Source organism: Ambystoma mexicanum, chromosome 2p (assembly GCF_040938575.1).
Source record: "Ambystoma mexicanum isolate Mex_15411 chromosome 2p, UKY_AmexF1_1, whole genome shotgun sequence".
NCBI classification, from domain to species: domain Eukaryota; kingdom Metazoa; phylum Chordata; class Amphibia; order Caudata; family Ambystomatidae; genus Ambystoma; species Ambystoma mexicanum.
The window spans coordinates 221,712,039-221,784,127 of NC_090923.1; positions in this window are offsets into that span (position 1 = coordinate 221,712,039).

The following is a 72,089-nucleotide window of genomic DNA, read 5'->3' on the forward strand; positions in this document are numbered from 1 at the left end:
TGAGTTCGAGGCAACCACCATAGCCTCAATGATATCAAGGCTATTTTCATAGTCTGCGGTACAATAAAAAGGGTAGATACCACTGCCACCAGCCAAATCTTAGAAAAAGGGGAACATACCAATGTTCCATGAGAATCAGATAAAAGGGGATAACTATTAACCCTTCCAGTACTCTACTGGAAGATAGGGTGTACTGGGTCTGTTAATTTAAAAACACTAGTAAAGTCAATGGTAACTTAACATGTTCTGGGAGGCAGTAGTCAGTCCCAGAAAATGGAGTTTAAAGTGGGAAGTCGGAAAAGACAACCCTTTGTCACTGCACTATTGGTGCTGGGTGACACACAGTAAAAGGATGATGCCTATGGGGTGGGTGAGACCCCATAGTCCATGAGCATAAACATGTACAACACACAGCAAAACACATGTAAGAGTGGGACAAAGGCTCACACTCTTACCAGGTGAAAGCATTAAACCCTAGAAATTCAGCAAAGCTGCTGAGGGACTCGAAAGGTAAGGGAAATTAGCCATTCCGGAGAATTCTCTGTAACACTCGACCCCCTCCCCACCGCAGGATAAGGGACAGGAGGATTTAATCCACTCCTGGATTAATCTCTTCACTCTAGTCGGTCAAACATCCTAGCGAGACCATCAGCATTTTGGTGGTGATATCCTGACCTGGGCTCAATGGTGAAATCAAACCGTTGCAGGTAGATTGACCATTTTAGTAGTTTGGGGTTTTTCCCCTTTCATTTGCATCAACCATCTCAAGGGTTGGTGGTCTGTCTGAATCACAAAAGTAGATCCATGCAAGTATGGTCTAAACTTCTTCAGAGACCACACAATAGCAAAGCACTCACGCTCAACAGTTGCCCACCTTGTTTCTGGTTCCTTCAGCTTCACGCTGATGAAGCAAATGGTGTGCTCCCTACCTTTCTCATCCAGTTGACTAAGGACTGCAACTATACCTGTATTGGAGGCATCTGTCTACACAATGAAGGGTTGGTGATAATCACGAGCTCTTAGGATTGGAGCTTGACAAAGGGCTTTCTTCAGGTTGTCAAAGGCTTGAGTGGACTCCTCATTCCATCTGACCTTCTAAAGGAATTTTGGAGAGGAGACCACATTCAAGGGAGATGCTATGGTCCCATAGTTCTCTGTGAAGTTCCTATAGTACCCAGTGAGACCTAGGAAGGCTCTCAGCTGGGTTTGAGTGGTAGGGGTGGCCCAGTTTTGTACAGCTTGTACTTTGCTTGGCAATGGCCTTATTTCACCTCCTCCTACCTCATGACCAAGGTAGACCACCTTGCTCTGACCAATTTGACATTTACTTGCCTTTATAGTCAGATGGGTCTGCTCAAGAGCCTGCAATACATATCCTCAGTGGTCAACATGTTCTTTCCATGCAGGGCTGAACACTGCAATGTCATCCAAGTATGCCATGCAGAAGTCCTCCATCCCATTTGGAACTTAATTAACCATCCTTTGGAATGTAGCCTGTGTATTCTTGAATCCAAAAGGCATAACCTTAAACTGGTAGAGGCATGCTGGGGTCGAAAATGCAGTTTTCTCCTTGGCATGGTCTATCAGGGCTATTTGTCAATAGCCTGAAGTAAGATCAAATGTTCTGAGGACCTTGGCTGCGCCAAGTCTATCCACCAGTTCATCTGTCCTTGGTAAAGGATGGGCATCAGTCTTTGTGACTGCTTTTAGAGCTCTATAGTCCACACAGAATCTCAACTCCTTGGATCCTGCTTTTTGGTATTAGAGCAACTGGACTAGACCATGGACTTGTAGATGGGTCCATCACCCCGAGATCAAGCATCTTGTTGACCTCCTCCTTTATATGGGTCCTTACATGGTCTGACATTCTGTAACCTCTGCTTTTCACAGGTAAACAGTCACCAGTTAGAATGTCATGCTGGCCCCAAAGGGTCAAGCCTGGTGATAGTGAAAACAGGGGGGCAAACTGATTTAACAGAAACTTGCACTCGTCCTGTTGTTCAGATGTCAGATTAGAAGAGAGATTGACTCCTTCTATTTTCACATCTAAAGGCTGTCCTCTGAGTAGGTCAGGTAGAGGTTCACGTTCCTCCTCCTCTTGAGCTGAAGCTAGAAGCAAAGCTCCCACTTCTGGTCTCAAGACATAGGCCTTCGAACGGTTGGTGTGAAAGACTCTGGGAGCCTCCCTAGGATTGCCTAAGTCCACCAGATGGTTCACCTCTCCAAGCTTTCCCACAACCTTGAAGGGTCCTATCCACTTGTCCTGCAAGGCCCTCTGCCTTGTTGGCACCATAACTAGCACAAGCTGGTCTTGAGTGAACTCAACCGTGTTGGCCTTCTGGTCAGGCGAATGTTTGACCAGAGCCTGACCTGCTTTCAAGTTATCACTAGCTTCTGCCATCATGTGTGACATTCTCCTTCGGAGACCTATCACATAGTCAGTCACTCTGACTGGCATGGGTGAAGGAGCACTCTCCAACCCCTCCCTAATCAGGGCCAAAGGACCTCTGACTGGATGGCCATAGAGAAGTTCAAAGGGACTATATCTAACTCCCTCCTGAGGGACTTCTCTATAAGCAAAGAGAAGGCATGGCAGTAGAAGGTCCCACTTCCTTTTAACAGGTTCTTCTAAAGCACCTATCATGCTCTTCATAGTACGATTAAACCTTTCAACCAGTCCATTGGTTTGTGGACGGTAGGCTGTGGAGAACTTGTAAGTGAAACCGCAGTTTTTCCACATGGCTTGCATGTAGTGGGGTATAGAATTGGACCCCTGTTGGATATCACTTCCTTAGGAAACCCTACTCTGGTAAAAATACCAAGTATAGCCTTAGCCACAGCCTGAGCCGTAACAGTTCTCACAAGTATCGCCTCAGGATATCTAGTAGCATGATCCACTACAACCAGGATAAACCTGTTTCCTGAAGATGTGGGAGGGTCAAGGGGACCAACAATGTCGATTCCATCCTCTCAAAAGGAACTCCTATCACTGGGAGAGGGACCAATGGTGGCACATTCTTGGTCCCACTCTTGCCAGAGGTTTGGCAAGTGTGACAGCTCCTACAGAATTTGTCAACTTCTGAACCCATCCTAGGCCAATAGATGTATAAAGAGAGCCTTTCCTTGGTCTTTTTGAAACTCAAGTGACTAGCCAAAGGTATCTCACGGACCAACTGTAGGACCTGGAGTCTGTTTTCGAGGGGCACTACAAGTATTTTGCAGTCCCCAGGGATAGACTCAGTCGGTTTACTGTAGAAGAGGCCATCTTCCCAATGCAACCTGTGCTTCCCAGGCTCTTGCCCATCAAGCTGAGAAGCTGCCTGTAGGGGGAGGCCTTCAAGAGTAGGACACTCTCTTTGTCCTCTGCTGAAGTGTGCCCTGTTGGGTCCACCTTCTGCCCGTAAAGATTGCAACTCAGGATGGTCAGCAGGATCCAGATCTCCAACTAGAGTAAGGTCCTCTTCCAGGTCTGATTCTTCACTAGCTGGATCAACCACACAGGGCTGTACCTCACACTCAGCCTCAGCTGGTGGAGGAGTCACAGGTGTGACTTTGGACAATCTTGGTGATGTCCTGGTTGGTAGCACAGGTGTGCTATCGGCTTTCTTCCAGGAGGTCTTAGGTTTCCCCTTTGCCTCTTTCTTTTTTGAAATATCAGCTAGTAAGTCCTGTGGACTGGGGGTCCTAGTTTCCTCTATCAAGTACCCTGGAGAGCCCCTCAGGATCACCTCCCTGGCAGGCCTAGTGAGCCCCTGTTTCCTTTTACTGGGAGGCCTGGGGACTCTAGACACAACTCCAAGAGTTTTCAGGTCATTAACCAATATGACTCTCCCAGGCACTTCACTCTGCACTCTAACAGGTATTTTGACAGTCATTTCATTGCACTGGATGAGAGCTGGTAACTGGGGAAGCATTTGCACAGGGCCTCCAACTAACTTGGTTTGGTGTTTGGGTGCCTTAGCAACATCCTCTACCTTAAAAAATGATTCATCAACCACAGTTATACACTATCCTTATAATACTCTTTAGTATTATTGGGGATGGAGTTATAGACATTTAAATTCTGTTGTTCCCACAGCCCCAGGAACACAAAAGAAACACTAGCTGAGACTCTCATGGGTTCATCAGCGAGTAGTTGAAAGTTTCCACTTGTCATAGGTACGTTTCCCTCTGGGGAGAAGGCTAAGGAGACAGTGTGGACCCCTGAAAGTTTACCCTTGCATCTGGGATTCCCTTTCACATGGTCAGTTGAACCACAAACATAACATTTGCCACATGTTTTGATGAATAGGGGCTTGTTCTGACCCACCTCTGGTTTTGCACCAGGAGGTACACTAGCCTGATTCGTTTTCCTTGGGGCTTACCCTTGTTATGTTTGTGGCCCTCTTTTGGAATGGAGGTATTAGAATTCTTCTTGTTATCTTTCCTTGGCTGCTTTCCCTCATCCTTCTTCTGAGTTGCCCCAGAATCCTTGTGATTAGCCCTATTGGCAACCCACAAGTCAGCAGTCTACCTTCTCTGGATCTATCTGCTGTCTGAACTCAGGAGAGCAGGCATCATATATTGACTCCAACATACCTTCATAAGTGTTAACTCTGTAACTCTTAATCCAACCCTCTAAATTCTTCAAACATTCACATACCCAGGTAGCCCAAGGGGTACCATCATGCTTTTTGAGGGTCCTAAACCTCTTAAGGTACTGGGAAGGGGTCTTCCCAAATCTAGCAATTAATGCTAGCTTCACGCACTCATAATCCATCCTATCCACCTCCCCCAATTCCATCAAAACAGCACAATAAAGATGCAACAGTGGGTAGCCTAGAGAAGAGCCAAGGAAGAAACTGATTCCCTGTAATATCTTGAATCCCATGGTTATACTCAGCCAACCAATCCAAATTCACAAGCTTAGCCTCATAGATACCCACAATTTCTTTAGGCATACAGGGTCTCCTAGGACTGGAAGACCTAGAAGACTCTGGGAGAGAAGCATTCTCAATAGACAACTTTTTCATTTCTAGTTCATGATTCAACTCCATTCTCTGAGCTTAAGTTCTTGATGGTTTTGTTCAGATTGAGCATTAATACGTTTGAATTCCAATTCAAGCCTCATCTTTTCTAGAGCAATGAGTTCAGGACTGAGTGTAGGACCTGATGGGGTCCCAGTGGACAAAGGTTGAGGTTTCAGAGCAGGTAGAGGAGCAATAGGGGCCTACATTGTGAGACTCCTTGTGAGACTCATCTGCCTCATCTAACTCATCCGTAATATTTAAAACATTATCTTCCTCATCACTTTCTACATTTGCTTGAGGGGTCGGCATTGAAGACCCACTCCCTAGACTTTGGTTCTCCAACAACTTTTCAATTAATTCTGACTTTTTGCCTTTAACAGAGAGATTCTTATCTCTACACAGATTTTTCAAATGAACAGCAGTGTATGTAAGGAGGGTATTGTAACGCTCACCTGGCTCCCACGGAGGCGCTGGTCTGGTCTGGGTTGCTGTGGCCTCTTCAAGCGTGATGCGCAGAATGCGGACCACCGATTGAACAGGACCCCCAAATCTTGCTTGTCTGGCCCGTAGGAATATCCTTCTGCAGATGAGAAAGGGGATTAACTGTCTACTGAATAGTGTGCTTGCTCCCCCCTTTTCCCCCCTTTGTTCTTCTCTGACTTCCTCCAAAACCCCCGGTTTAAGCTCACCTTATGGTTTGGAAGGATGAACTCTCCATCCTGCTTCTGGTGCAGGGGCGCGCGTTCGTCCAGTTACTTCACTGGTTTTCAGAATGGCGCTGGCAAATCCACTTGACTTTTCTGAGCGATACGCCGTAAGTATGAAAATGCAAAAGTTCAAGTGTGAGCCTCCTTTTATGTTGTTTTTTCCTAACATGTGATCTGTCCTTTATTTCAGGTGCAGAACAAAGGCGATGCGTTGAGGGGTTAAACTGCCGGTGGTAAAATCAGGTGAGTTAGTGATGAGGGCGACCCCTCTAAATGTCTTTATAATTCCCCAGTAATGTCTTTTGCCTTTCCCCATAGGGGCCGGTGTGCGGTACCTGCCAAAGATGCGGCGCCGACCCGAGATGTGGAATGGTTCACCAAGAAAAGCCAGTAAGTAATATGGCTGAAAATTCGGCTTTCCTCTTGTGTTCCCTTGCTCACCTTTTGTCTCTTCTTCTCTCCCCTAGGTGCAGAGATGTGGTGACCGGTGCTGAGAGCCGCGATGGAGCCGGGAGGCGTCTCGGGAACAGGTGAGTGAAGCACGGCGCTGCAGCGAGCAACGCGGTGCTTTTAAATGGAAGTCTTCCTTCAGGAATGCTGGCGTGAAGATTCCGGATGCAGGTAAGAAGGTTGAATAAGTTCTTGGTTTTCACCTTTCTCTTCTCTTCTTTCCTTACAGGTGTTCCAGGTTCGAGGCGGGCGTGGCTGGAGTCCAGGTGCAGGAGCAGACACGGTGAGCGTTCAGCTGCTGGGATGCAGAACAACGCGAAGCACGTGTGGCTGTCCGGGCGTGGCTTAAATAGCCTTGGAAGAAGTTCCAAGTGAGTATGCTTCCACAGCCCCACCCAAGTAACAAAATAGTTCCTTCAGAAAAATAGTCCCTCCTAAGCCTCATTTGGCTTGGTTCTTCATGCAGCATGGTCTGCATCAGGTGAGTGTGCAGCATGGTCTGCTTCAGGTAAGTGCACCAAACACTTCCCCTTATGAGCCTGGCGCCTATTGCGCCAGGACTGATGTCCAACATGAGCCTGGCGCCAACGGTGCCAGGACAGAGTCCAAAGAGCCCCTATAAAGGGCCGCTGGGCTTTTACCCGGGGGCGTGATGCCTGCTCCCGGGGGTGCAGGTCCTGGCCTGGTGCTCCGGGGGTAGGCATCATGACAGCACTCCCCCCCAAGGCCCCTCCCAAGGTCGTTCCCTCAGGAGGTTTCGGTTTGTTCGGGAAATTCCGATGGAACCTTTTTACTAGCCGAGGTGCATGTACGTGGTCGCTGGGTTCCCAAGATCTTTCCTGAGGCCCGTACCCCTTCCAATCAATTAGATAGAAAAGTTTTGATTTTGAGACCTTAGAGTGCAAAATGTTCTTCACCTTGAATTCAGGCTCCCCATCTATCTGGATTGGTTCTGGTGGCTTTATTAATCTGGTTCCTGGTTGCACTGGTTTCAAAAGCGACACATGAAAAATGGGGTGAATCTGCATGTTAGCTGGTAGATCTAGCTTGACTGCCACTGGGTTAATTATAGCTTTGATCGAGTAAGGGCCTAAATACCTTGGATTAAAAGTCCGAGGTCCCTTGAGCGATAAGTGTTTGGTAGCCAACCATACTTGATCCCCTATTTGGTATGGAGGCGCCTCCTTTCGATACAGATCCGCATTCTTTTTGTATTTCCCTTTCGCATGTTGTAAGTGTGCAGTAGCATCCTTGAAGGCTTGAGTAATCGTAGAATGCAAATGGTCCACTGCGGGCATTTCAAGGCTCAAAGGTGAGTCCAAGTCTGAAGTTCGAGGGTGATGTCCATATAGGGTATAAAAGGGGCTCTGACCAGTTCCAGAGTGTATCGAGTTATTGTATGCATATTCAGCCACCCATAAAATATCCTTCCAATTACCCTCCGATTGGTGCAACATACATCGTAGATATTGTTCAAGGGTCTGGTTCGTTCTCTCCGTCTGGCCATCGGTCTGTGGGTGGTGGCTGGTTGAGAGTCTTACGTCGATTTGTGCCAGTTGACAACACTTTTTCCAAAAATGAGAAATAAACTGGCTTCCCCGATCGGAGATTAGTATGGATGGGAATCCATGCAGACGGATGATATTTTCGAGGAATTCCTTGGCAAGAACAAAAGCTGAAGGTAATCCTTTCAACGGAATAAAATGGGCCATCTTGGAAAATAAATCCACCACAACCAGAATAGTATTATGTCCATTACAAGAGGGCAGGTCCGTGATAAAATCTAGTGACAAGGTGTGCCAAGGTGCTGGTGGAATGTCTAAGGGTTGAAGAAGACCGGCGGGTTTTGTTTTTTGACCTTTGTTTTGGGCGCAAACTCCACAGGACATCACGAAAGATTTAATATCCTTTCGCCAGGACGGCCACCAGAATTGTCGTTTCATTTTTTCCTCTGTTTTGACAATGCCAGGATGTCCTTCCATCAGAGTATCGTGATGACGGGAAATAACCAGTTCTTGCAATTCCTTTTCTGGCAAAAATAAACGTCCTTGGAAGTAAGGTAAGCCATCGTTGATTGAAAAGTCAGACCCCCTTTTGATCCAATCTTGCAAGGCTGAAGAGTCCAGGAATAGTTTTACCCGTGCTTGAATGTCTTCAAGGGTTTGTAAAGTGGTTATCCCCAAGATTCTTTGTTCAGGAATTATCGGTACAGGTTCTGAGTTTGTGTCCATTTCTCCCATTCCAATTCGAGATAGTGCGTCCGCTTTGCCATTCTTACAGCCGGGACGGTAAGTGATTACAAAATCGAACTCAGCAAAGAATAAAGCCCATCGGAGCTGTCGTGAAGACTGAGCCTTGGCAGTTTTTAAATATTGTAAATTTCGGTGATCAGTGATCACGGTGATGGTATGCCTGGCGCCAAGAAGATAATGCCGCCAAGCCTTAAAGGCGGAATTAATGGCTAATAATTCCTTATCGGTGATTGCATCATTTATCTCCGGCGGCGAGAACTTTCTGGACCAAAATGCTACGGGGTGCAGTTGGTTGGTTTCGGGGTCTCTCTGAGACAGGACAGCTCCCATGGCTAAGCTGGATGCGTCGGTTTCGACTATATATGGGAGATCAGGACGCGGGTGTTTCAAAATAGGTGGGGACGTAAATTTAGCTTTTAATTCCTGAAAGGCCTGTTCAGCTTCCTCGGTCCATTCAAAACGTTTATTCTTCCGCAAGAGTGCAGTGATGGGTTGCACCACCCGTGAAAATTCCGGGATAAACCTGCGATAAAAATTGGCAAAACCAAGCATGCTTTGGACACCTTTAACCGAACTAGGTGATGGCCATTTGAGGATGGCATCCACTTTCCGTGAGTCCATTCGGACCCCTTTAGGTGTCAGGATGAATCCAAGAAACTCAACCTTGGTGGTATGGAAAACGCATTTTTCCAGCTTTGCAAACAGTTTGTGCTGGCGCAATTTCTCAAGGACGGCCCTGACATGTTTTCTGTGATCTGATTCCGAAGAGGAGTACACCAGAATGTCATCGATATACACGACAACACAGACATCGATGAGTTCCCGAAGGACATCGTTCATGAAGAATTGGAAGGCAGCAGGCGCGTTGCACAACCCGAAAGGCATCACCTGGTATTCGAATAGTCCATATTTTGTACGGAAGGCCGTTTTCCATTTGTCGCCTTCTTTTACTCGTACCAGATGATACGCCCCCCGGAGATCTAACTTGGTGTATATGCAAGCGTCCTTCACCTGGTCAAGGAGTTCAGGGATCAAAGGCAGCGGGTAACGATTTTTAACAGTTATGTGGTTCAATGCGCGGTAATCGATACAAGTTCTAAGGTCGCCTTCTTTTTTTGGCACGAAGAACAAAGCCGAGGATGCCGGAGACTTTGACGGGCGATTGAAACCATTGGCTAGGTATTGATCTAAATATTGTCTCAAATGCAGATTCTCCGGCTCAGTAAGGGCATAAATCCTGCTACAAGGGGGTTGTGCACCGGGCACCAGATCGATTTGGCAATCGTACGATCTGTGAGGAGGTAACGTGTTGGCCTGTTCCTTTTGGAAGACGTCCTGAAAGTCTTGGTATTCCGGAGGTAGTTGCATGGAGACAGAGGTTACTGATGCTAGACTGATCTTCAGATTTTCTGGGTAGCAGGTTTGTGCACACTCCGGAAAGGTTATTCTCTTCGCTCGCCAATCAATTTGAGGATTATGTGTCTCTAACCAAGGGATTCCGAGAATAACCTGAAACTGTGGAGCCTTGATTACATCAAACACAACTGCCTCCCGATGGCTGTCCAGACCTACAAGTGTCACCTCAGCTGTGGAATTTGTTACCGGTCCCGAGGCAATTTCGGTTCCATCAACTGTGGTGATGACATCTTTGCTGGTTTTAGGACGCAGAGGGAGGTTAATCCTGGAGACCAATTCACGATCCACGTAGTTTCCTATAGCCCCACTATCAATGTATGCCTTTATTGCATGCAACCGCTTAGGCTGTTCCGGATCTACGAGGACCATTGGCACAATGAAATGCGAGGTCTGAGAGTTCGTTTTCAAGCTCGGCAAGCGGACCCCTACGCTTGTCGGGCTGGGTCGTTTCCCGATACAGAGGTTTCATGGATTTTATCAGCGGCTCCTACCACCTTCCTGGGCGGCCTTACCGGACAATCTCGTAGAAAGTGTCCAGAGGATCCACAATAAAGACATAAGTGCATCTGCCGTCCTCTTTCACGTTCCTTTTGAGTTAGAGGTCCTTTAACTCCTCCGATTTGCATTGGCTCAGAGGCTACAGCCCCCTTGAGGTTAGCATGGGTCTTGACTAACACCCGAGTCTCAAACTTGGACCGATCTGCTTTTCTGTTTTGCAGTCTGTGATCCAATTGGACTACTAAATCCATATATTCTGAGCATTCTTGGGGCGGATTTACAACTTGGGCCAGGACATCTTTAAGTTCTCCGCGTAGACCTCGATAAAATAACGTGATTCTTTTATCCTCTGGCCACCCAGTTTCCACAATTAGTCTACTAAGGGTTGCAATGTAGGAAAGGAGGTCTTGATTGCCCTGTCGCAGAGATAGAAGTTCGTCATCTAGAGCCTGCCCCTGGGAGTGACGAGCAAATAACCTTTCCATGCTTGCTTGAAATCCTTGAAAATCACAAAGAATCGGGTCATCTTGAGTTACCAGTGGAACTGACCAATCGGCAGCACTGCCGCTGAGATATGACAATACAAAGGCTCCCTTGGTCTGGTCATTAGGGAAGGCCCGAGGTCTGCACAGGAAATGCAAACGACACTGATTCATGAATACGGCGAATCGTTTGGGGTCCCAGCAAAACGTTCGGGATGGGCCAGCGGCATGTTTCCAGGTAGATTAATCTGCACCGGGTTACTGGAAAGCACAGGAGCGGGGTTCCCTCCGGAACCGGGTAAAGGAGTTTGTCCAGCTTGACCTTGCAAAAGCTGTCTAGCCAGGTCATCAGCTCTTTCCTTTGTTACCATCACTTCCCTCCTGAGAGCATTAGTCTCTTGACGAGCGGCGAGTACTTCGGCCCGTAAATCCCCCAGTAGTTGGGCCAACTGGTCAGTCTCAGAAGTTTCCATAGCGCCTGGGTGGGAATTTGTAGGAAGGCTTCGCGTTCTGTAACGCTCACCTGGCTCCCACGGAGGCGCTGGTCTGGTCTGGGTTGCTGTGGCCTCTTCAAGCGTGATGCGCAGAATTCGGACCACCGATTGAACAGGACCCCCAAATCTTGCTTGTCTGGCCCGTAGGAATATCCTTCTGCAGATGAGAAAGGGGATTAACTGTCTGCTGAATAGTGTGCTTGCTCCCCTCTTTTCCCCCCTTCGTTCTTCCCTGACTTCCTCCAAAACCCCCGGTTTAAGCTCACCTTATGGTTTGGAAGGATGAACTCTCCATCATGCTTCTGGTGCAGGGGCGCACGTTCGTCCAGTTACTTCACTGGTTTTCAGAATGGCGCTGGCAAATCCACTTGACTTTTCTGAGCGATACGCCGTAAGTATGAAAATGCAAAAGTTCAAGTGTGAGCCTCCTTTTATGTTGTTTTTTCCTAACCTGTGATCTGTCCTTTATTTCAGGTGCAGAACAAAGGCGATGCATTGAGGGGTTAAACTGCCGGTGGTAAAATCAGGTGAGTTAGTGATGAGGGCGACCCCTCTAAATGTCTTTATAATTCCCCAGTAATGTCTTTTGTCCTTTCCCCATAGGGGCCAGGGTGCGGTACCTGCCAAAGATGCGGCGCCGACCCGAGATGTGGAATGGTTCACCAAGAAAAGCCAGTAAGTAATATGGCTGAAAATTCGGCTTTCCTCTTGTGTTCCCTTGCTCACCTTTTGCCTCTTCTTCTCTCCCCTAGGTGCAGAGATGTGGCGACCGGTGCTGAGAGCCGCGATGGAGCCGGGCGGCGTCTCGGGAACAGGTGAGTGAAGCACGGCGCTGCAGCGAGCAACACAGTGCTTTTAAATGGAAGTCTTCCTTCAGGAATGCTGGCGTGAAGATTCCGGATGCAGGTAAGAAGGTTGAATAAGTTCTTGGTTTTCACCTTTCTCTTCTCTTCTTTCCTTACAGGTGTTCCAGGTTCGAGGCGGGCGTGGCTGGAGTCCAGGTGCAGGAGCAGACACGGTGAGCGTTCAGCTGCTGGGATGCAGAACAACGCGGAGCACGTGTGGCTGTCCGGGCGTGGCTTAAATAGCCTTGGAAGAAGTTCCAGGTGAGTATTCTTCCACAGCCCCACCCAAGTAACAAAATAGTTCCTTCAGAAAAATAGTCCCTCCTAAGCCTCATTTGGCTTGGTTCTTCATGCAGCATGGTCTGCATCAGGTGAGTGTGCAGCATGGTCTGCTTCAGGTAAGTGCACCAAACACTTCCCCTTATGAGCCTTGCACCTATGGCGCCAGGACTGATGTCCAACATGAGCCTGGCGCCAACGGCGCCAGGACAGAGTCCAAAGAGCCCCTATAAAGGGCCGCTGGGCTTTTACCCGGGGGCGTGATGCCTGCTCCCGGGGGTGCTGGTCCTGGCCTGGTGCTCCGGGGTAGGCATCATGACAGCACTCCCCCCAAGGCCCCTCCCAAGGTCGTTCCCTCAGGAGGTTTCGGTTTGTTCGGGAAATTCCGATGGAACCTTTTTACTAGCCGAGGTGCATGTACGTGGTCGCCGGGTTCCCAAGATCTTTCCTGAGGCCCGTACCCCTTCCAATCAATTAGATAGAAAAGTTTTGATTTTGAGATCTTAGAGTCCAAATTGTTCTTCACCTCGAATTCAGGCTCCCCATCTATCTGGATTGGTTCTGGTGGCTTTATTAATCTGGTTCCTGGTTGCACTGGTTTCAAAAGCGACACATGAAAAACGGGGTGAATCTGCATGTTAGCTGGTAGATCTAGCTTGACTGCCACTGGGTTAATTATAGCTTTGATCGAGTAAGGGCCTAAATACCTTGGATTAAAAGTCCGAGGTCCCTTGAGCGATAAGTGTTTGGTAGCCAACCATACTTGATCCCCTATTTGGTATGGAGGCGCCTCCTTTCGATACAGATCCGCATTCTTTTTGTATTTCCCTTTCGCATGTTGTAAGTGTGCAGTAGCATCCTTGAAGGCTTGAGTAATCGTAGAATGCAAATGGTCCACTGCGGGCATTTCGAGGCTCAAAGGTGAGTCCAAGTCTGAAGTACGAGGGTGGTGTCCATATAGGGTATAAAAGGGGCTCTGACCAGTTCCAGAGTGTATCGAGTTATTGTATGCATATTCAGCCACCCATAAAATATCCTTCCAATTACCCTCCGATTGGTGCAACATACATCGTAGATATTGTTCAAGGGTCTGGTTCGTTCTCTCCGTCTGACCATCGGTCTGTGGGTGGTGGCTGGTTGAGAGTCTTATGTCGATTTGTGCCAGTTGACAACACTTTTTCCGAAAATGAGAAATAAACTGGCTTCCCCGATCGGAGATTAGTATGGACGGGAATCCATGCAGACGGATGATATTTTCGAGGAATTCCTTGGCAAGAACAAAAGCTGAAGGTAATCCTTTCAACGGAATAAAATGGGCCATCTTGGAAAATAAATCCACCACAACCAGAATAGTATTATGTCCATTACAAGAGGGCAGGTCCGTGATAAAATCTAGTGACAGGGTGTGCCAAGGTGCTGGTGGAATGTCTAAGGGTTGAAGAAGACCGGCGGGTTTTGTTTTTTGACCTTTGTTTTGGGCGCAAACTCCACAGGACATCACGAAAGATTTAATATCCTTTCGCCAGGACGGCCACCAGAATTGTCGTTTAATTTTTTCCTCTGTTTTGGCAATGCCAAGATGTCCTTCCATCAGAGTATCGTGATGACGGGAAATAACCAGTTCTTGCAATTCCTTTTCTGGCAAAAATAAACGTCCTTGGAAGTAAGGTAAGCCATCGTTGATTGAAAAGTCAGATCCCCTTTTGATCCAATCCTGCAAGGCTGAAGAGTCCAGGAATAGTTTTACCCGTGCTTGAATGTCTTCAAGGGTTTGTAAAGTGGTTATCCCCAAGATTCTCTGTTCGGGAATTATCGGTACAGGTTCTGAGTTTGTGTCCATTTCTCCCATTCCAATTCGAGATAGCGCGTCCGCTTTGCCATTCTTACAGCCGGGACGGTAAGTGATTACAAAATCGAACTCAGCAAAGAATAAAGCCCATCAGAGCTGTCGTGAAGACTGAGACTTGGCAGTTTTTAAATATTGTAAATTTCGGTGATCAGTGATCACGGTGATGGTATGCCTGGCGCCAAGAAGATAATGCCGCCAAGCCTTAAAGGCGGACTTAATGGCTAATAATTCCTTATCAGTGATTGCATAATTTATCTCCGGCGGCGAGAACTTTCTGGACCAAAATGCTACGGGGTGCAGTTGGTTGGTTTCGGGGTCTCTCTGGGACAGGACAGCTCCCATGGCTAAGCTGGATGCGTCGGTTTCGACTATATATGGGAGATCAGGATGCGGGTGTTTCAAAATAGATGCGGACGTAAATTTAGCTTTTAATTCCTGAAAGGCCTGTTCAGCTTCCTCGGTCCATTCAAGACGTTTATTCTTCCGCAAGAGTGCAGTGATGGGTTGCACCACCCGTGAAAATTCCGGGATAAACCTGCGATAAAAATTGGCAAAACCAAGCATGCTTTGGACACCTTTCACCGAACTAGGTGATGGCCATTTGAGGATGGCATCCACTTTCCGTGAGTCCATTCGGACCCCTTTAGGTGTCAGGATGAATCCAAGAAACTCAACCTCGGTGGTATGGAAAACGCATTTTTCCAGCTTTGCAAACAGTTTGTGCTGGCGCAATTTCTCAAGGACGGCCCTGACATGTTTTCTGTGATCTGATTCCGAAGAGGAGTACACCAGAATGTCATCGATATACACGACAACACAGACATCGATGAGTTCCCAAAGGACATCGTTCATGAAGAATTGGAAGGCAGCAGGCGCGTTGCACAACCCGAAAGGCATCACCTGGTATTCGAATAGTCCATATTTTGTACGGAAGGCCGTTTTCCATTCGTCGCCTTCTTTTACTTGTACCAGATGATACGCCCCCCGGAGATCTGACTTGGTGTATATGCAAGCGTCCTTCACCTGGTCAAGGAGTTCAGGGATCAAAGGCAGCGGGTAACGATTTTTAACAGTTATCTGGTTCAATGCGCGGTAATCGATACAAGTTCTAAGGTCGCCTTCTTTTTTTGGCACGAAGAACAAAGCTGAGGATGCCGGAGACTTTGACGGGCGAATGAAACCATTGGCTAGGTATTGATCTAAATATTGTCTCAAATGCAGATTCTCCGGCTCAGTAAGGGCATAAATCCTGCTACAAGGGGGTTGTGCACCGTGCACCAGATCGATTTGGCAATCGTACGATCTGTGAGGAGGTAACGTGTTGGCCTGTTCCTTTTGGAAGACGTCCTGAAAGTCTTGGTATTCCGGAGGTAGTTGCATGGAGACAGAGGTTACTGATGCTAGACTGATCTTCAGATTTTCTGGGTAGCAGGTTTGTGCACACTCCGGAAAGGTTATTCTCTTCGCTCGCCAATCAATTTGAGGATTATGTGTCTCTAACCAAGGGATTCCGAGAATAACCTGAAACTGTGGAGCCTTGATTACATCAAATACAACTGCCTCCCGATGGCCGTCCGGACCTACAAGTGTCACCTCAGCTGTGGAATGTGTTACCGGTCCCGAGGCAATTTCGGTTCCATCAACTGTGGTGATGACATCTTTGCTGGTTTTAGGACGCAGAGGGAGGTTAATCCTGAAGACCAATTCACGATCCACGTAGTTTCCTATAGCCCCACTATCAATGTATGCCTTTATTGCATGCAACCGCTTAGGCTGTTCCGGATCTACGAGGACCATTGGCACAATGAAATGCGAGGTCTGAGTGTTCGTTTTCAAGCTCGGCAAGCGGACCCCTACGCTTGTCGGGCTGGGTCGTTTCCCGATACAGAGGTTTCATGGATTTTATCAGCGGCTCCTACCACCTTCCTGGGCGGCCTTACCGGGCAATCTCGTAGAAAGTGTCCAGAGGATCCACAATAAAGACATAAGTGCATCTGCCGTCTTCTTTCACGTTCCTTTTGAGTTAGAGGTCCTTTAACTCCTCCGATTTGCATTGGCTCAGAGGCTTCAGCCCCCTTGAGATTAGCGTGGGTCTTGACTAACACCCGAGTCTCAAACTTGGACCGATCTGCTTTTCTGTTTTGCAGTCTGTGATCCAATTGGACCACTAAGTCCATATATTCTGAGCATTCTTGGGGCGGATTTACAACTTGGGCCAGGACATCTTTAAGTTCTCCGCGTAGACCTCGATAAAATAACGTGATTCTTTTATCCTCTGGCCACCCAGTTTCCACAATTAGTCTATTAAAGGTTGTAATGTAGGAAAGGAGGTCTTGATTGCCCTGTCGCAGAGATAGAAGTTCGTCATATAAAGCCTGCCCCTGGGAGTGACGAGCAAATAACCTTTCCATGCTTGCTTGAAATCCTTGAAAATCACAAAGAATTGGGTCATCTTGAGTTACCAGTGGAACTGACCAATCGGCAGCACTGCCGCTGAGATATGACAATACAAAGGCTACCTTGGTCTGGTCATTAGGGAAGGCCCCAGGTCTGCACAGGAAATGCAAACGACACTGATTCATGAATACGGCGAATCGTTTGGGGTCCCAGCAAAGCGTTTGGGTGGGGCCAGCGGCATGTTTCCAGGTAGATTAATCTGCACCGGGTTACTGGAAAGCACAGGAGCGGGGTTCCCTCCGGAACCGGGTTAAGGAGTGTGTCCAGCTTGACCTTGCAAAAGCTGTCTAGCCAGGTCATCAGCTCTTTCCTTTGTTACCATCACTTCCCTCCTGAGAGCATTAGTCTCTTGACGAGCGGCGTGTACTTCGGCCCGTAATTCCCCCAGTAGTTGGGCCAACTGGTCAGTCTCAGAAGTTTCCATAGCGCCTGGGTGTGAATTTGTAGGAAGGCTTCGCGTTCTGTAACGCTCACCTGGCTCCCACAGAGGCGCTGGTCTGGTCTGGGTTGCTGTGGCCTCTTCAAGCGTGATGCGCAGAATTCGGACCACCGATTGAACAGGACCCCCAAATCTTGCTTGTCTGGCCCGTAGGAATATCCTTCTGCAGATGAGAAAGGGGATTAACTGTCTGCTGAATAGTGTGCTTGCTCCCCCCTTCTCCCCCCTTCGTTCTTCCCTGACTTCCTCCAAAACCCCCGGTTTAAGCTCACCTTATGGTTTGGAAGGATGAACTCTCCATCCTGCTTCTGGTGCAGGGGCGCGCGTTCGTCCAGTTACTTCACTGGTTTTCAAAATGGCGCTGGCAAATCCGCTTGACTTTTCTGAGCGATACGCCGTAAGTATGAAAATGCAAAAGTTCAAGTGTGAGCCTCCTTTTATGTTGTTTTTTCCTAACCTGTGATCTGTCCTTTATTTCAGGTGCAGAACAAAGGCGATGCATTGAGGGGTTAAACTGCCGGTGGTAAAATCAGGTGAGTTAGTGATGAGGGCGACCCCTCTAAATGTCTTTATAATTCCCCAGTAATGTCTTTTGTCCTTTCCCCATAGGGGCCAGGGTGCGGTACCTGCCAAAGATGCAGCGCCGACCCAAGATGTGGAATGGTTCACCAAGAAAAGCCAGTAAGTAATATGGCTGAAAATTCGGCTTTCCTCTTGTGTTCCCTTGCTCACCTTTTGTCTCTTCTTCTCTCCCCTAGGTGCAGAGATGTGGCGACCGGTGCTGAGAGCCGTGATGGAGCCGGGCGGCGTCTCGGGAACAGGTGAGTGAAGCACAGCGCTGCAGCGAGCAACGCGGTGCTTTTAAATGGAAGTCTTCCTTCAGGAATGCTGGCGTGAAGATTCCGGATGCAGGTAAGAAGGTTGAATAAGTTCTTGGTTTTCACCTTTCTCTTCTCTTCTTTCCTTACAGGTGTTCCAGGTTCGAGGCGGGCGTGGCTGGAGTCCAGGTGCAGGACCAGACACGGTGAGCGTTCAGCTGCTGGGATGCAGAACAACGCGAAGCACGTGTGGCTGTCTGGGCGTGGCTTAAATAGCCTTGGAAGAAGTTCCAGGTGAGAATTCTTCCACAGCCCCACCCAAGTAACAAAATAGTTCCTTCAGAAAAATAGTCCCTCCTAAGCCTCATTTGGCTTGGTTCTTCATGCAGCATGGTCTGCATCAGGTGAGGGTGCAGCATGGTCTGCTTCAGGTAAGTGCACCAAACACTTCCCCTTATGAGCCTGGCACCTATGGCGCCAGGACTGATGTCCAACATGAGCCTGGCGCCAACGGCGCCAGGACAGAGTCCAAAGAGCCCCTATAAAGGGCCGCTGGGCTTTTACCCGGGGGCGTGATGCCTGCTCCCGGGGGTGCTGGTCCTGGCCTGGTGCTCCGGGGGTAGGCATCATGACAGGTAGTCTGACTTTAGCTTTCCTAATCAGACACTGTACACCAGTGTTGGGCAGAATCGTATGCAGTATCCTTTGGGAACACTACACACAATTAAGACTACAAGTGTAAGTACAATTTCACCTTTGGTACAAGCCTGCACTACACAGTAAAGTGGTAGCGATGGCTGAGCAGCCAGACTTATCTCATGAGTAAAGTGAGCAGTACAAGAGATTACACAAAGGACAACAATCACTATGGTTAAAAAAAAACACTGATTCAAGGTTTCTGAGTAAAAGAATATACATTTATTTACACCATCATTTATAAAACAGTTCACTCTCATAAAGCAGCAGAAAATAACTGTCTTAATATACTACAAGAACACCCAATCAAATCTGGACAAGTTAAGCTCAAAATGAAGTGTGAGCAAAATGGCACTCCAGCAATTCAAAAGGGAGGAAAGACAAAGTTATCCAAAATCAATAGCACCAACAAGTAATAGGCAGGCCAATCTAGAGAAGGCTACTACAACTAGGTTTCAAGTCAATAGGTCTGGGCCAGTGTTAATGGTTCAGAGTATTTGCAGAGGATCACACAGTTCAAAGTAGTTTGCGGTTAAGTCTTTGCCAAGAGTTCAAAACGAAGTTGGTCAGAGAAAAAGTTACTTAAAGGAGAAGAGCAGGACAAGCCTTCGGAGAGGTGAAAGATTTCCCGCTCTTTCACCGTGGTCGGATGGAACGAACAACTGAATTTGCATAGTACCTTTAAAGAAGAAGAATGCTGAAGCGGAGGCAATTGTTCCTGGCAGTCCCTTCAGGCTCACAGTTCCTGAAGCTTCCGTCATGGGGACAAGAAGGAGGATGGCTGGAGTGTCCTGCACTGCCCAGGGAAGAAGCCAGCAGAGGAGCAAAATGGTGAATAAAAGGTGCGCTCCTTAAAACCCAAACTGGTTCTCTTCCCACTAGCTATCCGATCTACTGCAGCGATGCACACTAAATTCGACATGGGTGAGGACCACTGTCTGGTGTTTGGCGAGCTGGTTGTTCCCACCACGCTCAAGGGAAGGAGGTTCCTTGCAGATCTCCTCTGTCGTCGAAGTTTCAGGCGATTCAGACCTGCAGCAGGGCTTCACCGGGTGTCCAGTAGTTGAAGCAGTTGTCTTCCTTCCGCTTCTCATTGGTTCTCTCGTTCCAGTGGCGACTTTGCCTTCCAGTCCCAGAGACTGGCTTTTTATGCACCAAATCCCCCATTCATACAGTCTGGCTGTCAATCACACAGCAGGGTGGCTGTCCTGGCAGCCTGGCAGCAGGGCAGCCACCTAGCCAATCAAACAAGAGTGTGCCTTGGGTCTCCAAGGAGACCCTGTGCAGGGGGCTTGAAACCCCTCCCTCACATACTGCCCACCCAGACACTCTGGCACCTAAGGAGGGCTTCTGTGCAGAAGCCCGCCAAAGGACGGAGAACAAAGGAACCAAACCTGGTTTGGCGCGCAGAGTGAAACACTAGAAAGACCTTTACAAAAAGATATAGCAAAAGAACTCGACCGCACCAAGTTAAAATAAAAGTGGATTACCGGGTTTGAGTTCGAGGCTACCACCATAGGCTCAATGATACCAAAGGCTATTTTCATAGTCTGCGGTACAATAAAAAAGGTAGATACCACTGCCACCAGACAAATCTTAGAGAAAGGGGAACATACTAATGTCCCATGAGAATCAGACAAAAGGGGATAACTATTAACCCCTCCAGTACTCTATTGGAAGATAGGGTGTACTGGGTCTGTTAATTTAAAAAGACTAATAAAATCAATGGTAACTTTACATGTTCTGGGAGGCAGTAGTCAGTCCCAGAAAATGGAGTTTAAAGTGGGAAGTCGGAAAAGACAACCCTGAGTCACTGCACTAAAGGTCCTGGGTGACACACAGTAAAAAGATGATGCCTATGGGGTGGGTGAGACTCCATAGTTCATGAGCATAAAAATCTACAACACACAGCAAAACACATGTAAGAGTGGGAAAAAAGACTCACACTCTTACCAGGTGAAAATATTAAACCCTAGAAATCCAGCAAAGCTGCTGAGAGACTCAAAAGGTAAGGGAAATTAGCCATTCTGGAGAATTCTCCCTAGCAGCTTCTTACATACTTCCTACAACCGCAGGTGACTTCACTAACTAGGACAGTAATTGCATTTATATATCAATAGTACACAGAGCATGTGAGCACTTTAAATCTTCCAATGAAGTCTAGATAAAAACCTTTCCAGCAATATTAGTTTAAAACCAATGAATCAACTATGAGGGACAGTAAGAATCAAAGTCAAATGGAATAGAAGAGTCTTCAGGGAGACTGGACAGCCAAATTCAATTGAAGGAAAGTCTATGGAGCTGAGGCACTTCTAAGATAGTAAAAGTCTTGTACAAAGTTAGTTTGTTGAAGAAAAATCGCTGTAGGGTCACAAGCTGTTATACCTGTGAAGTTTAGAGCTGAAATCAACTCTAGCAAAGCAGCTACTGCAAGTCTCAACTGAGAAGAGCAAGCTACAGACACTGAGGTAAGTACCCCAAGTCACAACAGTACGTTTCGTTAGAAGAAGAGTGGTCTAGCTGGCTTGTATCTGGTTGCAGCGATGCAGATCGGGTGTTCCTGGGCCTTAGTCGTGGGGACAAGAGGGAGGACATCTGGGGACTCCTGCGGCAGCAATTCGGAGGTCAGCAGCAGCTACAGGCTCTTTTCGGTTCAGCGGCACTTTGCAGTTTCAGCTGTAAGCGATATTCAATCAACACTACAGCTAAGTCAATGCCTAGTCTGGGATGCTGATGGAAGCCCTTATTTATATATTTTTATGGCAAGTTATAATGTGGATGATGAACCCTTGTATAACACCACTCTCTGAGAATCCCCCTGACCCCACTGAGCCAAGAAGTAGGTTTGTTTTGCAACTTAATTTTTGAGAATTTAAACAATATATATATATATATCACACTTTATAATAAATTAATATCTGATAGTACACTTAGACATATGATGCACTAGCACACTTCTTTACAATCAATGAGGAGTTAGTATAGGATGGTTAAAGTAGCAAAAATACTTTTATGATTTCAAGGGAAAAGCAATGAGGAATAAAATGCAGTACAAAAATACTTGATATGATTTTAGCAAAAGATAAGATAATCACTTTTTCTCTGGCAATTCACACCCCTCCCCTATGCAATGTAAGAAATGGAAGGAGACGGAAAGAGGAGCACACAGTTCTCAGGAATGCAATCAACTACAATGCGAAATTCAGTTCCCCCCCCAGCAAGCTTAGAGGAAACAGGTAGGAGTTTGAAACACAGGCCCAAAATGCTTTTTAAAGGTGATGGCAATGGATGGGAAAATGTGCCAACTGATTTTAATTCCCTCTAGAGATTCAGGGTGAGTGGGAGAGGCGTGTTGATATTAGTTCAGGCTCACTTTAGCAATGCTCTATGAGTTATTACCAAGTTGCAAACGGATTTTAACAAAAGAAAGAATGGAGCAGCTATTTTGACAAGTGGAGAAATTGAGCCAAAATCGCAAATCGCGGTAAATTTCGTGAGTGCGTGAATCGTGATTGCAGAAAAAGCATAAGGAGTAGGAAGTCGGTTTTAGGTTCGTTGGAAAAGCTTAGATTCTAAGCTTTCAGATGAAAGTAAAATTTCGTTCCTAGCCCAAACGGTTCCAGAGATACGGACGATTAAATAAAGGTAGTTTTTCGGATTTAAAGTAAACTCAAAATGACAGGTGACAGCTTGCAGCTGCAGAATTGACAGGTGACAGTTGTGCAGCTTTAAAAATGACAGATGACACGATTTATAGGAGGCAGTTCTACTTAGGTTAAAATAGTTTGTATTAGATTATTTTAACTAAGAGATTGGTTCTGCACAGTTCTGCTAGGTACTCACAATATAAATTTGAAATAGGCCTCGCCACGGATCTGGTCAGGTTTTGGACTGGACTCCGGTTCTGGTCTCGGCACTTCACAGTGATCTGGGTCAGCTCTCTGGTTCTGCTCACAGAGGTCTGGGTCACTCTGGATCTCTGGTCTGGTCTCTGGGTCTCTCTGCTTTCTCTGGGTACAGCACTGCTTCTGGATCTTTCTGGCGCAGGGTTTCAGGCCAGAATCAACAACTCAACCCGCTGTGAATAGTCTGCAAATGATTTTGAGGCCTGCTGACAAATACTTTTGCTTGCAGTGGGCCTTCTTGGTTCAAAGTTCTGTAGTCTCTGTTTAGCTTGGAAGTCTAAGTGTTGGATCTCTGGATGTGAAGTTGTCGGTCAGCATGCTCCGCAGCAAATGGAATTGAATGTCTCTACCTGTCCCATCAGTCTCTTTTTATGTGTTTTGAAAATGGGTGTGTGCCTGGGCCTAGCTAAGCCTGCCCCTCTCTACTTGTCATTGGCCCAATTCTCCCCTCTCCCAGGATTGGGGGAAGGAAATGGATTGTCAGCATGATGAAGTCTGTTTATGGGTCAGAGGATCCTCCCCTGGTCAGTTTGCCCACAAATCTATATTTGATTCAAATACATCGTTCCCAGAAATACAATTTGTTGAAATTACATGTGCACATTATATATTCCTTATGGTCCATGCTTGTCCGCCTCTGATCTTCCTGGGGGCTTGCATTCAAAAATGACAACATTTTGCACTTTTTAACTGGTTTTGCAATATCGGACATTTATCCAAAATTACACACATGTGCGCAAGGAGTATGGACATTAATTGATGAAGTGTCAGATTTTTAACATGCAGACATTTGGAGTGAGACCCTACTTTCCGCTAGCAACCCCCCAGAATACACCACAGGGTCCTAACGCCTTTCAAAATGTTCACAGAAAAATCACAAAAATAATGATATTACTTATATAATTCTGACAAGTCCGCACTATGAGTTATCTATCTTTTTAAAATTGTGCCCTGGTCAAAAAGGGGTGTGGCTTCCCACATCACAGGGTGGAATAACTGGTTTATCCACTTCCCCCAAGCTCAGCTGCTAGCAGAGGCACTGCCCCTCCCAGTTTCCCTTAAGAGGAAGCCACTTTACGGCCCCCCAATATAACATTTGCCTGAGTCCAGGACAGGCCTTTGTTCAACTCCCTGTAGTCCCCAGCTGTTCCACCCCTAATCTAATCAGAGAGGTGACAACTCCTTTTGGCAAGGGGAGTGGCTGAGCAGGTTTCAACTCCTGTCGGGGGTAGTCGTCAGGCAGAATCCATTTCATTAAGCCAGGTTTCAGCTAAATGTCACTTTTTGTTCCCAGTTTTCTACATTCAAATCAAACTGACAATTTTTACTATACATTAAATAATTACTTCCTTCAAGTCATTTCAGAATATAGTTTAGTTTTACATTGTATCCACCTCTTAGCAAGTCTTTCTTTGGTCTGGTTTTGTTTCATTTGTTCAGTTTTACACAAAAGTCTGGTGGTTTTAAAACGCCGGCTTTCTGATAGTGGTGAGTACTGGTAATGCAACCATTTTTGGGATTAAGAAAATGAATTCCCCACAGTTCTGAGTTGCTTTTTTGCAATCAGCATTGCCATTCCCAATGGTTTCAGGCTACTGTGTGTGTAGCCCACTGGTGGTTTTAGGCAGTGCCCTCCTGTGCTCACAACATAGGCAAAAATGGGTGGCAGCCTATTCTTCATGTTTTCCCTGTGCACTCTCTGGGGAGTTCTGGCCATCATGATGTTTTCCATGCCAGTACTGCACAGTTTTATTGTAGGGCTTGGATGCATGGGTAAAAACATCCCACACAGCGCACAGTAAACAGCACCACTGCAGATCTTGGATAAAGTTGGATTCCTTCCTTGAGTCCTGCGCTCTGGTAAGGGGATTCGAACTCTGGTCGTCCTGCTTCCGGAGGGTCCTGGGGAGACTACTGGAGCTTCTGGCCGGATCACAAACATTGCACTCGACTACCGATTCATGACCCCTGACACTCGGTTCCTGCAGCAGTGAAGAAGTACAGCCAGTTGGGGAAGATGGTCCAGTGGAGTATGTCTCGGGGTTAGTTGGTCCCACTAACCCAAGGGAAGAGGTCGTCCCTTCCGGAGCTTCTCTTGTCAATTAGGAAAAGGAGTTTCAGCACAGCAGCAGGGCTTAACCGGCCAGTGCAATGGACCAGGAGGATGCAGCAAGCTTTGTTCATGGTTTCTTTGTTGGGTGTTTTTCTCAGTGGTCGACTGTGCCTCTAGTCCCGAAACCCTCACCTTTTAAGCAGGTTTCTCCCATTCTTGCACAGCCTAGCTGTCACTCAAACAGCAGGATGGCCATCCTGCAAGGACAGCCAGCCAGCCAATCAGGACTGGGTGCGTTCAGGCATTCCTAAAGATAAAGGACAAGGGAGTTTCCAGAACCTTCCTCACTTCCTGCCCTTCCAGACACACTGGAGCCAGAGGGGGGTTTCAGTACTGAAGCCCACCAAAGGCAAACCGAACAAAGGGCTCAACCCTGGTTTAGCACACAGAGTAAAACCCAAGAAAGACCTCACAAGCAGAAAATGGCGAAAAAAGAAGACCAGGTCCATTTTGACAAAAGGGCCACCCATGGGTGTTATACTGCAGCTGAGGATTCAGCCTGCAGTAAAAAAAAGTACAATGGTAGGAGAATTAACCACTGCCACCAGCCATTTAAAGTAGTGAGGGTAACATGCATTTTTTTTTTTTACATAAGTAGGTAGAAAACGGAGCTACTAAGTAACCCCCTGCACTCCTCATAAAATGGGGTGTGCTGGACCTACAAAGATGAAAGGTAAGTAAAGTCAATTTCACTTTACTATTCTTGGGAAAGGTAGTTCAGACAAAATAATGTATTTAAACTTTATGAGAAATCTAAAGGATCTCACTGTGACACTGCACTGAAGGTGCTGTGTGTCACCATACACAAAGTAGATGCCTATGGAGTTTGTCAGACTCCAAAAACAAAAGAAACACATAATCCAAATCAGCTCAAAGACACACGAGAGAGTGGGAAAAAAGGCTCACTCACTCCAGGGTTAAAATGAAAAAGTCCTAAAGTCAGGCAAAAGAGCTGGGGGGTAGAAAACGGAGCTACTAAGTAACCCCCTGCACTCCTCATAAAATGGGGTGTGCTGGACCTACAAAGAGGAAAGGTAAGTAAAGTCAATTTCACTTTACTATTCTTGGGAAAGGTAGTTCAGACAAAATAATGTATTTAAACCTTATGAGAAATCTAAAGCATCTCACTGTGACACTGCACTGAAGGTGCTGTGTGTCACCATACACAAAGTAGATGCCTATGGAGTTTGTCAGACTCCAAAAACAAAAGAAACACATAATTCAAATCAGCTCAAAGACACACGAGAGAGTGGGAAAAAAGGCTCACTCACTCCAGGGTTAAAATGAAAAAGTCCTAAAGTCAGGCAAAAGAGCTGGGGGGTAGAAAACGGAGCTACTAAGTAACCCCCTGCACTCCTCATAAAATGGGGTGTGCTGGACCTACAAAGAGGAAAGGTAAGTAAAGTCAATTTCACTTTACTATTCTTGGGAAAGGTAGTTCAGACAAAATAATGTATTTAAACCTTATGAGAAATCTAAAGGATCTCACTGTGACACTGCACTGAAGGTGCTGTGTGTCACCATACATGAAGTAGATGCCTATGGAGTTTGTCAGACTCCAAAAACAAAAGAAACACATAATCCAAATCAGCTCAAAGACACACGAGAGAGTGGGAAAAAAGGCTCACTCACTCCAGGGTTAAAATGAAAAAGTCCTAAAGTCAGGCAAAAGAGCTGGGGGGGGGGTGACCTAAGGTTGAAGGGAATGGGCACAGAAATGAGAATTATTCCTAACAATCTGTCCGTTTAACTTCAGATGAATAAGAAACAGGAATTTCTTTCAGGTGGATAGCTCAGGAGTTGCTGCTCTGTGACACGAGCTGACACGAGGACAGGATGTTCGTCTCATGTTCGAATCCCTCGGCAAGTCCACGCTAATCCTTTCTTTTTACTGAAGTCAATAAATGGGTTTATAATAACACCTTTTTTTTAGAGATATTAGACGTGGAAGAAATCTGCGTGAATTGATATACAAAATCAAAATTTAAGATTCTTGCAAAGGAAGGGAGGGAGGAAGGAAGGAAGGAAGGAAGGAAGGAAGGAAGGAAGGAAGGAAGGAAGGAAGGAAGGAAGGAAGGAAGGAAGGAAGGAAGGAAGGAGGGAGGGAGGGAGGGAGGGAGGGAGGGAGGGAGGGAGGGAAGGAAGGAAGGAAGGAAGGAAGGAAGGAAGGAAGGAAGGAAGGAAGGAAGGAAGGAAGGAAGGAAGGAAGGAAGGAAGGAAGGAAGGAAGGAAGGAAGGAAGGAAGGAAGGAAGGAAGGAAGGAAGGAAGGAAGGGAGAAGGAAAGGAAAGGAGGAAGGAAGGAAGGAAGGAAGGAAGGAAGGAAGGAAGGAAGGAAGGAAGGAAGGAAGGAAGGAAGGAAGGAAGGAAGGAAGGAAGGAAGGAAGGAAGGAAGGAAGGAAGGAAGGAAGGAAGGAAGGAAGGAAGGAAGGAAGGAAGGAAGGAAGGAAGGAAGGAAGGAAGGAAGGATTGATTTGTGGTGTTTTATGCAGATCTGCATAATTTGGAAACCTGGGTATTCACGAGTTAAAGTGCCTGCTCATTTACAAACACCCCAATACCCACCCAGTATCAGCATCTCTCTCCAGTATTGATCAAGAGCAAGAAAGAGGAAGAACAGATTGCAATATCTCAGTGAAAAGAACCAGGCTCCACTGTGCTCTCCGCCTTGGGATGTGGAAACTCCCCTGGCTCCCACTTTTCTCTCCAAGTTCAACCTGCAATGCCTTGGCTTTTATTAAAAACATAATTTAAGTGTGGGGAAATAAAAGGACTGTCGAAGTCTGTTACACATGAGTTGCTGTTCGTCGTGATTGTACTGTGAAAACAGCCATCTTGGGAAAAAATTAAAATGCTTCACTGCAAAACGCATATTCACTCCGCGCTGCCCCTTCCCACCTCGATAAATAATGAGCGGGTTTTTTCCCAGATCTCAAAATTCCAGTTATTTTAGTGCAGCAGTCACACCCTTGGCCAGCGCTCCACGCTCGCTGTCCTGATGGGTGTTATTGCAAAGTGTTATCGATGCATCCGTTATATTCCTTACAAACCACAGAGGTGAACATACAATCAAGGGCAGTATGGTCCGGCGGCGACCGGGTTAATCCCACGGAAACAACACATCCTCTTGCATCTCTGTGGCTGCGCATTCTGCACCCAGGTACGGCATCTTTTTTTCATCCTGAAAAATCATGCCCGTATTATGTCTTTGTATGGTGATGACCACTATAACTCATCGCCACTGTATACAGAGAGCAATTTTGATGTTCAGAGAGCAGCACATTTAGGCAGAGAAACCCGGGCTCTGAACGGACGCCTATGCCTAAATCTGGTCCATGCGCCAATGAGAAGAATCATAAAAAACATGGCAGCCATCATTGCAATGAATTCACACGGGCTGTGTGAATCTGTGATTGTGCAGGTGGGGCAAACCATAAGCACAATCCGAGTGAATTCAGCTTCTATGTTGGTATCTGATGCAGCAAAGGTACCTACGGATTCCTTGAGTGGAGAGAGGAAGGTGCCGCCATGGACCTGGGAAAGCACAACCACATTTCTGAAGCCAGGAGTTCTGTTCACTGGTTCCCTGTCAGAGAAAGAATCAAATTCAAGAATCTCTCAATCACCCACCGTTGTCTGTCAAACAATGCTCCTTCGTACCTTGCGCAGACACTCAACAGACATGCTCCCGCGAGGGCCCTACGATCTGCTCAAAGACTCCACCTCATCATACCAAGATTCAACCACAAAAGGGCAGGGGGCCATAGCTCACCAGTGTGCGCTGCCACCCTTTGGAACAACCTCTCCCTTCTCCTGCGGGTTGAACATCCCTCCACCTGGACAGGAAAATCTCAAAACTCACCTGTTCAACTAATCTCATTGCATAGTTCTGTCATCCGTCCTCACTGTAAGTAGCGCTTTGAAGCCCATGGGCTTTGTGCGCTTGTATAAATGCTAAAATATGTTAATAAATAAATACATTCTACTGGAGTTCATGCTCCATGCAGAAAACTCTTTGCAGATTCATGGGGATGCAGGAAAATCTGCGGAACCAATGTTTACGCTGGCTTTATCAAATCTGCAACATTCTGCACTTTCTTTTTAGCATGAGAGTGTGTGTGTTTATCCCATTGCACTGCATTCAGTGGGTCGCACCTACACCCCCTGCAGTCTCCCTTGCTACCCCTAACAAAAATAAAGTATCTTTAAAAAAAAAAATGTAATCTCCTGGGATGTGGACAGCAACATGTGGCTCTTTGTTTCTGGAGTGACAGGCTTTCTTATTCAGGCCTCTTAAAAACCAGGGGTTCCACAAGTGCAAAACTTTCAGCAGTGACCCTAAATAAGAAAGAACAGGTATAACAAATAATTTGTCTTCCTGGAATTCTATACAATAATTGCTAGACTCATTAAAGGTTTATTTCAGGCACACTTCAGATGGTGAGTCACTGATTTAGTCTGGTTTTAAACACCTCTACTCAGCCTTTCATTCTTCTGACGTTGATAAATGAGTACCAACACAGGTTGGCTGATAGTGTATGTATATTAGTTCTATATAAAGCTCTTTAGCGTAAGTGCTATATAATAACACATCATTATCATTTGGCCTCGGACGTCTGCTTGCATTCACAGTAATTTGGTAATATGGGCATATAAACACTGACATTAACTATCTTCTATAAAATGTATATCACATTATAGTGATATTGTAACCATATTTTCATAGTGTACTTAGGAACAATGCTATGTGATGCCACGTCCTGTTTTGTCAAGGGGTGAAAGGTTGTGTTCCATTGCTTCCCATGATATCACTTGAGGGTGGGGTCAAATGACATCACTTCCTGTGATGTCATCAGAGGTCAAGGGCCATGTAATGTCACTTCCTCTACCCCTTCCGCTAGCCCTGGCATTTTGGTGACATGATGTCCCTGACTGCATGCAGCTAGACAGAAAGCTCTTGTTTATCAGAGAAATGTGTTGAGTTGTGAATGACATTGGTGACTATGCTGCAGTCAAACTCCGGCCAGAAACTTTATGGAGCTAATTTTCAGGAGTCACGTAATTCAGTGGTGGTGGCCCGTTACATGTACACTTCCATGTAAGCGGGTCTCTGCATCTAAAATTTAGTGCAAAAGTGCATTTTCCCGTTGAAAATTCTAGACTAGCAGCTTATTTTTTATTTTTTATTTTTATTTTTTATTTTTTTGGGCTACGCAGTAACCTTTACAAAAATCGAAATCTTAGATAAAATTACATAAAATTACAATGGATTAAAAAACAAGTACACATATCATAACACTTTCTTCATCAAGCAATTTACACTTAAAAACTTTTCTTCGCCCAAGATGTTTCAAGTTACATATATCAATTATTCTTGACGACTTTGTCATTTAGTCATTCTTCAACACATGTTTACAGGTGAGACTTAAAACATAACTATTTGTTTACTCATGATATTTCGTACTACATTTCTTAATACAGCTCAGATCCTAAAAAAACAAATTCTACCATAGCAATTTAATTAATAATCATCCGTCAACCTAACAATTCACATTTGATTTTTAGAAAGCGCAACACCGCCAATTGTAATTTGACCTTTGAGCCATGTAGCATGTCCATCCAAAGTGCTTCAAGATTAGCACATTGTGGGTTGGGCACATATTTTAGAAAATATTCAATACGTGCTGATCTAAGTCCCGCACATTGAGTCAGCAGGTGCTCTAGTGTTGCGTCCCTGAAATCAGAATCACAGAATCTGCATTCCGAACTTGCAGCTTGCGGACCTTGCCTTATACTCAGAATTTGACCCATCACCATAACATTAAAACAAAATCTCATAAATTCCTGTCTAAGCAATTTGCTTGGGAATTTTATGAGATAAGGTTCCATGGTGCCCATTTTTTTGTTGTTATTTGCCAAATGTGCGTACAGTTTTTTGCTGGAAATTACACTGACTATCAGATTCCAATCCGCATGCTGCAGGTGCCTCTTAACCTTCATGGGATTATTAATAAGTAAATATTTAGAGACCCCACCTTTTGCGAGGGATTCTTGAGCCTCCCTTTCCAGTTCCCGTAGGACTGTGGATGAGCCCTCGGCCACTGCCAGGGACCGTCCCATGATTCCATGAGCAGCTTATTTACAGATCCAGGACTACCTGGAATGTAATAATCTCCTTGGCACTTAGACAATCTGGCTTATGTCCCAGGCATGGAACGGAAACTGCCCTTATTGACCTAAAAACTAAAATTGAGGACCTGTAAAGATAACGGCAAGATCTCCCTCCTATTGCTATTGGATTTATCGGCAGCTTTTGATTTGGTGAACCACCACATTTTGTGTCGACATCTCAAAGTAGCAGCCCACTTTTCAGATAAATCTACAACCTGGAACAGCTCGTTTTTGGCCAAAAGATCTATGAGGGTCTTCTCCCCCTCTGCCTCTGCTGAACCATCTACAGTCTTATACGGGGTCCCCCAAGGATCTTCCATTTCACCTACGCTCTACAACGTGTTCACGAAACCTCTCTTTGATATTCTTGACTATCTGGGTGTCACCTACATTAACTATGCGGATGACACCCAGATACTCATCCCTATCACGGGAGACCATACAGCTGACACCAAAGCCCTAAACAATGTTTATCAGGTCATTCAGGCTTGGATGGCTAAACACAAGCTCTGTCTTAATGATAATAAGACAGAGCTCGTCATTCTGGGCTCCTCTTACTGATTTAGCATCCATACCTTCAAATCCTTTATCATTGATGGCAACACTATCAGGGTTTCTAATGACACCAAAACCTTAGGCATCTACCTTGATTCGACTTTATCTCTCTTGAGACAAACTAATGCCGTTATTTCATCATCCGCCTACACTTGCAAACTCATCACAGCTGGCCTCCCGTTCCTTACCTTAGCGAACTGCATCATCCTTGCCAGAACCTTTATTATGTCTAAACTGGACTATTTCAATGCCCTCTATTTAGGGAGCAGTCAATGAAACCTCAGCAAGGTCCAGGTCACCCAAAATAACGCCATTAGGACTGCCTTGAACATTCCTAGGAACCAACACTTAACTGACATCAGACGTAACCTACACTGGCTCAAACAGTCTCTCTTAAATCTCTTGCCCTCACGCACAAATGCCTGGCCAACAAGGCACACAACTACTTGGCAAGCCGGTTCACACCTCAAACCTCAAGCCAGCTGCAGAGAGCAGCCCAAGCTCATTGCCTACCCTCACCTAGGTTCAAGCTACAGAAATCTGTTGGGGTCAGTTTCCTGGTCCTTGCTCCAAACTGTGGAACTCCCTGCCCAACCAACTTAGATCAAAACCTTCCTTCCACTCTTTCAAGAGCAAAGCCAAATTGTGGCTCAATGCTCAAGACACACACAACCACGTCCCAGCACTGTAGCTTTAATCACACTACAATGTGCAAGCTCCGTCACTGCAACTGCCTTGTTATTATGATTGTAAATACTAGGTAAATGTCCTTGTAAGTATTTGTTAATGTATACTCTGTCTGTAATTTACTGTCTTTTGTGGTTGTCACTGTAACCTAAGATATGCTCCCAGATGCCTTTGGGCCAGGCGCGCTATATAAATAAAAGAAATAGCAAAAGGCAGCGTACAAGCATGGTAGGAAGCGTTTACAGTGGGTCCCTATGGGAGTCCGGCTGCTTTTTGCTGGTGCAAAAAGCTGGCATGCTCGATAGGAATCCCCAGAATTTGCGTTGGCATGAAAATGCATGCATGTGCAAATGCTGCAGTATTTGTAAGGCAGAGAGGAAGAAAGCTGCAGAAACACAAGTTGTGTTCTGCATCTCTTCTCCACCATACAAATTGATGAAAACGGGGCATGGCATGTAAGGAAGGCGTGAAAGCCTTACGCACAGCTTTTACGCCTTCCATTTACGTTACAAGCCAATGAAAATGAGCTCCTATGTCTTAGGTTCATGCCGAAGGGTACCACAACTAGGTGGTGCCTTGCTGATTAGAAGAGGGTTTAACCTTTCACAGGTACTGTTGTGTATGAGAGGCATAGCCCCAAATTTGCAGGACGCATGTACACAAGTATATGTACAGTCACCAATAAAAAGAAGTGCACAATGCTCAGAGGGAACTGTGTGTGTGTCTGTGCGTGTGCGTTTTTGTGGTGCTCTCTACACACGTGGAGACTCCAGTGCTGCAGGCACCCATAACTCACTGGTAATGAATGTGGGATATTTATTCATTTATTGGTAATTTATAATGCACCTATACAGCCAAATGGTGTTATAATGCACAACAAGACAAGGGAGGGGGGGGTTACAGGGAGGAAAAAAAACAATAATGCTCCTACTAGGGCTTGAGACATTCGTATCGTGCAAGTACAGTTACAAGAAAGCAGGGGAGGGTTGAGGGGAGGTGAGGAAGGGGGTGAACAGGGAAGAAGAAAAACAATAACGTTCCTACAAAGTTGTGCAACAAATTGAACCATACAAGTGCAGTAACATAAAAACATAAATGAGGGGGGGGGGTGAATGTTGGGAAGAACAGGGAAGAAGACAAACAAAGCGTTCCTAGCGTGCAAGTGCAATAACAGAAAAGAAGGGAGGGGTTCGGAGGGGAGGAGAGGTTGGGGGTTAGACAAAAAATAACATTCCTACTAGGTCGTGAGACAATTTGGAGGGTGCAAGTGCAGTAACAGAAATGAGGGGAGGTGGAGGTAAAGTGAAGGGTGAGATGAGCAGGCAAGAAGACAAACAATAACGTACCTACTAGGTCGTGAGACAATTTGGAGGGTGCAAGTGCAGTAACAGAAATGAGGGGAGGTGGAGGTAAAGTGAAGGGTGAGATGAGCAGGCAAGAAGACAAACAATAACGTACCTACTAGGTCGTGAGACAATTTGGAGTGTGCAAGTGCAGTAACAGAAATTAGCGGAGAGGGAGGGAAAGTGAAGGTTGGGATGAGCAGGGAAGAAAACAAACAATAACGTCCCTACTAGGTCGTGAGACAAATTGGAGTGTGCAAGTGCAGCTAACAAAAAAGAGGGGAGGGGGGATGAGGAGAAGGAAGGTAGGAGGGGAACAAGGAATATGTAATTCTTTCTGTATTAATATGTCTGATGACAACGTTCTTGTGGTACTATATTTAAAAATGTGGTCTAGAGCAGAGACAAATAATTAAATGTCCCTCCTGTACTAACACGTGACTCATGATCTAGTGTGACACACACTGAATTTATCGCAATGTATGCATTGGAAAATATCGTCAAACGGTGGTCACCACACAACTATTTTCGCACCTGAAGATGAGCAGTGTACTTAATGACTTCTAGTCTGGGTTCCGCTTTTGCGGTTGCACCAAATGCCCTTTATTCAACAAAAGATTAAAAAAACTCTTAACTCCCCGAGATGGAGGCAAGAATTGTGCTCTTAGGCCACTGGATTACTGTGGCTTGTGCTACCATTCCACATATCGGAATAGCAAAGATTGCTGTTACCATCAAAAAGGTCAGCACCTAGTTCACAGCCTTATTGAACAATTCCACTCGTCAAGTCGTATAAGTCGCATTCACATACACATGGCTGTAGAGGCTTCACGTGTTGTGTGCTCCAGGATATGGCCCTCTTGATGGTCCTTGTTAATTTTTCTGTGACCTCGAACCCAGGACCAATTATAATTCCATCGCAATCGGGCGGAGGGCACTAGGGAGTGCAACTAAATTACAGTCCTCACACTCCCCCACACTTCCAGGCAGAAGAGGGTCGCGTCATCACAAGCATGCACGAGCTCAACAGTTTGTCAATGCGGTAGCTGTCCACCTAGTGCTTTTTTATAGCTCTGTGGCTTAGAGAACTTCCAATTCTGCCACAAGATGACTAGAAGCGGGCCGTGAGTATCAATAAGTCAGCCTGTGGGTGTGACTGGAGACTAGTGGAAGCCTTTGGTGTTGTCTGCCTTGTACATGCCTGTTCACAGGCGGCTTAGTTATTCACTGTTGCAGTCGCTATGCAGCCCTGATGCCTGCTGGCTGCTAGAGAACATAGCATCTTTTTTAAATCAAAACCTCCTATTTTCAACAGAAGTAATTACAGTTACTAAAATGTGTTCTGTCCTCTCCAAGTTCACAATTAGATTATATCACTAATGCTGCTACCCTACAAACCTATCATGATTTGTTTAGTAGTCATGTCACCCTCACCCCATATTTGCAAACTTGCCATCAATAAACTTCAAACAAACTAGAACAGATCAAATGTGGTCTTTGTCACAGTGATATCATGCCAATATTGAAAACAAGCGCTCCACTGGAGTGATCATGGGATCAAGACTGTCCAATACTCTTGTAGGGAAAAGCCTTTTTTCGCAAGTCCCATTTTTGACTTTCTGAAATATATTAAATCACTCAACCCTCATATCAGCTGCACAGAGACATCTTGGCATTGGCTATATGGGATTCAAAACCTTTTCAGGCAAAACTTTAAATTTCCAAGCTGCATTTCTCTGGAATGTTCTTGATTCTCATCTGCAGAATGAAGCAAACCTCCTATACAATTCTATACAATTATAAAGGTCTATCTGTTCTGCGCTTGCTTTTGGCCAGGATCTAACATGATCTGGGACCTGTCAAAATCTCTAGACGGCCCTGGATTTCCTTTCCTTTTTACACAGCCACTACAAAATGAGTAGTGATACTGGTCGCCATATGTGTGCATAGCAGCCAGCATTACAATGAATCCCTATCGATTCTGCCTGGCGTTAACCGGTGTAAGAAAATAGATGGAATCCATTGGGATTCATTCATCTCCACCCACAGGAAAATTCAGTGTGGGTCGAAATATAGTCGAATGTTCAGCATGGAGCCGAATAAGGAAGTGGAGCACACATAATGGATGCCCCCTATCTCTGCCCTAACAATACAAATATAATGGCAGGCAACAACATTTACAGGCAGAGTTCTCTTCTCTGAATGTAAATTATGATCCAGTCATTTTTACCCAGCCTGCAAATGAAGCTGCAGATGGGAGAATTTTATATTTGCACTGCAGAGGTTTAACATTGTGCCCAAAGTGAGGGGAGGAGGTTTCGGGAACATTAAAATATGTGAAAGGTTCATGCTGGTGTCCACACAGCTCTCTAGGGTCTCAAACGGAGGAGGGGGTAGAGGTCACGCTTCTCAAAGGCATCAAAAGAAGCATGAATGTATAGTACAGTTGCCGGATTGCAACACCGTGCAGAAGAATACATGTTATAAATATCTTCACGCTCCATAACGTGTGAGTGCATGTGTGTTCCCTCTGCCATTAATTGCATTTCCTTCATTGTTCCACACTATGTTTCCCTTCTCATCCGCTTCCAGATTCAACAATATCTGACCTCACAGACAGTCATGCCACGGCCGCTTCCAATGATGGGCAACCAGTTTTGTGAGTGCAAGGGAAAGAGCAGAGTGCTGGATCTTTCTGAACTTCTGATTATTTCCACCTGGGCATTTATGCACAATCAGCTCTGTATTGATGAAAAGCAAATTTAGACCGAAGATCCAAAGCAGAGAGAGTAGGGAAAGACAGATGGAGATTGAGGGAGAGAGGGAGATGGAGGGAGAGTATCTTTCATGGCAAATTGAAAAGATATTCCAGTTAAATGCCCTAAACTTTTACCTGCTCAATGAACAATAATCATCTGTGGGTGTTTACAATTCACCTTGTGCAGACACATTGCTAATACTTGATTCCACCTCATATCATGAACTCAATACGGCACCGCCAAAGATTCAAAACCAAGGTCATGTAAAATACCAAGCTGCTTTACATACATTTGTAACCAATACAGGTTTACTGGTTGAAGAAAACATGTCTTAGAACCAATAGTGGACAGTGCATTCAAACTAAGAACAGTATATATAATAGCTGTGACAAAATGACTTATGCCCTGAATTAGTAAAAGGGTGAGTAGTTGCTAAAGTGTCTACTCAGCCCTGAAACTGCTACAAAACAAGTGATCCCAATCATAAATTTAAAATAGGCTGAGTTAAGAGATATGCCTCCTTAGCCTTTTGTAATAACGTGGTCTGGGAGAAGGCAATAATCGCAAAAAAGGGGCTATAAATGAGATTCAGTAGCAATACAAACAGCAAGAGTACAACAGTCCAAATTAAAGGCAATGTCCAAGGAAGGCCCACACTCAAGGCACTTGCCTGTCTGGACCGGGATCTTGAATGCGACATCAGCTGGTCCCCTGAACCAACGTGCCCCCCACACCACACCTACTGCTCTAGAGGCCATCCAGCAGCCCCACTTTGCTCAAGCTCCATTTCAAGACGGCCGCCGCCATCAAGATGCTCTCTAAAGCCCTCGCAGGACAAGGTCGCAGTGTTGAGCAATGCATTTTCACAGGAGATGCTGCCCGATTTCCACGTAACACGTTTGTTACGTCCACGCTACCGAGCCTATATAATCTGAGGGTCGGGACCCTCTGCGACAAAGCCCTTACAGGACAAGGCTGTGGTGTTGAGTGACACAGGTTCGGATGAGACGCTGCCCGATTTCCACGTAACACATTTGTTACATCCATGCTACCAAGCCTATATAATTTGAGGTTTGGGACCCTCTGCTGCAAAACCCTTGGAGGACAAGACCGCAGTGTTGAGCAACACAGGTTCGCAGGAGACACTGCCTTATTTCCACATAACACATTTGTTATGTCCACGCTACCGAGCCTATTTAATCTAAGGTTTGGGACCCCCTGCGGCAAAGCCCTCGCAGCACAAGGCCGCAGTGTTGAACGATGAAGGTTCGCAGGAGACACTGCCTGATTTCCACTTAACAGGTTTGTTACGCCCATGCTACCGAGCCTATATAATCCGAGGTTTGGGATACTCTGCGGCAAAGCCCTCGCAGGACAAGGCTGCAGTGTTGAGCAACGCAGGTGTTTGGCGATGAAGGGGTCTGCGGTGTAGACTGTGAGTGCATATGTTTCATCCTCCTGTCTCAGGCTGCCAGGTAAGAAGTTGGGAGTCTGCTTGCTGCTCTACACATCCTTGCCATCCTCCAGCACCCTCCACCCTCGCTTCACATGCATTCTCGCAACCCTCACCTGTGCAACCTCTCCCCTTCCCCTTGTGCATTGCCCGTTGCCTCCGCAAGTGTGCCATAGCCCGCTTGGTCCCTCGCAATTCCTTGATCGCATGTCCACATCCCCCCTGTGCGTTCCCCGGACCGTGTGCTCCACGCTTGCCTCGCACCCAGCCTGTGCGGTACCTCACAATCCCTGATTGCGTGGTTCCTCACCACCCCCTGTTCACGCCTCCTCCTCCTGCCCCCCTGACCACGGGACCCACGCTTGCCTCACTCTGAGCCCGTGTGCTCCGTTGCAATCCTTGACTGCGTGGTTCCTCGCATCTCTCTCTTCATGTGTCCTCACAACCTCCTTGCGTCACTGACCGCGTGCCCTGCGCATTGCCTCAAACTGCCGACTTGGTCCCTCGTAATCCTTGACTGTGCGGTTCCTCTCAACTCCCCTATTGCGTGTCCTTGCAACTTCCTTGCATTCCCTGACAGCGTGCCCCGCACATTGCCTGCGCTGTCCATGTGGTCCCTCGCAATCCATGACTGCGTGGTTCCTCTCATCTCCCTCATCACGTGACCTTGCACCTTCCTCGCGTTCCGGATCGCATGCCCCACGCTTTGCCTCACGCTTTGCCTCACGCTACCCACTTGGTCCCTCACAATCCTTGACTGTGCGGTTCCTCACAACTCCCTTATCATGTGTCCTCGCAACTTCCTCATGTTCCCTGAATGTTTGCCCCACGCTTTGCCTCGCGCTGCCTGTGTGGTCCCTTGCAATCCTTGACTGAGTGGTTCTTCGCAACTCCCTAACTGCATGTCTTGCAACTCCCTTGCATTCCCCGACCGCATGTTCTGCGCACTTCCTCGCGCCCTCCCTTTCACTCCCCTGCTCCCACATTCCCTCTGCTCTGCCTGGACTGCCCTGATCACTGTTTGGCCTACTGTACTGTTTCTGCCGTATCCTGCCTACTTAGGTCATCTCTCTTCATTGCTGTTTTTTTTCCTCACTGACTGCCCTGTTTTGCTTACATTGCCTGTATTTCTCCTTATTCTTCCCTCCTCTAGGTCTGCTTTTGCTGTTTTCCTTACACTGCCTGTATTTCTCCTTATATTCCTCCCTGATCTAGGTCCACTTCTGCCGATTTTCTCCTGTGTTGGTTTTTCTGTGGTTTTTGTATTCACCTCACTGACTGCCTGTCTGCTATCTAGGAGTGGTGTGCCACCAATTATCCCTACCTTAATGCCAGTAAGATTGAGATTTTCCTCATCGGCACACCTGCTCCCCCCTTTCCTGTCACTCTCTGGCCAGTCTCTCTTGGCCCTCTTCCTGCTCCCACCTCTGAGGCTAAAAACCTCGGGGTCATCTTCGACTCCACACTCTCCTTCACTCCTCACATCTCTGACGTCTCTATGAAGTCACACTACCAGCTGCACCTCCGCAGAGGTATTCTTCCTTTCCTCTCCTTTCCCCAGAAGCTCACTGTCTCCAGAGCTCTGGTGGTTCTCTGTAGGCTGGACTACTGCAACAGCCTCTTTCTAAATATGCATGCCTCTACTCTCTCTGCAACTCATCCGAAACAGGACTGCGAGACTTGTCCTTGGCCTCGAGCCCAGGGATCATATTTCTCCAGGACTGAAATCTCTGCACTGACTCCCAATGGCGGCAAAGATTAAGTTAAAAACCCTCTGCAGTGTCCACCAGGCCTTCTGGGGCCTGGGGCCTCAATACCTTCAACTATCTCACTGAAATATCTTCCTTCTCGAGCTCTTCGCTCATCCGCCTCCAACTTCCTCAGGGTTAGTCGCAACGAGTTGGTGGTAGATCTCTTTTCAACGCTGGGGCCTCCATCTGGAACAGCCTCCCTGTCTCTCTGAAACTTGAGGAGAACCATCTCTGGTTACAGAAGCACCTCAAGACCTTCCTCTTTGCTTCTGCTTCCTCTCCTCCTCTCCTCTGCTGAACTCCTGTCTAAAACTAAATCTACACTGGTCACCTGGCTATGATCTGTTCTCGGGTCCAGATCCCCTCGCTGCCAGTTGCACTCCTGCACTGCCCCCCTGGCAACCCATGCACCCGGGGCTGTTTCTGTATCCCTACAGCCCCCTACCAGCACTTGATACATGATGTCAGCACTTATCTTTGCACTTACTACCAGCTGGCCGCACTTCTTATTTATTGCTTTATTTATTTGCTGTTTATCCTATGTACTGCACTGCCCCTTCCCCTTTCCCCTCACACTTTTCCCCTTTCCCCCTTCTCTGCAATTGCGCAATCTCAATGTCGCCTGGCCTATTAAGATCGTTGTCTCGGTCTTCCCTCTGTTCCCCCACCACTTGCCTTGTCACACCTTTAAACACGTGTGTATAGACACATTATGAATGCCATATCGTATCATATCATAACTACAACAAGCTCGAACACAACAAAACGCTTCAGGTGCGTTCGGTGCCCCGATGCCTGAAGCCCCAAAATGGCAACTTCAAGCTTTATCTGAAGAACCAGAAATATGCTGGCAGGCACAGCCGGTACCCCCAGAAGGCCCATACTCAAGGTCCTTGCCTGTCCAGGTCAGGACCTTGGATGCCACATCTGCTGGTCCCCTTAGCCAGCGTGCAGCCCACTCTGCACCTACTGCTGTAGAGGCCATGCAGAAGGCCCACATTGCTGCCACAGAGCTTGCGCTCCATTTCAAGATGGCCACCACCACCGAGCCATCGAGATGCCCTCTACAACAAGCTGGAACACAACCCAATGCTCCAGCTGCATTCAGAGCCCATGTAATACAGAGGCAGGAGAAATATGAGCAGACTCCCCATTTTCTTGTCAGAGAAACCTGGAAATTCAGTGCCCCAGGAATGGGAGACTCAGCCGTAGAAAAGTTCACTGTCTTTATTAACAGTTAAAATGAAAGGGATCACAACATTAACAAAGAAAAAATCTTCACAAGATTTCATTCTCCAGGTGCATGTCGTCCCATTTTGTTGTTTTGTTGACTAGTGAGGTCACAAAAACAGAGTTGCATCCCAACACAGGGAAGTGATTCGTCAATTAGCTGAACTACATATGTAGTCTATAAAGGATTAGAATGACCATTGGGTAAGCCATGACTGGTGGCTCCTCCTGAGACCAACTCTATGCATTACAAATACAAAGTTACAGGTTAGTAAACCTATGATTGGCTGGTGCAACATATTGGGCCTCATTACGAGTTTGGAGGTAGCCATGGCATTTTTACCGGCATGGATACCCCCATACTCGGGTCTGGGTCCCAAAAAATGGGATTTATCTGGCCATTCCGACCTTTGTGGGCCCGGTAATTTCCATATTTCGGGACATGGACCCGGTACATCCCCATTCCCATTTGAGCCGCCATAGGGCTTAATGGGAATTGGGAATATGGTAGCAGCGGTACCGTTAATAATGGTACTGCTGCTACCATCCTGGTCTGCTCGCGGGTGCTGGTATGCACGCCTGGTCAGACCACACGTGCAGTCCGACACCCGCAAGCAAAACTCCTAATGAGGCGGTGCGGCAACAACGGCAGTGGTAGCACTACCGGAACCGTTGTTGCCTTGGTGTCAGGGTCGTAATGAGGCCCATTGTATGCTTATCATGGAAGGTGTTTAGGGATTGGACACAATGGGCCTCATTCCGAGTATGGCGGTAAGGGATAGCGGCCACCGCTAACGAGAGCGGTGGCGGTAATCCCTTACCGCCATACTCCGAGTTCCCTTAGCGCCATGGTGCTTTTAACACCTGCTTTTAGCAGGCGTTAAATACCATGGCGCTAAGGGACCTTGATGTTAATTACGCCACCGTAATTTACGGTGGCGTAATTGACGCCTTCCCCACTCCCATTATGCCCTATGGGGCAAGAATGGGAATGGGGAAGGGTAAATGGGGATTGGGGAATTACCGCCCCGCCAACCTTGGAATGGGGCGGTAATTCCGCCAACCACCAAGGCGCTGCCGGTCCGGGTACGGCGTCAACCAAGGCGTTAATAGCGCCATTGGTTAGCGCCGTACTCGGAATGAGGCCCAATGGGTCTTCTCAGCCTTGGAGCTTTGGACAGTTACCAGGATAAGTGCAACTATTCAAAGTAGTGGGAACGATCCAGAAGGTGCTGTATGTTCCGAATAATTTACCATCTCCAATCCCCTAGGCCCTGAGACAGAACATTCGACTTTGAACCATACAACATTTGTATCTTCCTGCCTGTGGTTTGATGGGAACAGTCTTCTCCATCTGCCTCAAATGAATAGGCTCTGTCTCGTAGATTCAGGTCAAATGTGTAGGGACCATGAAACAGAGCTGTCCTGCTTTTTATTGAGAGGATTCTTGACTGTGTCCCTCGCAGGTGTCTTATATCTTCTGTTAACTGGAAACTTTCCTTTGCTGCTTGTCCTTGGCGGGGCTGCCAAAGCCACTTATCTGCCAAAGCTCTAGGCTTGGTAGGCTCCATCACAAGGATCTCCTGTCCTGGAGTAAAATCTACTTTTGATGCTGTGCACGGTGTCTGTGGTGGAAGCTTGGTCTGCATGCTTCGGCTGGAATGGGACTGTCAGCCTTTCCCTGTATTCTGAAGTTCACCTTGCTTTTCGTATTGGAATCGGAAGAAATTACCGAATCCAAAGGTCCGACCTGACCAAAAGTCCAAAAATGCATACCACCAAAGGTTTGAACACCATAAATTCGAACCTTTGGTGGTATGCTTTTAAGGTAGGTAAAAAAAAAAAGAAATAAAGACAGCGGGGCTGCGGGGGGGGGGGGTGTCCCCCGCAGCACACTGACAAAAAAAAACTGAAAAAAAAACGAGGATGCCACCCCGTTCACTATACTTTACAGTATAGTCACAGGGTTTGCGGGGGAAACCTCTGCAGCTGCCCGAAAAAAAAAAGAAAAGAAAAAGACCCTGCAGCGCGTTCCCGATCACAGAAGTGAAAGGGAACTGGCACCACAGTGACACAAAAGGTAAGTAGGGTTTGGTTATGTTGGGGGTGTTTTGATGGTGTGGGTGGGGGTGTAGGCATGTAGGGTTTTGAAATGTATGTTCGCAGGTGAAATGTAGGAACTTTTTGTGGTGAGTACATTTCCCATGCAAACTTTTCCGTCGCAGACTTTTCCGTGATGGAAAAATCACACAGATCCTTCCCATTCACTGCAATGTACCTATAACTTCCAACTTTTCTCACATGGCTGTCCATGTTAGTTGCAGTTAAGCCTAGGCAAGTTGTTCATATGTATTCTTAGGAATCTTGCAGTTTGTACGTAGCAAAAGGTATATGTGTGTCAGTCCTCTAACTATGTGAGTTATAAGCATTTGCTTTGTGTCTATCAACAAAAAACTAAAGTGTTTGTGTAGCTTCATGCAAGGATGCCTGTGTACTTCATGTCTAATGTATCTACGTCATGATGTCAGTCGTGACGTCGTTGACATTCTTTGAGGTTGCAGTCAGTTGACTTGTTTGATTGATGACAGCTGTATCTCTTCAATGCTGTCATCTGGGTATCTGAATGGTTTTCTGAGTAAGTAGCGCTTTTCACACCTGCGATACATCAATGATGGTGAGGAAGGGCCTAGAATTGATGTACATCTCATGTTTCTCTGTCATCAGGCTGAAAGTGAGATCAGTGTAATGAGGGGCACGTTTGGGTCTTCCTCTTCAATCCCCCTCTGGTCGACAAGTCAGCCATACTCCCTAGACAACCCTCTCTATCCATGTGTAGTCTTGTAACCGAGACCTTTGTCACTCCTCCTAGATGTCCACGGTATTTCAAGTGCTTGTCTAAGCTCCATGTCATACACCTGCAGTCTCCATCAGGGTTGTACCATACACATTTTCCCCAATAGTTCTGGATCTGGGAAAAAAGAGAATGCTGTACCTGATTTCAACACATCAAGAGTCGTCTACTCACCATCATTCTTCGGCTCTACATCCAGTAATATTTTCATCCCTATTTTCTTTTCAGTAGTCTTCCTGCTCTATGCTACTCTGATAGCGCAGAAGACAAATTACATTAATACTAAGGCTGCAATCAGCACCTTCAGCTGTTGAATCGAATGAAGAGGGAGAACTATTTCTCTGCTAAGTCAATAGAAGCTTTTGATTCCATTCCATATGAACACATATTATTTAGTCAGGCCTCATTGATATTCATGATAATCTTCATGACCAGGATCCAGACGGCAGCAAATACCAACTGATAAACCTTTGACATTTCCAATGTCTTTGTACCAAACCTCAGACAGGAGTTTTCTCTTTTCACATGTTTTGTAGCTACTGCATGAACATTCAAGCTCACGATCCCGCCAATCCAGTTTCCACTCTAGACACGGCACAGCAACAGCACTACTGGACCTTAAGAACCAGCTTGATGACTCTAGCGATTCCAGTAACCTCTCCATCCGCATGCTTCTTGACCTGTCCGCTGCATTGAACCTCATTGACCACTCTGCCCTCTGTCACCACCTCACTGCCTCTTCCGCATTCTCGTTTGCAGCCCCTGAGTGGATTGCATCCTTCCTTGCTGATAGCACCTCCAAAGACTTTTCTGACAACCATTTCTCAACCCCCACAGCTTCCACATGTGGAGTACCTGAAGGCTCCTGTGTCTCCCCTCTATAATGTATATACCAAGCCACTCTTCAACCACCTTGACTCACACAGCATCAAGTACATAATGGCAGTAAATAAACAATGGCCCAGAAACGCAAATCTTGCTTTTCCAATGAAATAAGTGTGCCAAATATTGCCAACGTTACCTTAAAAACAAAGCCAAATACCACATTAAATGTCATTTTGTATTACCTCGACTTGTTTGAACCAAAAGTAAGGTAAATTGTTTCATGGCTGCTGTTAGACACGGTGCCAAAGGCAAGTGTCCTAGAAACACATATAACATTAAAAGAGATGACGGTTCCAAGTACATATTTGTTTAGAATCCCTTGATTGCATCCATGTGGAATGCTAACATAGTGATTGAAACATTACAGACAATTTAACTGAAGTGGCAAGTTATGTCACAGCCTATTCAACCAAAACTGAGCTAAAATATATTTAGAATGACATTTCATCTGAAAATACCCTTTCTCAAAAACTGCATAGCTTCTGTATCCAAATCATGTCACATAGAGAATGTGGATGATTCAAAACTTCAGGCTCTTTCAGAGGTGCAGCCTTGTACGGAACATCTGAAACAATTATCTGGCTAAACCTTAGTCTAGTTTCATCTCGATAAACAGTACGTAAATTATAACAAGAAATTGAATGTCTAGCCGAATAATATCCCAATATCCAAGCCATCTTAAAAACTAATTTCATTGACAAATACTATTCAAAGAGCAGTCTTCCTTTGGAAAGCATGTGTTAATATTAAACTGCACAATACTTCACCTACACAAAGTCACACAAATGAAATAGCTGACAGATATGCAGTCTTAAATTTTGTGAAGGAAGTCTGGTAAGATTTTCAAATCCCAATCCAATTAACCATGTAAAACTATACTTTAAATCTGCAAACCACAAAGATGTTTATTAGATGGCTCTAGCAAACGTATTCAAACCTTAGAGAAAAGAGGAAGAATTATTAGGTGACCATGATACCTTTAAAGTTGGACTCAAAGCAAGTGAAAGCAGCATAATAAATTATACATTTAAACAATACAAAGAAATGCTAAAAGATGAGAGTCATCAACAAGAACAGATAGAAATCAAAATTGGTGAAGAAACTCCCAAAGCATGGCACCCATTTTTTGCAGGTAGCCAAGAATTACTCAGAAAACAAGTCATTGTAATAATTACAAAACTCTGCTCTTCTACATTAGTGGAGAAGCTGTTTCTGGAAAAGTTTCTACTTAAAACATTTTGTACATTTTTGCAAGAAAAAACATATAACCTTTCTGACCCCACATGTCTTGCAGCTTACATTGTTAGGGAGAATTCTCAGAAATGTGCTAATTCAACTCTACCTTAGCGACCCCCAGCAACTTTGCTGGATTTTAGGACTTTTCATTTTTAACCTGGATAGAGTGAGACCCTTTTTCCCACTCTCTCATGTATTTTTAATGTGATTTGAGCTCTGTGTTCTTTGTTGGGTATGGAGTCTGACAAACTGCATAGGCATCATCTTTACATTGTATCCCACAGCACCTTCAGTGCAGTGGCACAGGGAAGTCTTTCAGATTTCCCAAAGGTTTAAAAACCTTCTCTTGGATAAACTAATGTTTCCAAGAGCAGTGAAGTGAAATTGACTTTTACTTACACTTTTAACTTTCTAGACCCAGCACACACTATCTTACAATAGGGTTCTGCCGGGGTTACTTAGTATCCCCTTTGTCTAGCTTCTCATGTAACATTTTTATTTTTATGTTGCCCTTTCCTCGATAAATGGCTGGTGGCAGTGGTTTACTTTTAACTGCTGTGGTGTGCTTTTACCACGAGCTGTGTTCACAGCTGCAGTAAAGCACCCAAGGATGCAATTTTTGTCAATATTGCCATGGTCTTCTTTTGTTGCCATTTTTGTGTGGAAAGGTCCTTCTTGGGATTTACTCTGCACACCAAACCAGGTTTGGTTCCTTTGTTCATTTTGTCTTTGGCGGGATTCACAAGTGAAGCCCGTCTCTGGCTCCAGGGTGTCTGGTGGGGGCAGAAAGCGAGGGAGGTGCCCGAAACTCCCTGTACTTAGTCTACTAGGAGACAGAAATGCACTCTTAGGTGATTGGCTAGCTGGCTGTCCGACAAGGACAGCCACCCTGCTGGGTGACTAACAGCTAGGCTGGAATTAATGGGAGAAACCTGCATAAAAGGTGAGACTTTTTGGCTTGGAAGGCAGAGTCAACCACTGGACGAAGGAATCCAAAGAAGAACTTGGAAGAGATGCATGCTGCAAATCCTGGACCGTTGGTTTGCCCGGTGAAGCCCTTCTGCTGTGCTGAAGCTCCAAATTCATTTCGACTAGAGAAGCCCTGTAAGAACGACTTCTCCTCTTGAGCCACCTGGACATCCGCTCGAAGCTGGTTGAATTTCTACTGCAGTTGCAGCTGGAAACCTTAGAACCAGGGAGAGGAACATCAGTTTGTGTGTGTTGCTTTTAAATTGGCCATGAGCTCCAGGAAGATCCTCCAGACTCCCGGGAAGCAGGACTGACCAAGCCTGATCCACCTCAACAGCGTGCTGGACCCCAGATGCAAGGAAAGCCCATCTGAACAGCCAAGAGTTTGCAGTGGTGCTATTTGCTGAGACATGAGGAGCTGAAACTACGAAGTGCCACTGAATAGAAGTTGGTCCTTTTCTGTCGCAGACCATGCCGTTGCAGATGTCCTCCTTCTTGCCCCCATGACTGAGACCCAGGATCATAGGATCTGCAGAGCTTTACAGGTAACGAAGTGAGCTGGAACCATTTTTCTTCTAACCACAGGTACTGTAAATTCTAAGAGAACTTCTTGTTGTGTAACCTCACTTGTTCTCAGTGGAGACTTGTCTGGTTGCTTCTGTGGAGTTGCTAACAGTTTCTTTACCTCACAATGCTAATCAGTGTGTGGCCCTTATTTGATATCTTCTTTTTTACAAAGACTTCTAAAACATTGTGCAAGACATTTACCTACCTGCAAAAATTGCTTCATCTCACCTTGATTTTTGTCCAATTGACTTTGGCCTGGCCTGGCTCCCTGTATAACAGCACATTTTTGGAAGAAGCTGTAACATTGAAGTTAAAACTACAAGCAAGGCGGTACCCGAAAAAAAAAAGTGAGGAGGGCCTTCAAGGAGTCCACTAACAACAATCGGGAAGCACTTTTAGAGTACCGGACGAAAATTGAAGCAAACTCAGGAATAGTGTTTGTTAGTACTTTCACTTGCCAAACTAATCTAATTACTAAGATCATCAGAAGAAACTGGCACATACTTACGAGGGGAGAGTCCCCTTGAAAACTCCCTTATGTGCATACAAAAGGGCCCCAAGCCTCAAAGAGCTCTTGACCAAGATTGACACCTCCCAGAGGACGGACATACAGAGAAATGTCACCCAGTTATGGGGATTGCCCACATTGACAGAGCACTCACTGTGTGGTCAGTGCGTGAACTGCATTGCAAACTCACCAGTAGGACTAAAGGAGTTGATTTAGGACTATTGAGACCATGGGTGCAGACCCACTTCACCAACTGCAATTCTGCAAATGTCATCTATGCAATATGGTGTCAATGCCCGAAATTGTACATAGGGATGACAGTGCGGAAGGTAAGACAGAGAATCAGTGAGCACAGAAGTTGTATAAAGAGAAAGTATCTAACGGCCCCTCTTGTTAAACAGTTTGTGGCAATGGAGCATGATGTTGATGGACTTAAGTGGACAGTATTGTATTATGGCATTTAGAGAAGTAACATAATAAACTTTTTTATAAAGAACAGTGGGTTATTTTTCTGACGAATGCAGCATAAGTTGTGCTGAATGACCAAGTTGATTGGAAACATTGTTAAAGCATATTCACTGTTAGAAGGACAATTGGACAAGCGTTCCATTGAATGGGTCTACAGACGGTTGGTAACTACCACCAGAACATAGTTTCTATGTCTCTACATGATTGGCTGTCCGCTCCTCATTGTTTGTTTGTTTGTTTGTTTGTTTGTTTATTTAATATAGTGCAAAACCAAACCCGCAGGTAGCCGGGCGCAAACATTACAAGGATACTTGAGAACTTGGTTACAGTGACACACACAAAATAAGCAGAAGGACAGTTCAATGACATTCTAGTCTGGAAGTGCTTATTCAGTTAATGCCAGGTGTAGGAAGCATAACGAGATAGCTGTAGGACAATTCAACAATGTTACAGTATAAATATACTAGTACAATTGAGTGCCAGTGTCTGAAGCATGGGAGAGCTGAGTAATAATCAGCCACAGTTTTGTAGTCCCAGTGGGATCCAGTGAGGTAGCTGGTTACTAGCAGTGGAAGGTAGGGTCCCTAAGGGGCAGGTTAGGCGGGGCATGGCCAGGAGGTGCCACTCAGGACGAGTGGTTCTATTGAGGACGGGGATCGCGTTAGATGTCATTAGATCGTATCCATGAAAGAACCTTATGCCTGAAGCTTGGGTAAGGTTGGTCCTTTCTAAGTTCTAGGGGGAGTTTGTTCCAGGTTTGGGCAGCTTTGACTGGAAAGCCTGCACCGCCAGCTGTGCTCTTTTTGTATCTAGGCACCATCAAGTTAAAAGCGTTAGATAGGGAGGAGCTATATTGTTGAGGCATTTGGACGTGAGCGAGAGAGTTTTGAGGTAGATCCTGTCTTTAATTTTTAGCCAGTGGATATTCCTTCTGGCGTTGGAGACATGGGCTCTGTTAGGAATGTTTAGGGCTACTCTAAGAGCATTATTTTGGAGAGTTTGGAGTTTGTTAAGGATATACTTGTTAGGTCCCGCAAATAGGGCATTACAGTAGTCCAATCTGGATATGATAAGTGCGTTAGCTAGGGTAATGCAGCTAGTCTCCGTTAGGAATGGTCTACATGCTCAGATCAGTTTACAAGTATAGGCTGTGGAGGAAGCTAGGGAGCTAATTTGTTTCTTGAAAGTGAGTGCTGAGTCCAGATAGACCCCAAGGGTTTTGACTGCAAGCATCACTTTAATGACATTGTTGTCAATGTTAAACGAGGTATGGTTAGGGTCAAGTTTTTTAATCGCTGTCTCTGTGCAGAGGATCAGAATCTCTGTTTTGTCGTCATTCAGACAGAGGCCATGGGATGCCATCCATGCCTGAATGAGGAGACATATCTTGTTTACCAAAGCTGAGTCTTCCAAGAAGTTGCCCGAAAGGGGGATGAGGATCTGAGTGTCATCTGCATAATTAGTGTAGATGACACCCAGTCTCTCCAACTTGTCAAACAGGGGTTTGGTAAAGATGTTATACATAGTAGGATGGTGTACATCACCATTTTTTATGGCATGGGTTTTAACCGTCATATAGCAGTCGAGGTTGGTAATCAATGAAGTGGACTTATACGGGTAGACATGAGAATGGACTAGTTCGAGCACGACTTACCTCTCATATTGTAGAAACGTGACGATCGATTGTGGTCTCGGTACAAAGATTTTTCAGAGTATCGTATTTCCAGAGAATGGTCGGCCGAGGAGGATACAGCCAACTCGGAAATGGTGCACGGGATCAGATGGGCTGACATTGCACATATGGCTGAAGAGTGACGCTGGAGAATAAGTGCTTCACGCTTAGTGGATGGAACACATGACTGAGGTCACATGATGATCACGCAAAGTATTTCTATGACATGACGACTCGCAGAAACCGCAGCCAGCCACGAACTGGAGGCGGAAAAAGAGACGAGGCACGCAGGACTTCCCATTGGGACCACATTATTCACGGTGAGTGTCAGGTGTCTGTACAACCGTACCGGTACTCCTGAGATGGACTTATGGGCAACTTGGGGCATTAATATTTTTCATTTTTACTAACCCTGATAGTTCCAAACCTTGCCTTACTTACGAGGCAACGGCACGTCTCAGTTGGGGATGAGCTTCTAATCGGAGCCGCCGCACTTAGGAAGAGAGCCTACATCAGAAGTACTTTGCACGATGCAATTGCTGATTTGATCATCCCACACCCTGTCATTCGTAGGTATGAGTAATTGTTTTTTACAAACCAACATGTAGCACTCGTTTTGAGCCTATAGTTAGGTTACACACTCCTATGACAGCGAACGGGTGTGATGTAAGGATGGGCTCGGGTGTCTAGACACTGGTGTAGCTAACTGGTGTCAGTTTGTAGTAGATCCAAATTAGAGTTCTGTTCCAATGTTTGTTTTGACTCGAGCAGTAGACTTAATGGAAGAGCCTGAGCTATTGTTGACAATGTGAATCCTAGGTGACATAATTTCACAGCAACATGGAATGCCATGTGCTAGCAAAACTTCGACTCAGATTTTCTTACCCCCCCTTTTTTCTTATAGATAAATCGTCTACTGTGAAGACACTCATCCCTAATCGTGTTAAGGATAATTAATATACCTTGATGAACATGGTAAGCCTAAGGTGGGTGGATAAAGCAGTTAGTCTATGATTCTGTTTTAAACTGCTTTATTTTCTCTCTTTGCTCACCTAGGTTTGGACACATTTTTTTTTTGTGCACAACTGTTGGTTGTGATGCTGGAAATGCATCGGAGGGACAGGGCCTCCTTATCCTTGTCCTTTACTGCCTTTTTATCGTGTGTTCTGTCATATTTTCCACGCAGGAGTTCATGTGAGACTCCTGGCGGTGCAGCTCTCTCTCTTTTGGTTTGGTGAACAGACCCATGGGATACCCTTACTGCACCCATGGGTGGGGGGTACGACCCTGTGCCCCTAGTGTATGTTTTTGGGCACCTGTGGCTGGCCCGCAGAGCAGGGTATGGGCTGGTGGCAGCTCCATGCTGAATTTGACAGGTGCGCTGAGTATCCTCCATTTTGGGATACTCCGGCCCTGCCATTGGAATCAGTTGATTCCTGATGGAAATGTGGCCTCTTGCTTTCTATTACCTGTTACCTTGTTTTCCCAAAGTCCTAGGAAGCCCTGACTCTGTCCCTTCCCCCTGACTGGCTGTTGGGTGGAAGTTCCATATATGGTGTTGTTGTGAAGTCCAGTGCAGACTGACTGGAGCCTTCCCAGTGACTGTATGTTGTGGGTACGCCCTGTGGGTGGGACCTGGGTGAATGGAGTGTGTGACCAATATGCACTTCTTGTTGTGGCTGTCTGGTTTCTGGTATAAGAGACACAGACTGAGACAGCCCTGCCTGAAACTGGCCTGAATGCAGTGTGTAGTGTTGAATGGCTGGGTACTTGTCCCAATCCACATTCCTTGTTGTGAGTGTCTGAGAGGGAGGAGGATGGTATGAATGCACTGTGTGCCTGATTGGCTGACTGACTGCATGAATGCCCTTCTGTATGATTGGCTGCTGAGAGTGACCCAGCAGTGTGGATGAGAGACAAGATAGTATATCTGGGGACCTCTCACCACTGGAAATTGTTCAGAAGCTGTGTCTACACTTCAAGAGTGTAAGGCGCCCTCTTCCTGTGCTGCGCGGGACCATCGAGCACTGCTAACCTTCGCTGAAGCTCCCTGGAAGTCAGACCCTCGAAAGGCTGCCGACCCGAGATGGGACCGCCGAGGAGAACGAAGCAAAGCACCCGGACTTTGCCTTTGTCGAAATCTATTGCCGTCAACCAGGGTTCGCAGGTTTGTGTAACCGCTGGAGGCCCATCGAAGTTGTGTTGTCCAGCCGTGGGGACCACTTGACGCTGTGCCGCTGACGACCGAAGCCACCCGCACCTTTGCCTAAGAACATTTGAATCCAAGGACTCCCTTGTCCGCAACGTCGACCGCTTTGTCCCGCCGGAGAAAGTCGAGGACGACCAACACGCCGAAGTGAATCCGCCGGTGGGTTTCCCGCCACCTGGAGGCCACAAAGACTTCGACGACTCAACGCCCTCGTTGGGCCACAGTTCTTCTGAAACTCTTTACGGTCCTGAACAATCCATCGGCGAGGTTCCCCGCACACCTCATCCTCGCAGGATGTCGCTGATGAAAACCGCCTGGATCGACACCCTTGAACTTCTCATCGCCGCCGTCAATGACAAGTTCACCATCTTCGACACCTCTCGACGATCCGTGGCTCCTGCTTTAAAGGGAGTCACTCAAGGAGGATCCTTCGACGCGTCTTCGAAGAACTCTACTCCACCAGGTACATTGGGGGGTAAAACCTTAATAGGAGGAAACAAGGCTATTGAACAATATATGGACTGGACTTGTGCAATATATCTTTATTCTACAGGTTGCCCAGGTGGGGGGATCTCCACACAGAACTGTGTCTATCGGTAGGGGCCAGCATTCTGCCTATTGTTTCAACCATCTCACGTTCCTTCCTATCTGTATTGCTGGTTTCCTCGTTATTGATCTGGGTGACATTTTAACTGTACAGCTGATGCATTTTATGAGATTTGATAACATTGGTGGTACCACTTTAGAATTGTAAATATTTATCATTGTTGATTTCCGAGTACAAAGTGCGTTATTGTGATTGTGTACATACCTTTGAATATTAATTAAATAAACACTGTGTTTTCAGTAATACAGTGTGTGGACATTCCTTTGTGGGGGTTCGGGGACTACACTGTACTTAAGAACCAGCCTGCATCACCTCCTGAGAAGCTAGGGCTTGATTGCTCGACTACGTTACCAATAATAGAGAATCTTGGCTGGGTCCTCTGTGCCTCTTCTCTACCATATAGAGAGCGGAAGTACAGACACCCCCCTCCAGTCTTTACATTGGTTGCAAGATTAGTTACCACCACCCTGATGGTGTTGGTTTGACACCTTGTGTTACAATATATGTTGTTGGTGAGCACAGTTGGTTCCCCTGAAGAAGTTCATGGTCTAACTCGTTTAGAATTAGCAGATGAACGAAACATGTTCGGTCTTTGTTTCACTGTAAAACTAAACAGTGTGTTTGAATAGCATATTCAGTTGGTTACTCAACCCTTGTAGCAGAGAAAGGGAAATGTTCTATACCAAGATCAGTCATATAGGTCCGGTGAGGCATTCCTGAAGAGAGGAACCCCCAGGTGCTACTTACCACTGTGTTGCTTTGTACTTTATATTTGTACTGTAAGGTGTTGATATATGCTTTGTCTATTTTAGATTTGTGTAGGTAGGGTGTTTTCGTTTTTTTACACTTTGGTTATTGTGGTTTTAGAGATGTGTAATATGTTTTTTTATGCCAATTGTTTTATCAAATAAACTGTTTTAATTGAATTTATGTTGTGTCTTAATAAATCTGTACATTTTTGAAAGAACTGTGACTTAGTACCTATTTCGTTCATGAACTAAGTTGTCCAAGCTTAGCAAGAGGGAGTAGAGAGACACAATGATTCTTTAGTGTATGGTTGTCCATTGTCTGTTTAGGAGCTGAATCCCAGTGTCTTTAAATAGCTCCCCCATTCTCTCTTTGTAGTAATTTGTCCCTGAATAGCTCTTCTTCCCTCTGACTCTGTGTTTAGCCCTCCTTCTAGGGGTTGATGAAGGGGTTAACTTACTTTCCATTGGGGGTTACCAAAAGTACTTACCTGCTTCCGAATATTTGTGAGATCTCTTGTTTTAGTCTAATAACCTTTTTCTTTGACATGCTCCTAAGTATTGCCCTAAATGCAACAGTGATATATCAATATCCACAGTGTCCTAGCTATTGAAGATACCTGAGGGTGTAGGAAGCATCTGTGTGCCATCCTACATGGGTATTTTCTGATTTAGGGAAACTAAGAGTGTGTGTATTTTGGAGTGTATTTGTGTGTTACTATTATATTGCCCCTTCATGAGAAGGCTTACTGAAACTGACTGTTAAATAAATTAATAATTGTTTAATCAAGAATACTTGTGTGTAAGAGTTTATTTGAACACTTGTCACTGTGAATCTCTGTGTATTCCCCTGCAGCTCACATTGACCCCTCTTGAGATAAGCATGGCTTCCCAACATTCTACCAACCTGTGTAGTACAGACTTATACCAAAGGTTGGGTTCCTATTGCCAGGAGGTTAGGGTTTTTGTAGTGCACCCAAAGGGTACTGCATAAAATCTTTCCTAACATACCTCATAGGAGGTATACATTTACACTGACTACTATGCCCCCCAGCTAAACATCATAACACATTAAAGTATCACAACTTGTCTGCAGAGAGCACAATCTGAGGTAGGCAGAATTATATGACAAAAGAAAGGTCTACTAATAGATGAGGTAAGCATGTTTTCTAATTTAATGCTCACCATAATTCACTTCAGAATGCAAGAATTCCTTAATACTGGACATGAAGAACTATTTAGAGGAAGACATTTCATTGTATGTGGTAATTTCCTCAATTAACTCAGTCAAATGCCAACCTACATTCAAAACATCAAGTCACAATGAATGCTGTAGAGGTGGAGCCAAGTACCCCCACTCAAAGCTCTGCCCCCAAGCTGCCTATTTTTTGTGAACCAGAGTGTGAGGCACGTGCAGTGCTAGTGAAAATACCTATACCGAAAATAATCATGGAAGTAAGATACCCATTGAGGAACCCATATATGCACTCACGACAATTTGATGGTCATTTGAATGAAGTCCCGGAGGAAGTGTGAAAATGAGCAAAAGAGAAGATTGGTGACATCATGCTATGATTCCCCCAGTAAGAAGGAACTATGCTGATATACTTCATGAGATAATCATAAAAGCTCATGAGGTGAGAAAAAGACCCAAGAGAAGTTCAAGGGAGGATGATCATGATTTGAGTGATTACATGGATAGTACAGCACATTTGGGGAACAACATGTGGTATCAGCACATGAAAGAGGTAGGCAAGAGTCCAAAATATTCATAGCCATTGAGATAAATGTTTAGACAGCACATTGTCTATCTCACGTAGCACTCTGCCGAGCAAGAGGTCAGTTCATGGACCGAATAGCATCTTTGGTATGGGCAACAGAATGGTCAGCTCGCGATGAAGATGATTATGTTCAAGTCACAAAGACAAGAGCAAGAACACACACCAGAAATCATGTGATAAGATATGAACAGCCTGGAGTGAAAGGAGCTGGAATCAGATGGGAAGTAAACAGAAGACTTGAGAGCCCAGGAAAAACTGCAGAAGAAATTCAAGATGGAAGGACAGAGGCCAAATTTAGATCTGGGGATCAGTACTTTCTCCAGATGGCTGGGAGGAAGGTGTGGTTATCTGTAGAGCGTGGGTAGTAATTGGTTACTGCAAACCAACTATTGACATTGTGGAAAATGGATGCAAACCTTTATGGCCAAGACTTGCTAAACTACTAACATGGGTCGAAGACAAAGTAGGGCCTTTACAGAGAGTGCCTCTGGATATTGCAAGCGCAGCTGTGTTTCAGACACAATGGTACGAGTAATGTTGGAGAAAATCTAAGTTGTGGTTGAGTCTTTGATGTATCAGAAATGAGCATTGGGACAGGAGTGATAATGGATCACTACTGGGCCTGTGGATCCAGAGCTTACATGAAGCTGGCCAGAGATTGGGGAGGACAGTGTTCTATAGTGAACGTCCATGTTCTGGCATTGGTGATTCCTAAAAGTGATTTAAACATTGGTAAATCTCCAAAAGGAGATGCTCACCTGAGGAAGAAGAGATCTGCTGAGCTGTTGAATCGAACGACGAGAGAGAACTATTTCTCTGCTAGGTCAATAGTAGCTTTTGATTTCATTCCATATCAACACATATTATTTAGTCAGAACGCATCGATATTCATGAAAATCTTCATGCCCAGGATCTAGACGGCAGCAAATACCAAGTGGTTACAGATAACCAGTGGGAAATGTTGCAGACGATTAACCCTACCATAAAGGCATTCAACGCAATCAGGGAAGAGCTGAAAGCCATACTACTGATGACTCTTCAGAATAGATATGTCCCGGACAAGATCACAATTATGGATGGAGGTGTTTGTGCCAGAATCAGAGAATCATGTTGTGAGTTCATACCTTCTCATGATGATGAGAATGGCACCTTAACAGTGGCCTTAAAGTTGTTGAAGAAACTACACGTCCAGATGATACACGAAGTGGAAGACATTGCTGATGACAGTTGGTTTGGATCAATTTTCTCATGGGTTCCGCAATGAATGGTGGCCATTTTGAAGTTCCTTGGAGCTCTGATAGTGATGGTTTTGGTTGGATTCTGTGTGATCAGGATAATAATCTCACAATGCAAGAAAACTGCAAATAAGGCAATAGGAATGAAGATTATGATTGATGTAGAATCAGGATGGAAAACTTAAGAGCTGACAGGTGAAGAGATCAGAGACTACGTGAAAGCCAGCATACATGCACCTGAAGAAACTAGGTTTCTGTACCCAAAGAACCACGAGAAGTATGAGGGGAAATGGATCTACTGCAGTCCCAATGGACAATGCATGCTTATGTCCTGGAGCATGTGAAATCAGCAGGATTCCTGAAAGGAGTCGTAAAGATATGGGTCCCAAAGAAACATTTCTTCAGATGAGATTGTCTGGCTGTGAAGAGTTATGGGAGAGTGGACGATGAATCACCCAGAAAGGGGAGTGTAGAGGTGGAGCCAAGTAACCCCAATCAAAGCTCTGCCACCATGCCGCCTATATGTTGGGAGCCCGAGTGAAAGACTTGTGCAGTGCCAGTGAAAATACCTATACTGAAAACAATCCTGGAAGTAAGGTACCCATTGAGGAAACCATGTATGCACTCACGACAATATGATGGTCATTTGAATAAAATCCCAGAGGAAGTGTGAAAATGAGCGAGAGAGAAGGCTGGTGACGTCATGCGAAGCAGAGCTGACGCATCCAGAAAAGAGGCTGAAGACCATAAACATTCTATCGGATGTAAGGAGGAGGTGTTAAAGATTAGCAACATTTCGGGCTTGAGATGAAGATGCTCATTCTACTGGATCGATGAAGAAAATGCCGAGTCATTTTATAATTGTACAGATGCAATAAAGCAAGCAGACAAAGTATTCTTAAAGGCTGGCTACGTAGTGAATAGATTGTGGCGATAGGCCAACGTATATGCATAGGAATGTATGAAATATGGATGTTCCACAATGCACTTTTGCAGAGCTTGGACCCAGTGAATAGAAAGGCTTTTTCAGTGTGACACAGTTGGTAAACGACATAATGACAGAGGTAAATTCAAGAAAGGCTTGGCTGGCCCAGCACCAGGAACTGAAGGCCACTGTGAGCTTGAATGTTCATGCAGTAGCTACAAAGTGCGTGAAAAGAATAAAACTGCTGTCCGAGGTGTGGTACAAGAACATTGAAGATGTCAGAGGTTCATAATTTAATAGTATTTCAAATACAGAAAAGCTCCGAAACATGGTCTCTAGTCACATGGTCGGATGAAAATAGATACTGAGTTGAGCTAGATCGAAACCAAGAGACAAAGTATGCCTATACTCCCTTTTATTCTCAGGCACGAAGGAACATTTCCAAGGCCATGTTCAAAGGCTAATTGACTGGCAGATGGCACGAGTGATGATAGATAGCAGGCTAATTAGGTGGGAAGCTATGGTCAGGACCAGCCCACCAGCACCTGGGTGCCAGCCAGCCTGTGTGCTGTTAGCGTGTGTGGAATATTATAGAGGGGTACAAGGGTGCCAACCAATTATAGAGGGCCACGTAATAGAGAGCCCTATAGTTTGTATAACCAATAGGAACTTGTGTATTTGATAACCTTCGTAGTGACTTGCACTAGAGGAGGGCTTAGTTGCTCACCTGATGTTAGAGACCCAATCACTTTCCCAGGCAAGTATGGAACATATACCTATCTTTTCCCTCTAAGCCTATCACTTTACCAAGTAGGTTTTTGTAGTTTGCCATGTAGATTGGCATCAATGATGAAGAGTTTTTACTATGTAAGCTATGTTTTTAATGAAACTCACTGAGTGAGAAGATCGAGTGGATGTTCGTTGATGTTCATTATACTCCCTGTTTTAGACAATTAATATTAAAACAGATGTACTTTGCCAACTGCCTGAGTCAGTCTGATTATTGATGTTTGAGCATATGCTGCATCTACATCTATCTCAAAGTATTGCTATCTCGTCTTAAAGGGCCTAGTGTTGGGTACACGGGTTCAATGCCATACACACTCTGCAGCACACAGAATGTAAATCTATAGAGCCACTTTCATTACAGAGAACTTCTCTCTGTCAGTCTGCAGAAACAACATATATTCAAATTCTAAAGAGCATAAGAATTGGTGTACCTGTGTATTATCCAAAAAAACAGACCCTGAAGTGATGGACCAAATAACACATCGAAATCAACAATGTGTGCTTTTAATTTTAATCCTTTCAGACTGTGCCTAAATTCAGAAGACAATGCTTCATAATGAAAGGCAGCCCATCGTCCACATCAACGACAATGTGTGCTGCCACGGAAATACCGCCGTAGTACCCACTGTCCTGGCGTTCGGGTCCAGTTCTTGGAAGACGCTCCAACCCTGCAGAGTGTGATTCAGAGGAGCTGCACGACGTGTCTGCTGTTGGAGTCCTACGTTTGTGTTTGCTACTTAAATTGATTGTGGACGCGGAGCGCGGCGCGCAGTTCAGCAACGAGTTCCCAGTCTTCCCCAATCTCACTGTGTTTTCCTCTTGAGGAGCTGCACGACGTGTCTTCTGTTGGAGTCCTACGTTTGTGTTTGCTATTTAAATTGATTGTGGGCCCGGAGTTCGGCAACGAGTTCCCAGTCTGCCCCAGTCCGACCCATGACGGACCATATGAACAAGAAATCTGGGCCCCAGACTCGCCAAAAAACCCTACAGCAGCGCCGCATGTTGAATCCATGGACTGCCCTGAACAAGGATGCAATGCTGGATGGCAAGGTAAGTAAACAAATTGTTACCTTGCCGACACTCGTTTTTCCAATCGAGCTGCTCATCAGTGCGGAAACAATCAACGTGCCTGGTGCGGCAGATGCAACGATTGTGGGGTCAGACTATAAATCTCTCGTTGGTTCGAGTGCAGCTACACCCACTGTCATCTTGCCTCCCCTTACAAAATATAACGGCCCTACAGACAATGCTGTCCCAGTGGATGCCGCACTTAACATTAATATCTCATTACCTGTTAAAAACGGCAGTGATGCATCTACTGTTACCGAGTTGGTGCAGCCCGATCTGCAAAATGAGAACGCACCTCCACAAATCACTCTGCTATCACTAAATAACTTAGAACCAATATCACAGTCGATCTGTGAGTCACGTGAGAAAATCTCTGGTCCTGTATCTACGGAGACGTTCTTTTCACCATTTGAGATTACGGACGCCGACATGATGGCGGCTTCTCACGTTGTATCTGTCTCCAAAGGCCATGAACAAGCACTACCGACAATCCAGGAAAGCCAGAAATGCCTAGACAGCACCCATCAAACTGGGTATGCGCACTCTGAGCCGGAACAACTTTCAGTTGGGGACCAAAACGCCTGTCCCATTGTGGCTAAGGCAAATGCAATCCACCTAGGCAGCCAGGCTGTTCATAACAGCGATTTAGAGATGGTGGGGGCGACAGCTTGTCGAGCGGGAAGTTCTCAAGACCTCTTCCATGACTCGTTAGATGTTATAACGAAAAATCTGCATCGGATTCAATTTCATGCCACCCATACGGGGATGTCCCCTTCCGGAGGCAAGGTGATACGTTACCATCCGACACTCCACAGAAAGCATCTCGACAAAGCTGCAAGCCAAATTCCAAATCCATCAATATTGCTTTCTAATGAAACACATGATATAACTACGTGCTGCAACCCTGTTGATACACCACAGGAAAAAAATCTGCAGGGCAGCATGTTGCCAGCCTTAAGCAATCAATCTCGGCCCTTGGCCAACCACAATCTGCAGGAGGATGGCAATCTTTATGTCCGCGACCCTAGCCATGGACTGTCCACTCAACCCGTCCTGGACACACACCGAGAGTCCATGCCACAACATCCTGCTCAGACATCACAGGGCACACTCATGTCTTCATGTCTGGATATAGGTAATGCTAACAACATGAACACGGCAACAAGGAAACCTTTAAAGGGTACCGTGCTGTCTCCAATGCTTGAGCTTGATAAACAAATTACAAGCACCCCGATGGCGCCCAGAAGGAAAAGCAAAAGTATTAATGGCATCGAGTTGGCATGAAAAGTCAACCCGACAACTGAAGCACACGCTCAATTTAAAAACTCATCGTGTCTTTCGACAAGTGGCGCAGAGAACAATGGGCAAACTCCAGCAAAAGCCAGTATCTCGTCGGCCGCTGCAATGCAAATTCATAATAATGTTCTAGCGGCATGTTCCTTGGCGATGATTCCCTTCGGTAAACTCTATGAAGCATTAAGCGAACGGATTCAGGACCAAGGGGCACTCCTAACGAACCTAACCCAGAAAATGGTCGAAGCTGAAAAGTTAAATATGTACTTAAAAGATAAAATTCAGGCAGAAGCCGAGCGAACTGCAACGTGGCAACGAAGGCAATACGACTTAGCTCTCCGAAATAGTTGCCAACAGGAGAAACTAGTCGATGGCCTGATAGAAGCTCTGAAGTCAACACAAAAATGTCAATGCTATATGATGCATGTGCATGATGGTGCATGCACCAAGCAGCCTGTAAAGAAAACCTCCAACATACGATCTATTGGAAGCATAACAACACCTATTCCAGTTTCAATGGTTGCTGACAGCGTGACAAAAAGTAACGAAGTAGATTGTCGACAAAATATCAACAATCCAACCAGGTTAGATGGAAAGAAGTCTCAGCATATTAGTCTGGACGCCGACCTTACCATTGAAAAGGAGAACTGTTCTGGATGTCACGGAAGCCAACCGAACGATAAATGCATAAAAGACGTCAGCATTGAATCGCACCAGGACAACACTCAATCACAATCTGTTCTGCCCAGCAGCCACTTTTCTTCCTTCGGCATCTTCACTGGCCCAGCAAAAACCACTTCAATTATCCCACCTAAAATTGTTACGAACATAGTTGGGAAAAAAGTAAGTGGGAAAACAACAAAGACTTCAACGCACACTAAACCAGTGGGTTCCTCTAAGACCAAAGCATTTATAAGGAACCTATCCACGCCCCGAGACTGAGCTTATTTAAACACAACGAGGGCCACAAAAAGTCCAAGCCCGACTCTGCCTCAAACAAGGCTATCCGTGCTCATCCAACTCAAGAAAACCATAAACCTTCCTTGAAACGAAGAAGAATCATTTCTGACTCAGAGACAAGCTTCACTACAATCGCATCCATCTCAACAAATCTATGCGACTTGTCTACATACTCGCTTCAAGACGACCATGACACAGAAAGCATTTCAACCTACCATCTTGTCGTCCCAACTCATATATCTGACGAGAACCCAAACAATGGCCCTGTAAAAGTAGTGAAACCAATGGTTGAGCGCCAGCAAACAGGCATTGTGGGTTTAGCAAAATCTTCTCAGGCCAATGTAGCTGTGTCGCAGCTGAATCCAAAACTTACATCGAATCAACGAAATCGACGCGTTCATTTTAAAAGCAGAGTTCATGAGAATAATCACATCAAAGACCCACTTGGCTGCTGTAAATTACGTCTACAAAACATCCAAAGCGATGACGCTGAAGTAAACCTCAACCGAGCAAACATTATGAAATTATTTAAACGCGTGCCTTCGCTGCGAACCATTGATTCAGACGTTGAATACGCCACTGAAAAATGTTCAGACCAGGTGCTGCTTCATATCAACTCAGTAAGCGTACGCAGCACTCTTCTAAAGGCTAGCGACGAGCTGCTGTTCTTCGGCTTTGAAATCCTGCCTGAACCAGATCAAGACGGCCTTAAGCGCACAGAAAGAGTAAAAGAAGGAAACAAGCAACAAAAGAAACCTGTTGATTCGGCTGCACTAAGGCAGTCTCTGAGTGTCACCATGAGCTCAAGACCGGACCAACTGTTGCAAAGAAATGCCCCACCGAAAAAATTCAAGCAAAACCAGGCTAGAAATCAGCAGTAGCCATGACTAACCAAAAGTGAAAATCCAATCTTACTTATTTCCTGGAACACCTGTAGATATAAACATCTATTTAATGACTTTGAGACACCTTTGGAAAACGTCTTTATTATATGCTTGCAGGAAACATGGCTTTGCACACCTCCCATCTGCGATGGATTTAATATCTTATTAAACGCTGCTGTTAAAAATGCCAAAGGCCACCCAAGTTCAGGCCTTATAACAATGGTGAGGATAACTCAATCCTGGTCTGCGCCTGAGTCAATAAATCCTAACCCATGCGTGCAAGGTACCCTCATGCACACAACGGGAAAAAATCGTACAGAGAAGCAACACCTACTGATTATAAACATTTTGTGGAACCCAACAAAGATCAGTTCAGACGCTCTCATATCGGCAATCACACAGATAATTGACGACGCAATGCTAGCATATAACAACTTGTCAGTCATCTGCTGTGGAGATCTGAACTGCACTTGGTTCCAGTTCGATCTTCCCTCGAAAAACTATCAGTAGTTGCCGAATGACGCGATTGAAGACAGAGAGCAAAGCTGGCAGACTGCCATGAGTGTGCGCGATCTACACATGCTGAATGGAACAACAAAAGGGGATATTCCCGCCAAGCCAACCTAGAATCGTGATTCTGCACACAGCATTCTCGACTACATATGGATTTCAAGTAATCTTGAACCCAAGCTAGTTGATCTACAAATAAAAAAAATGAAATATAGCGATCACAGCCTATTACAACTCTGCTTCATGGCGGATATGTATCCGCCGAAGAGTTCCATCAATGACACCTTAGAAATAAACCCTAGTGAAAATCGTCTACGACTAAGTGGCAACCAGATCCAAGATCTTGGAGTGAAGCTACTGAACAATCTAGCTACTCAAGGGCCTGATTATATTCCACTGCTGACAGACTTCACCGTGCCCGGAAAAACCTCACAAAATATTGGACGGACTCACCGACATATATACTGTAAGGTGTTACAAGATGCAAAAAAGGTCTTGCGGAAAGATCTGAGGAAACTAAGAAAATGCTTATCAGGTATGGATGTCCAAAAAGCGATAAAATCAAGACGCACGATCTATCGAAATTGGGCAAGGTTGCATGCAATTATCATCAAGCAAGATCGTGCTGAGTATATGCTACGTCTAATCATGACAAAGAACACACGTGACATCTGGAAGATCCTGAATATGGTCTCTTTCAAAATGTACTCCACATCTAATAAACACCATATCAGCTTACGCATGGGACTTACATTTTTCCTCGGTTTTCAAAAAACCTGAATCTGAAGTCGCGATAACGATCAGCACTGTTGACAATCAGTGGGATGTGCAGATGGAGCACGATGAACTCGTCCGTGCAATTAACGACTTGAAGATCGCGCGTGCCGCTGGTCCAGATTTCATTTCAAACATCGATCTAAAAAAACATCCAAGCGAGTGGACTGATTTCATCGGAAAGCTATTCACCAAAATTAGCCTGGCCAAAAATTTGCCGGAATCATGGATGACCGCGATTATGGTGCCAATTCACAAGCGGCGCAGTTGGGACGATCCGAACAACTATCGTCCAATTGCCTTGCTAGATACGATGGGAAAAATATTTGGTTTGAACTTGCGCATTAAACTCGCAAAATGGGCAGAAACGTCGCAGATAAACGACATATGGAAAACCGGATTCACGAAGGGGGTTGGAGTGGACGTAAATCTGCTTATTCTGACAATTTTAAAACTGGAAACCTTAAAGAAGAATGGTAAGATACATTTTGCCTTCATCGGTTTGAAACAAGCGTTCGATGGTGTGAATCGCAGTTTATTATGGGCAACATTGCTAAAATGGCGCTGTCCGGCATCTCTTCTGGAACCAATTATCGCTCTTCATGATTACACATCAATTAAAGTCAGGCTAAACAACAGCGGTGTGCTATCCAAATCCATCATGACGCACAAAGGTGTCAAGCAAGGATGCCCTTTAGCCGCGGAGCTATTCAAACTTTTCCTGGCTGATTTCCCAATCTATCTTAACCAAGTTTCATGCTTCCCGCCTAAGATAAATCAAACTCCGATCAAATGTATAGTCTATGCGGACGAATTGGTTTTGATGGATAGAACTCAAATTGGGCTGCAGCATCTATTAACAGGTCTGCAAACGTACATGGTTCTAAATGAATTGTCAATAAACACCACAAAAACAAAGATTATGTCTATTGGAAACGTCAGAAGTAAAAAAGACAAAGCATTTAGGTAGAAAATTGCTGAAACCAACATATCATCTGTTGACGCGATAAGATATTTGGGAATCCAATTTAATAATTCCATCAGAGAACAGCAATGGGTCGCGGAACTAACATCAAAAATGACAAAGCTAGCTCTGCAAGATGCAAAAATCAACAAGAACTATGGAAAATTCTCACTGGAACCCGTCCTCAAATTCTATCAACAAAAAGTAGTTCCAATAATAATCTTTGGGGCTGTGGCTGGTTGGAACATAAGCGAGACAACTTGGCATGTCTTAGAAGGTCGCTTTTGGCGGAAAGTTCTGAAGCTACCACAATCAACATCGATAGCTATATTGAGATACGAAATTGCGATCAACTCATTGCACAGGAGAGTGGTTTGGATCCCAATAGCAGCAATGCGCAAAATGTCCCTAAAATCACCGGCACCGGCATATAAACTCTTTGCCAACAGCCAGACGCCGAACAATCGAGACCTTCTTAATACATGGTTTTGTAAATTATAGGCTTTTCTATCTGCAGCAAACATCAGTAACCAAGAACTTTTAACTCGCCCACAACACGCAAAAAAGAAATTCAACAACTGGGTGTGGATCATCAATAACGACTTAAGACTAAAGCTGAAGTCAACAAAATTGATGGGCGGCGATTGTAGGAAACTAAATGAACCAGCACGCTACTTATTGCACTGTCCGTCTCGTTATCATCGAGAACAATTTCTAAGGTTCCGAGCCAACATTCTAAAAACCAAGGAAATTCTTTGGCAAAGAAAGGACAACTCCTTAAAAGATAATCTCTGCCGTTTCTGTGGAGATTCGATTGAAACAGCCAAACATCTGCTAATTAAATGCACGCAGGCTGCCACTCAACGATCTTTACATCTCAGACAATTCGCACCTTCAGATGATGATATGGAGGGGTGGTGGGCTAGGATTATTTCCGGTTCCAACATAAAACTTGCATGTGCAACTGTGAATTACTTTGATATGATTTTGAAAGCTGACGTTTAAACCTTAGTATCGGTGGTGCTATTCCTTGGGAGTGCTCGTGGTGCTCGACTTGTTTTTTTTTTCTTCTCTTATTTCCTTTTTTTTCTTGTTTGTTTGGCTGTTTCTCTTTCTTCTTTTCCTGGTTAATTCGCTTATCCTTTGAAACAAAAGTTTGTTTTATGAATACAAACTGTAGTTTTTTCAATAAAAAAAAAATAAAAAAATTCATGAATTGACAATCCTTATGTGTCAACAAGCCATTGCACACCTATATCACCTAGAGAAATATGTATCCAAAATAGTTGGATTAAAAAAGGTATTAACTCTGTGCCTAAACGGCAGTCATTCAAAAATACAACCTTGACATAGACCAGGGTTTACTTAATGGAGCAGTGGGAACAGTTGCTGGTTTACAATAATATCCAAATTAAAATAATATCCAATTTGTCCTCATCAAGTTTGACAAACGTGAAGAAAATCTCACCTTTGCATGATACTTTTGTGAGCAGCATCAAGAGGGTGATGTTGAAGCAGGGAATTATATGTGACATCATGCTAAAGATCATCCAAATTGGAATTTTCCTTCTCCTCGCCCATGCAGGCCTTCGGAAGGGCTTCCATTTGTGCTTGAGTCAAAGCATGTTTCAAGGGTTGCCCTGTTTTGTAAGAATAAAGTAAATCAACTATTGTGGATGACAATGAGGAACCTGTGCCACCTCTTCCCCCTCCTGTGCCTGTCTCACCTCTTCTACCTTGGTCTTGGGATAAAGTAGGCAACTATTTGCTCACTGCAAAATCTTTACCATACTTGCTCATGCAATAAAACATTATAGCAGCTTGTGGAGTCAGAATAAGGCATGTTTTGCAGTGAAAATAGTGAACACTGTGCTGGTTATCAGACAAATTTAAGTAACAGTCGGGAAGCCTAAGGAGTAATAAGAAGGCATGGTTATAATACAATATATGAACACTATCCAATTTACAACCCAAAAACTAAGTGGTGATGGCTGGAAGGTTTGGAATCATTCTTAACCTCTGGCATTGCTCTGGGCAACACTCCAGACCATCATTCCCTGCCTGCCAAGCCATTAGAGAAGGGGAAAGACCATATGCAAATCAGGCTTGGTCCCACCCCAAAAGAGGCAGACCAGCCTGAAATACTACGTCACAGCCCTTCTGCACGAGACCACAAGCATCCCCAGACATGTTTCGGGTTTGTTGGGCCTAATCAGTGAGGAGTAGCTTGGGTCTTTAGGACCAGCAGTCACAGGACCCACATCTGGGCAATTCAACCATAAGGAACATAGTTGGAAGTAAAGACTAAGCAGTCAAAATAAGGCATGATTATAATAAAAGAAATTAACACGATCCTGGTTACCACCCAAACATATGAATCAGAGTGTGAAGGTAATGTGACCCTGTATGCAACTTGTCCAGACACACAGAATAATCATAGAAGTCCAGTCACTGAACGTTCTGTAGTCTGCCATCCAAAAGCATGGTGAGCATAGAAGATTACACCTATGCTGACCTTAATCCTGGGATCTTGCTGCAAGATCGTATTTACCTGCCACACAGACCTCTCATCATCTTCTTCCAGCATATCTATTTTCTTTCACAGATATCTAAAGAGGAGCACAAGCAAACTGACATTTTATTGTACAGTAGCAACAGTGGTGTGTGAGCCTGGAGGTGCTGGTCTTATACTGAGGGTTTGGTAACATACTCAATGGGTAGAATTGAGTGGAATGCATGTACACTACTATTCTCAACATGAGAAGAAGCAAAGCTGTGACACGATGTCTTGTCTAACAGATGTAGGCAGAGGAAATAACAAAACTTTGAAAGCACTATAAAAAACAGCAACACTCTGGTCTAAGCAATAAAGCGTCTATCCTCCCAAATAGGTATGTTTTGTATGTATGGGTTCAACCTTCTACTATACAGTACTGTACCACATTTATATGTTCTCATTCTTAATGGTCCTCTTCTATGGGTGCATTTTCCCACGGTTCTGATATTAGATGGCAGACCAAGTGAGGGAGATCCTCAGAATGATGAACCATTGCTGGATTTCCATAATGCAACACCCAGCTCCAAAAAGCTCCCCCAGCTGGGAGCTGATCTACGAGCTAAAGCATGTAAGCGTTGCAGCAGGTGCAGCAGTTGAAGAAGCCTTCTGCATTGCAATGTACACACAATTACGCACAATCGTCTTTAAAATGGGCCTCTTTAAATGGAGTAGAATCGGGGTGGAGGTGCATTAAATGTGTGCAAACGCCAGCAGTTTCATTGTGTCATTAAGTACAATGGTTGATATCCTTATAAGAGCGTAGTTTCTTCTAGGGCAGACTGAATCTCACACCAATTTTTCCATGATACCATTATAATATTGCAGCAATCACCCCCGCATGAGGGGGGTGGGTGGCGAGGGGGAGGAACCAGGGAATATAACGTCCTGCCAGCCCGAGCCTAGGCAGACCTGAGCGAATCAAGGGCATCAGCCAGCGCTCAGGGCAATTACCACATAAAAGGAGCTAATCACTATTCGCACACCGTGGTTTTGTCCAAGGTGCAAATAGTTTAAATGTTTTTCTTTTTTATGGGAGACGCATAGCTCTCAACCATTTGCCTTGCAAAAGCGGGTGAAATCACCCGATTTTGTTTTTGGCGGGTGAGACACCCATTGGAATGAATGGGAGTGCAGGAGGCTTGGCGGGTGAGTCAGCCCTTTGCAAGGCGGGTGACACCCGCCAAAAGCGTGTGAGTTGAGAGCTATGGAGACGAGCTCTGCGCATTTCGCGCATGCCCAATATCGCTTCAAAATAAAGAAAAACAGGATGCCCGCTGCCAAAGTGAATATGAAAGGGACCAAGTCCCGTTTCTATTTCCATGTTGTCCCATAACTCATGGGAAGGAGCGGACACGGATAAGCTCTACAGGTAAGTGGGGAGGAGTAGTGCACATTTTAATAAATAAATGCATTTCAATTAATTCTGTACTTCTGTTATAAATAAAACAGCACAAGGTCCATTCAAAAACAACACGGTGGAAGCAGTTTTCAAAACGAGCTATCCTGACTGCTCCTCATTCAGAAGCTTTTGCTGTAATCACTTCACAATCCAACATTGTACACATGAAGCTTGCAGAAGCATAGTTGTGCATTAACACACGCCTATGTGCAGGACTTTAAGGGGGGTGGGGCTAAGAAATCATGGGGGGTTTGGGGGCATGGCTTGTGGGTTGGGCGTGGCCTTAAAAACGTACACAAACCATAGTCAGGTGTGCTGACTATGGTTTGTGTACGTTTTTAAGGCCACGCCTTAAATAACCTATCATGTACGCAAACATTTTATATATTTGTATGCGTACCTTACTATGGTTTGTGTACTATGCAAGCCAACTTTTATAAACGTAGAAATATGTCTACGTTTATAAAAGATGGCTCGCATAGTACACAAACCATAGTAAGGTACGCACATAAATATATAAATGCTTACATTTATATATTTGTTTGCGTGCCTTACTATGGTTTGTGTATTTCAAGATGGCTTGGAAAGTACATAAACCATACTAAGGTACGCACACAATTTTATAGCATTTATATATTTGTGTGCGTGCCTTATGGTTTGTGTACTTTCCAAGCTGTCTTTGTTCAACATTTCTATGTTTATAAAAGATAGCTTGAAAAGTGCACATTTCAATCCATCTTTTATGAAGCTTTCTCGACGGTCAAAGCCTGTGGCGTCTTTGTCCCTTGGCAAAGCTTCGTAAAAGAAGGGTTGAATTGTGCACTTTTCAAGCCACCTTTTATAAACCTCGAAATATGTCGAGGAGTCCCCAGGTTTGCCAAGGGTTTAAGATGCCTCGGCGACCTGGGGAAACAAGGCACAGTAACTTCCTCTGGTGACCCCGCGTGTGAGAAGTCACCATAGGAAGTTACAGTGACTGACCAGAACATTGCTGTGGCTGGCTGGCAGTTCTGTCTGCTTGCCTGACCTAATGGGGGGCGCATCTCCCGTCGTGGCTGCAGCCGCAATGGGATAATGCTTCCTGCCAATGTTGTGGTGGGACCGGGGGGCACCGGCAGGGCCCTGGCTCAACCCCACTTTTCGGAGACTGCCGGGGCCGGGCCCACTTAAAGCACTCTCTATGCGCTTGGCTAGGAAAAACCTTGGGATGAGCTGCGCATGAACAGTTTCCTTCTAGCACCAGAGAATGGAGGAATTGTAGGGGAACAGTTAAATTCCCTTAAGGCATATCAGGAATGGGAAACATAAATAAATCCACGAGAGAACACGTCACATTTGCGGCACACGCTGAATCGTGTATTGGCCAATATTACAAAAATCGATGACAAGTACAGTATATGGTGTGATCAACAGCATGTTGATAGGCGGAATGGCTTAACAGAGGTTAAGATTTAGAAGAATTGTGCAGAAATGCAGGACTCTCAGATCTGTATGGATAGTTATCTGTGGAGGACTAGAGTGAGCAATCATGCTCATTCTAATGTCTGACAGTGTTTGAGGGTCAAGCACCATTTCAAGGTAGAATTTTCGTGTCCTTGGTTTTCGCTAACCGGCTTAATGTGGCGGGATTCATGATCAACTAGAATGTCCTGCCTGTATAATATTTGAGAACCTTGATAGTTCATTTAATGGACAAGTCCTCAAGTTCCATTGTGACATAATTATGTTCCTTCTAACAGAGTTTTCTGCGGATGTACATCATAGGTTTCGCACTATATTTCCATTCCTTGAATAAAGCAGCCCCTAGAGGCAGTCTTGTGGATGAATAATTGTCTGACATATGCCATTATAAGAAAGGAGCACATGGCTTTGGGAACTTTTCAGAGCCTGGGAGGCCTCCCATCTGTATTTAGCCCACCATAGCTAGCTTGGCTGTTCACATTCACTTGTATGTGCGGGGTCCTGCAATAGTCTAGAACCTTGGTATCAACAATTTGTAATGGCCGTTGAGCCCCAGGAAAGCTCTTAATTCCTTCATCTTTGTGGGTCATGGAATCCTCTGAACAGCCTCCACCTTTACTGTTAGCGGCTGCACCAGCCCATTGCAAACCCACTGAGCGTTTGGGCTACTAGGTATACATGCATCATGTGATCATCCCAAATCTTCCTGTGAATAACAATGTCATTGCTATGTGCTCTGGTGAACTGCTTCTGTGGTCAATCACTGAAATGTAGCTGGGGGCCCATGTAGCCCTAAGGAATGGATGGCAAACTGGAAGAAACCCCCCCATGGTCAGGAAAGCGGATTTCTTTCAGTCTTCTGATGCCAAGGGTAATTGCCAGCATCCCATAGTGTGATCCAGGGTCCAGATATAGTAGTTCTGATCGTTTCTATCATTTAATCTATTTGCGACCAAGGATAGATGTGGAATTGAGAGATGTTATTGGCCTTCCTAACAATGCTGAAATGCAACTGCCAGCCCATTTTCCCACAAGCACAATCATAAACACTACTGGCTTCAATGATTTGTGTTTTCTTTTTTTTGGTTTCCTTTTCTTTTCTTTTCTTTTATATAGTTGGAAAACCAACTTTTAAAATATCAAATCATCCACCAAATTCATTACATTTTTACCATGCATTCCTTGCCTAAAACATCAAAACATCATCAACTCCTCCATAAAAATTATGCTAATACATGCATGCCTCCCAATCACACAACATAGTCAAATTATGACTGTTACATAATTCATTTCCCTATGTTAGGACTTTCGGAATCAAAACATTGGTCATCCACAAAATCGTAAAATGGAGCAAATACTCCTCCTGATCTCCACTCATAAACTGAAGCCACAGCACTTCACCCCTCACCGGCACCTATGCACCCACCCCTCTAAGTGCCACCACCGAAGTGGCTAGACTGACTCACAGGATACTAAGAGATGTTGAGCTGACTCCACACGTGCGTCCCCACACAGTCAGCATAGCCTGTATTTGCGTGCTATGTTGGCCCAGGCGCCAAATATTTCATTCGTCTTTGCTGTATTAAATTTGGCTTTCAGGTAGTGCCACACCAGGACGTTTCCTAGGAAACTATAGATCTACCTCATCATTTTCTCTCTGGCCATGACATATGTCATGAAATTGGCAGCATGGCTCTTTGTCGATTACATTGCCAACTCATTGCAATGGTCCAGATTTTCAATACGCTGCTATTGGGCATTAGATCGTCTCTGCTAGAAATTACCGCTTGCAATGAACCCAGCAATGAGTCCTCTGGAGCATTACCTACCTTCCGGAGTAACAGCAAACAACTCAGTTGTATTTTCGCATAAAATGGGTTACATTGAATTCTAGATAAAGCATTTCAATGGAAGTTCGGGGGCCGGGGGGCGGTAATCTTGATGGCCTCATATGTAATGTGGCCTCCAGTCTACCGAGTTCCTTAACATAGCATAGTGCTCAAGTCTCGGCATCATATAGCACAACTGATAGGATCTTCACCTGAAACAATAGCAGAATTGCGTTCAAGTAATATCCTGCACCCCTGGATGCGAAGGGGCCAATATCCCCAGCTA